Source organism: Zophobas morio, unplaced genomic scaffold, assembly GCF_036711695.1.
Source record: "Zophobas morio isolate AGI-343-1 ecotype UQ-CSIRO unplaced genomic scaffold, CSIRO_AGI_Zmor_V1 ptg000049l, whole genome shotgun sequence".
NCBI classification, from domain to species: domain Eukaryota; kingdom Metazoa; phylum Arthropoda; class Insecta; order Coleoptera; family Tenebrionidae; genus Zophobas; species Zophobas morio.
This window is the reverse complement of record NW_026972154.1, coordinates 1,319,681-1,380,058: the sequence shown is the minus strand read 5'-3', so window position 1 is coordinate 1,380,058 and position 60,378 is coordinate 1,319,681. Positions and strand designations below refer to the sequence as shown.

Genomic DNA, 60,378 nt, shown 5'->3' with positions numbered 1-60,378 from the left:
TCGGTTTAAATTTGGCAAATTGACGCCATGTAAACAAGACAGTTTGATAAGCACTCGTATTTCAGAGTTCGGACGACATTGTTACAGATTCGAAGAAAACGAAGATAAATTAAAAGAATATAGATCTTTTTTTAAAAATTTGTATCTCTACACTGGTCAAGCAGATGCCAAAGAACTGGAAACGTGTACACTTGAGATGTTCAAGACATATTTCGGAAGCAACGAAACAGTTTTTCGGGAGTATCTTCATTTTATAACCCACTGGAGTGCGAAGGAAGGAAACAAATTCAAGTTAAATAAAACGTGGATGAAATACATGATAAGCCTTTGTGTATTTTCATCTTCAATCAAACCATTATCTTTTGCTGCCGGTGGAAGAGTGAACGCTAAAAAAAATTTTTTTAAAGAAGCTGTTTCAAAATTTGATTTGACTCTTTTAAATAAAGACAATTTCGAGAAAATCGCCCCAGTTTGGTCAAATGCTGTCGACGATATAGATGATATCGAAGAAACGATTAAAGTGAATTACAAGTACCAACTTATCGAAAACGGAATAAAAACAAAAGATAGTCTTTATGATAAAGATCCAACAAAAGTATCGAAGCTCATGTGGTTGTTGAGAAAAAGTCCGTTAGTCATTGAAGGATGCCCACAAGTATATCAAGCAATAAAAATATGTCGAGTTCAGAATCTAATTATACTAGATAACCAAGAAACGTTTAATGAGTGTGTTAGAAAAAGTAATACTGACCCACGTCACGACAGTACAGATGGTCAACAAAAACCATACTTGTTTGTAAAATTATCTGACTTGGAAAAACAAGTACAGTTGTATGAAGAAATCCTAACGAATTTTACATATTCACTGCAAGGGCAGAAAGACGCTCCACTGAAATATTTACTAGAAATCTGCGAAGATGGCGGCAACTTCATCACTTCAGACGACTTAGTTGAAATGATGGAGGCTCCGTTACTAATTGGAAAATACACAGACGCCCTACCACCCAGTCACGTTGAAAGAAAATTGACGAAAATTTTAATAGATGTTAAATTTTTGAAAAATATTAGTGAAAATACAATTGTTTTAGTTGATTGCGTAACAGATGTGGAATCTATCAAACGATTTTTACCAAATTTGCTAATCAGTGAAGTGAATGACGTTGAGCTAATGCAGTCCACAATTCATGCACAGAAGATATATATTTGTGGAAGAAAAATTTCACAGGAGGAATTTTCTGCACTGTGTGAAAATAATTCACAAATCCAGTTCCATCACTTAACATATTTAGACAATCATCGTTTGGAGTGGATGGAAAGTGGGAATTATAGCTCGGAACGAAAATATATCAACGAACTTGAGAGGTTTCGTTTACAAAGCGAATTTATGGAGTACACTATAGGCGAAAGCCAGTACTTCAATCATTCTCGACAAAATATCAACATTATCTGCGCCGATGCTGGAATGGGAAAAAGCACATTAGCAAAGAGTTTAAAAAATAGTAGTAAGTCGACAAAGTGGATCATTTTAATCTACGCCAGAAACCACGCCTTACAATTCAGAAAACATGGGTCAAACGTGGAGAATTTCTTAAAATACATCTTAGAAGAAACTTGTCAGGAATGCACTAATCCGTTCCACCACAGTGTGTTCAAAACAATGCTGGAACAAAATCAAATACAACTAATATGGGATGGACTCGATGAAGCATCTGATGCCACTCAAGTTTCCATTTTAAATTTAGTAAATGCGTTTTCGGAAAAAGGAGTGAAGCAGTGGTTGACTTCTCGAATCAGTTTAAGGGAAATGTTGGAAAACGAGTTAGGTACGTTTGCAAGAAATTTAAAACAGTTTAGTGAAGACGAGCAAAAAGAATATATTAAAAACCGTTTAGGCATTACTAATGATGAGTTAAATGAAACTTTTAATAAAATAAGAAAAAATATAATGTCTTTTCCAAATTATGAAATTTTAGGTATTCCTCTACAAATTTATATGCTTACAGAATTATTTTTAAAAGACAAAGATAAATACCTACTTTTGCTAGACGGTATTTTCACCGTTCTTGATCTATACGAACATTTCGTTGAAGAAAAGTTCTATGTTCTGTACAACGACAAAAATGAAATTACATTAAGAAATGAACAGAATATCCAGAATTTTGAAAACGACAAGAATGCTAGAATGAATCATTATAAAAGTCTAGCTGTAAGTTTTTACATTTACAACTCTTTAATCCATAAAATTGTAAATGAATTCTCGTTCAACACGACTGACAGTTTTGTAAAAAAAATTAAAAACGAAGGAGATAATGTAGGATTTATCAGTCGCGTTACATCGAGATATGATGTTGAATTCATTCACAATTCGTACGGTGAATATTTTGCAGCGCTGTATCTATTCGAACACAAACCATACAAAGCACGTGAGAGAAAATTTATTTCTAACAGCAGATATAAAAATATTCGCTTTTTTTTAGATTTAATGTTAGCGAGAAATTCGAAATATTTAGTAGGAGTTATATATAAGAATCTTACAATTCTAGAAGAATTTGTACATGCAGATCTAAGTCAAAAAGACGTCATTGGGCGTGACGTTTTGGAAGTGGCTTGCGCCTGGAATAAAAGTTATCCACTTGTTAAAAGCAATACTATCTTGAATAACAAAAGTTTCAAGACAGAATGGTTAATCGAAAACCATGAAAAAGTCGTTGGAACTATCAATTATCGTAATATGGCACCCAAATTTTATAAATTCAGCACATCGGATCATGTGTGTTTTAAGAAGTTGATGATTTTCTTACCATTTTTGATTCCTTTATATCTAGGAAATCAGTTCACTAAAGAGTATTTAGTGGCAGTTTTATATTATGCAATTAGGTTTGATTGTCCACTAATTTATGAGTGTATTGAAAACTCCATTCCTTTAAAAACCACATACAATAATATTAGTTCAAGAAGTATTTTAGCCCTAGCTCTTTATAACAGGTCAGCGCAAGTATTAAAAAAAGTATTTTCCGAAGAACGAAGTCATTCCGAGTGGGATTGCGTAGAAGAACTTTTAATTCTAGATTCGGAAATTGACGAAATATTGAGTTTTGCTTTACAGTTCCCAGAGTTTAGAATAGATGTGCCAAATTCGAAAGGTCAGTCGTTGGCGCATTATGCATTGGAAAAAAATCTAACTAAAACGTTACATTCATTAATCATCAGAAAAGTGAACACGAATGATAAGGATGGGAACGGAAAACGTCCTATAGACATTGCACGTGAAAAGGGACATTCAGATTTTTTAAAACACCTAGCGCAAATTGACGTTTTAGATAAATACGGTCAGTTGCCGCTTCATTACGCTTGCGAGGATGGAGATTTAGGTGTAGTAGAAATACTATTAACGAATGGTGCGAAAGTGGATGTTCCAGATGGAGATGGACGACTCCCGATATTTTATGGTTGTAAACAAAAAAGTTTAAACATGGTAGAATTACTGGCAAGGTATGGAGCGAAATTTGATATTCCAGACAGAGATGGTCAGCTACCGATGCACTATGCGTGCAGGAATCACTGGGAGGGATATAATATAATCTTATTTTTGTGTGAAAAAGGTGCGAAAGTGGATGTTCCGGATAGAGATGGACGACTACCGATACATTATGCTTCTGAATACGGAAGTTTAATCATAATAGAATTACTGGTAACGTATGGAGCGAAATTCGATGTCCCGGACAAAGATGGTCAGCTACCGATGCACTATGCGTGCAGAAATCACTGGGAGGGATATGAAATAATTTCATTTTTGTGTAAAAACGGTGCGAAAGTGCATGTTCTGGATGGAGATGGACGGCTGCCGATACATTATGCTTGTGAACAGGGAAAGTTTAAAATGGTAGAATTACTAGCAACGAATGGAGCGAAATTCGATATTGCGGACAAAGATGGTCAGCTACCGATGCACTATGCCTGTAGAAATTACCGGGAGGGATATCACATAATTTTATTTTTGTGTAAAAAAGGTGCGAAGATGCATGTTCTGGATGGAGATGGACGGCTGCCGATGCATTATGCCTGTGAACACGGAAGGTTAAAAATGGTAGAGTTACTGGCAAAGAATAGAGCGAAATTGGATGTTCCAGATAGACGTGGTCAGCTACCAATGCACTGTGCGTGCAGAAATTACAGGTGGGAATATGAAATCATTTTATTTTTATGTAAAAAAGGAGCGAAAGTGAATGTTCCGGATGGAGATGGACGGCTGCCCTTACATTACGCTTGTGAACACGGGGGTTTAAACACGGTAGAATTGCTGGCAAGGTATAACGCAAAATTTGATGTTCCGGACAGAAGTGGTCAACTACCGATGCACTATGCGTCCAGAAATAGCGAGAAGGGATATGATATAATTTTATTTTTGTGTAAAAAAGGTGCGAGAGTGGATGTTTCGGATGGAGATGGACGGCTGCCGATACATTTCGCTTGTGAATACGGGAGTTTAAACACCGTAGCATTGCTGACAACGAATAAGGCGAAATTTGATATTCCGGACAGAGCTGGTCAGCTGCCTATGCACTACGCGTGCAGAAATCACTGGGAGGGACATAAAATTATTTTATTTTTGTGTAAAAAAGGCGCGAAAGTTGATGTTCCCGATGAAGATGGACTGCTGCCGATACATTGTGCTTGTGAAGACGGAAATTTGGAGATGATAGAATCACTGGCAACGAATGGAGCGAAACTCGATGTTCCGGACAGAAGTGGTCAGTTACCGATGCACTATGCGAGCAGAAATTGTTCGGGGGGATATGATATAATTTTCTTTTTGTGTAAAAACGGGGCGAAAGTGGATGTTCCGGATGGAGATGGACGGTTGCCAATACACTACGCTTGCGAACACGGAACTTTATCTATAGTAAAATTATTAGCGTCGAATGGTGCGAAAGGGTATATTCCGGATGAAAATGGTAAACTGCCTATAGACTATGCACGTAGAAATCGAAATTTTGGCAGTGAAATAAGAATGTTTTTGCTAGAAAACATGACGCGTAAAATAGTTCATGAAACGTAAAATGGACAGTTACCGACTAAAAGCGTTGCTCACATACCTATACCAAGATATTGTGTAGTTTTAGTAGCAATTTTTGTTACGTATACATACACAAGCGTGATCATATTTTATTTAACTTGTTCATATAGTAATCGTCTTCAATTGAATACGGCAGAAACAATGACTGAAGTCTTTTCTCCTTATTATTGTCACTTCTATGCTCACTTAAATAAGACGTAAAACTTTGGGGCCATAATACAATAGTTACAATATGTTCTTCTTTTTATGCCCTATAATCGAAACAGACAGCTCCGAAATATATCAAGCAAACTGGTGAGATGAACCACTAACTATTTTAAAGACACAAATGGGTCATCTTAGCTGAATAACCCTGTATGTGCATTTAACCAAATTTTTCTAATAGTATTAACGAAAGCAATAGCATAGTCTAAAATCTATAAACAGTTGTTACATTTCAGTGTTTGTGTTATTTTTAATTAAAATATAAGACGACTAAATTATTTATAATTTATCAAAATCTACTAAAGGTAAAGATGATGTATGTGCAAAATTTTAATTAAGAAAATCAGTTTACTTGCTAAGGTAATTTAAAAAATATTAGTTTCTAAACTTTTATTGCTTGCGAAGATGTATCACGGTTATTGTAGTGTATTGTAGTATAAAGCAACCGACCAACGAAAATGGCCACATAGATCAGAATTAAATTTTGTTGTTAATTTTTTAAGTATGTGTTATATGTTATAAGTACTAACAAAAAAACAATTAAACAATATGCATCATAGAAGTTATTAATGTTCAAATCCAGTTCTAAAAATTTGTAGAGGAATAACCAAATAGTTCAACGGTTTGGGAATTAGTTATGTAGGATCTAATTATTTTTAAGACGTTAAATGTTATCCAATCAATTTATATGTTTTAAATAAGTATGTAGAAACATACGGAATTTATCAATCACTGAAACCTGTATTGTTTCCTTTAAGTTTATACGTATATCAATCGATTTTTCTGTGTTATGTGTCATGTTATATATTTTATGTTTATCATGTATAATTGGCGGCCATCGATGTTGACATGGTTAAGTAAATTTATAACAAAAAGTCAATGTGAAGCGTAAATGTACTGTTACACCCTGCGACAATACAGGCTGTTTTATAATAAACCATGTATTTATTACATCAAGATAAGTATGTATATTAACTAATCTATGAAAACAAAAACGATACTTCTTTGTGTTCCTCATTGTTACATACTACGATTCCACGATTTTGAGCAGAGTTGCCAACCCACGACTTAAACTCTCCTTATTTCCAGGCTCGCTGGACCCCTCATCCCTCCCTTTTCACTTGCCGACGATTTAGTCAAATTTAATAGTTTCTTTGGTAATTTTGAGTGCCGGAAATGCTAGAAAACACAAGCAAAACCTTGAAAAATAATATTTCTGAAGTTTTTTTCGCAAAATATGTCGTTTCTGCATATTGCAAACACCTAAGTACGTCATGTCACAGAATCGTCAAAACAAGTCGCTATAAAAGCTGTAAAATACAAAAAAAAAAAATTGTAAAGTAACATTTCTGATTTTTTTTAAGTTTTTAGTATTTTATTTTTATTCAGCAATGTTGACAGAATGTTCAAGTTAACACAGTTTTAAAGATCCTATTGTCTATTCACTTTTGTCATCTTGTAGAGAATAAATAAATAAATAAATAAATATTTAATTGTCCTACAGAATATTTTCCAGTTACAGGACAATTTAGAAATTAAGTATGGTAAGAAATAAAAGCGTGATAAAAACTTCATCAGCTATGCGAAATCATGTTTGTGGTCGTGTGGGATTTTTAAATTATGCAGCTTAAAATAATTTGACTTTTTTACTTTCATTTTTAATAGATGTAAAATTTGTTGCATACTCACGTAATTAAAATTAAAAAAAAATGTGAAGGTATGTGTTAAACAAAAAAAAACTTTTTTGGTAGTCATTCTAACTTCAAGATATCCTAATATTTTAATACACATTTTTAACGATTAGGCTTTATCTCTTATTTGTTTCCACTATTTTATCCAAGAAGTGAAGTGCAATTGTTTCACGTTTTCTTCATTCTGTTAATAATTTATTTTGAGTTATTAGTTGTGTGCATTATTCAAAAAATTATTTTATATTTTCAAATAAAATATCATCCGATCTCTACTCGTCATTTTTTTTAGGCGCAGTGAAAGGGGTAAGATAACCAGGTTAACTTTATAAACCATATCGATATCGTTACGGAGCGACAATTGAAACGACGACTTTTGTAGTACATTTTGACTGTATGTAAAACGAATCAGTGCGCTAATATTCACTATATTAAAAATAATTAAAATTTGCAATTAAAGTCATACAAATTCGACATTGGAAATGCAAAATACAATATTGGATTTGTATCATTTTAATTGTCAATTTTAGTTACTTAGCGGCTATTTTTGCTTTGAATTAAAATATGGCCACAATAGATTATTATTAGTGAAGATGGTACATTTTTGGGTCAGTTATTCGCTATTAGTTTTACAGCCTACGTGGACAACAAATGTCAATCATTAAGACAGAACACCACAAATATTCTTTTTCGATAAGTTTGAAATGAATACAGAAGATAATCCAACATTTACCTTTTATTGCCCGTGGAGCTGTTAACGGCAAAGAAAAAAATTGGTCTAAAGAGTTTAGACAGTACTTCCCTCGCTGTCGGAAACTTGACGACTGCATGCCTATTATGTTTTTTTTTCTCATTACATTTTTGTAGTGGGAATTTAAAAAAAAATTGTGATGACGTCATCAACATTTTTGCAAGGACACGTATATCAGTTGGGATAGATGTAGTGTAATACTAAGAATAAAATTATTGTGTTCCCAAATTTTCGGGAAAATGAATTGGGTCGTTTTGAATATTGATTTCTTATAATCAATAAAATAACGAAACAATTTACTCACGTATACGGCGCCGGTGTGTAATATCTAGAGAGCGGATTTCTGTCGGGCTAGGCAAGGCCAAACTCGGTACGGCTCGCACGGGATGCGAATTCATTGCCGTTGCGGACTGCACTTCGTTTATTTGAGATTAGAATAACGTTGTTTCGTTGCACTCTGCTGTTAATTCCCGTTCTCATTTACTTAGCCGTTTGATTAATAAATCGTTAATTATATTTATGGAATCCAGCACGTCCCCCCCCTATAATCGTGACGTAGCCCGACAGAAATCCGCTGTCTAGTAATATGAGGGGCAACTGAAAATCGTTTATGTATAAACATTCTTAATTTAAGATGACAAGTGTAACAGCATACGTAAGAGCCAAACAGAGAAACTGTAAACAAAACGACCATCGGTTTTATTGCTTCGACTTCCGCTTATTATATAAAACATTGCGTTTTATTTTAATTCTTGACGGTGAAATTCACAATTGGTTGATTATAAACATGTCTATTTCGCATTCGCGGAACCAAGTGACCGCATAAAACAAATGCAGGTCTGTAATGTTAAAGTCGATGTAAATAAGCGTGCTGCTCTTATGTTTCAACCGAGTTTTTCCTTTAACAAATTTTGTGTCTACCAAATTGGGTTGGTTGGGGTGTAATACTAATAATAAGTGTTGCCTTTAATTTAATCAATAAAATAAATTGACTTCATTAATTTTTTTGAACCACCTCTTAAGAACATCTAAAAAATATGAATGGAATGATAAATCACAAGTACAAACTCATCATATTTTTTGCATTTTAGATAGGATTTATTCAGCAAAATTTAAGGGTGACGTCATCAATTTTTTTAGGAGGGATGAACAAATACATTTTGAACAAAAGTTTACCATGCTTATAATAACTTTAAAATATTCCCAAGATTTCAAAGCATTCGGTTTTGTAATTCCTGATTAAATCGATAAAATAAATTCACGCCTTCATTATTTTTTTAGAGTCACCCTGCATATGCAAATCCAAAAATATGAATGGAATGATAAATCACAAGTACAGACTCATCATATTTTGTACATTTTAGATACGATTTATTCGGCAAACTTTTGAGCTGACGTCATCAGTTTTTTGTAGAAGATAACCAAATATATTTTGACTAAAAATTTATTATGCTCTTTATAACCTTACAACATCTGCAAGACTTCAAAGCATTCGGTTTTGTAGTTCCTGATTAAATCAATAAAATAAATTTACGCATTCATTAATTTTTTTGAGTCACCCTGTATATGCAAATCGAAAAAATTTGAATGGAATGATAAATCACAAGAAGAGACTCACCATATTTTGTACATTTTAGATAGGATTTATTCAGCAAAATTTTGTGGTGACATCATAAATTTTTTAGGGGGGACGACCAAATACGTTTTGAACAAAAATTTACCATGCTTATGATAATTTTAAAATATCTTCAAGATTTCGAAGCATTCGGTTTTGTAGTTCCTGAGTAAATCAGTAAAATAAATTTACGCTTTCATTTATTTTCTTGAATCACCCTGTATATGCAAATCCAAAAGATATGAATGGAGTGATAGATCACAAGTACAGACTGATCATATTTTGTACATTTTAGATATGATTTATTCGGCAAATTTTCGAGCTGACGTCATCAAGTTTTTGGAGGGGATAAGCAAATATATTTTGACTAAACATTTATTATGCTCTTTATGACCTTAAAACATCTGCAAGATTTCAGAGCATTCGGTTTTGTAGTTCCTGATTAAATCAATAAAATATATTTACGCATTCATTAATTTTTTTGAGTCACCCTGTATATGCAAATCCAAAAAATATGAATGGAGTGATAGATCACAAGTACAGACTCATCATATTTTGTACATTTTAGATATGATTTATTCCACAAACTTTTGAGCTGACGTCATCAAGTTTTTGGAGGGGATAAGCAAATATTTTTTGACTAAAGATTTATGATGCTCTTTATAGCCTTAAAACATCTGCAACATTTCAAAGCATTCTGGTTAGCAGATTAAAAATTAAATTTCAAAATATTGTTTTATAATTTTGATTTTTTTTCCAAAAATCTGGACGTTTCGGGTGAAAAGTCGATTCAGAGTTGTAAACTACATGTGTAGGACTATGTTATTTTATACAATTGAAAACCCATTTACTATGTACAATTTTGAAGTGACGTCATCGCATTAGTGGTGGGGATGATTAGACAAATTTTGGTTAGCGTTTTACCATCTACATGATATTCTTAATATAAGTACAAAATTTCACAACAATCGGTCGAGTACTTTCGGAGATTATCTGTCTAATAAAAATCCGGGACAACAGACGGACAGACGGACGGACAGACGGACAGACGGACAGACGGACGGACAGACGGACAGACGGACAGACGGACAGACGGACGGACAGACGGACAGACGGACAGACAGACGGAAATGGGAGACCTATTTCTTCGTCTTCTAGGGGTCATGAAAGATCGAGAAAACGTAAAAGTAGAGAGTCGGCCGACGGACTCGATTACAATACTTCCTTTGCTTACGCTCGGGAAGTAAAAATTTTAGAGAAGCTGTTACGAAATTTGACTTTGTGGTTATAGATAAAATCAAAATAAAATATTAATTCAGGTATTTAAAATGAATTACAAAAGCAAACTATATATTTCTCTAAATTTTTGATTGTAAATTTACACCTTTGATCGCTTAAAACACTTTTAAGTTTTGAAAACGTGCGTTCCACATCACAAGAAGTGATGGGTGCAAAATTAAATATTGAACAGTCTACGTTTTCATTTATGTATGTATTGTTGGTAGCATTTCCATTACCGCAAATTACGTTATTTACTGAACATATAAAATTGTATCCTGGATTCTATTTTAATAGAGAACATAATTTTTGGAACGCCATTTCCCCCACCTTTCCTAATGTGTTTTTTAAAGATATATACACTTTTTCCACAATTTCCATACTTTGGTTTAATTTTAAACCTATAGTTTCTAATTGTTCTATTGCATCAGCAATAATTTTAAAGTGAGTTTTAATGTACAAGAGTTCATTTTTAACGTTTGCTTTATTCAGGAATTCTTGAGCTTTTTTAATGCTCTGTGCAACTGTGGTTTCAAATGACATTACAACCTAAAAATATTCAATATAAGAATGATAGTAAAAAAACCATTATACATTTACTGACTTGTTTTAAAACATCAAAGTGTTCTGCATAAAACAATGCTGCTTGAATCCAAGTGCCCCACCTGGTTAATGCAGGTTCAGGTAAACTGTTTATATAAAACTCTACTCTTATTGGTGCTTTAAAAAAGATTTTCTTAACATCGCTAATTATCCCATTGACATCTGGATAATTGAGTCTCATTGTTTCAGACACTAAATGTAACCCATGTGCCATACATGTTAAGTGTGTTATATTTTCATAAAACACCTTCAAATTAGTACCAGTTTTGATCATGTATGAAGCACCATCATTGTCGGAACGAATGTTTACTAGATTTATTCTCGTTCTTTTTATGTGCATCGCCACTGTAGTGTTGTTCAAAGTGTGATTTTTTTTTTCGCACTTAAACTAGGAAACAAAAATGTGAACATAATTCAAGCTTCAGTATTTTAAATGTTTACTTACAACTTTTCCACACACTTTGTAGAATAACTCATTGTCTTTGGTTGAAGAAGAAATTTGAAAATTAGTGTCCAAATTATTCCCTAACCATAATTTGATTTTATCTTTCATGGATGATTTTAGCTTAGGCATTTTGAGGATTCTTTACTGTATGCACAAAAATCAAAACCGGCCCCAGCACACTCACTAACACGCAAAGACACTCAGTATCACTAACAATAAACTTCTAAAATAAAATGCTTTTTCAGAGATTCACCTCCTTCCGGCTATAATCTAAATGAAATGCAGGCCAGCGTTGTCAGTTGGCGACGCCAACCCGTACCATTAAACTCAAGGGCGTTGTTTAAAACCCATTTTTAAACAATCTGCCAGCCAAAGCAATGAATTCACGGAAAATCTCTATTGTGCAAGCACGTCCGCTTCGTTGGTCGTGGAATCCTATTTTAAGCCTTTTAAAATTTACAATTAGGTCGTTCAATTAACACTTTAGGTCTCTAACGATAAATTAGGCATTTTAGGTAGTAATAAGTGGGCGTTAAATAAACAGAATTTTTTAAATTCGGATAAATATATAAATTTCGCTGCAATGCCTGAAGTAAACATAAAAAGGCAAAAAACCTAAGATTCCATCGATTCTGGATACTTTAAAAGTAAATCATATCAGCGTGAAGACAAAGTAACTTCGCATTCACCGATGATTCTTCCCCCTACTTGAGTTCTATATGTCCCACACCTTTTCTGAAAAATCTGCCGTAGGAGCAGCAACTGCGTAAGTTTTCTAGATAAAAGTCTAATCTGTTTGTTCTCTTTTTTATAAATAACCTTGAGTAACCATATATCGATGTTTCAAAAAATAAGTATTTGTTAAGCTTTGATAAAAGATAAGATTAAATATCTTATTGGCTGCTTTTTTTGAGTATCAGTTAAAGTACGAGTAATTTCCAAATAATTCAGCTAATACCATAACACTGATTTAAACGTCTTCACTTTTGAAGCAAATTTTTACAGTAATAATTAAACATGGCAACGGTAAGTTGTTAATTGTGGACATATTTTGCAATACACTATTTTCAATTATATCTGCAGGCTGCGAAAGGAAGAACTGTCGAAGAACGGGGCAAAACACTTCAAAATCCTTCGTCGGTAAGTTAAATCCATACGTTAATTTATTGTTTAAAATTCAATCAATCAACATATTGTGCATCATTTGGTATCGTTAATTTTTTTTGTTTATGCAGAAAATTGAATTCTATCATAAACTAAAAATTAAAACAGGCAGATTTATATCTTGTGAAAAAACAAAGAACATAATCCAGCTTTTGTGAAAAATTATAAAATGTGGTTGTTCCAATTTGATTTTTAATGCTAACCCCTATTAGTTAAAATAAAACTTTATGAAGTGTTAAAGTAAAAGTAAAGAAGCATGTTATAGGTATGTTTCAAGTGACTTTTTCCATTACAAAATTTTGCAATGACGTCAAGGACAAGTATATCAATTTGCATTCCCAAATTTTTTGGAAAATGTGGTGAGACGTTCTTGATTTGGTTAATAAAATAAACTGCATCGTTCATTATTTTTTGAGTCACTGTCTATAACCAATTATAAAAAATTAAAATACATTGATAAACCACAAGTTATTGATTAGATACGATTTATTCGGCAAACTACGTCATCAGTATCTTTGTTTTACGTTATAGCAGAGAGCTGAGAATTGAAATAACGTAACTATTTTTCCAGAAGACAGCAACTATTCCAGATTTCATTGACAAATTAAACACGATTTGAATAGGTTTACATACATTATAGACAGACGAACTGATATTTTTAAAGGAAAGATAACAAGTTTTTTTTTATTTGTTTGTTTTTAATTTTGGGGAAGTTCCTTTATTAATGGTGTGATTTTTCTCAATTTAAAAGAGAACCATTTTGGAAATTGACTTGTAAATCTTATATGTATTTTAGGAATATGGTATGGATTGTAAAACACCAACCAAAATTTGTCTAATCATAGCAGCTGCTATTTAAATTTTTTTAAATCATATACTCTTATACCTGTAATTTATGAATTAATGTGACAGCAAAAATTTATAAAACTTACATTCGTTCAATATTAGAATTTGAAAATAATTTGCGTTGTTGTTCGTGAACGAGACAAGAAAATAAAAATAAAAATATACAGTTTACTTTAAAAATATTTATAGTTACAATGTTGTCACGTTATAACAAAGTTTTAATTTTAATTTTTAAAATCAGTGCTACAATATTCTATAGATAAAAGATACGCGCTTTGTTATGGTACAAATAAAAAAGTCTTAATGCACAGAGTGTTTACAAAAACAAAATTTTCCAAGAACACCCTGTATTTGTTACTGCAAAATTTCAAAGTGGTTGTCGACGCATTAGACAATGATAAGTTTGAAGTTATGATTTAAAAGAAACGAGAAGTCAAGAGTTTGTGCCTCATGTTCCTTGTAAATATAATAAATAAATAAATAATTTGTAAAAATATACTAATTCAAAACCGTGAAGATTACACCAAGGACTGACAAGCGTTTCTGATAAGAAAATCGAAAACAAACAATGTTCCGCCAAATTTATTTAAAATTTCTACAGTCATTTGCAACGACAACCATTATGGATAAAATAATATGCTTTGTTTTTTAATGGGACCTCTTACTTTATTAAACATTCTGTTCAGCATTTTAAGAAGAGAAGTGGTACGACAGACGTAGGCAAAGACTACGAACATCTCTACATAGCGAACTTGGTTTTAAAATTAATAATTGACAATGACGTGGAAAATTTTTATTTGTCGTCAAACGATAATGTATATGGTTCTTTCGATGACGTTGTTGTTGATATTCAATTCAAAGATCGGATGGAAACGTTCGCTATTCAGCTGAAACACGTTAGTAAATCAGGTGGAATACCAATTGAGAAGTTAAATGCATCGAGTGGAAACTTTAGCATCGAGAAGTATTATAAAGACTTCAAGAAAGAGCCGAAGTTGTCTGAACCGCATATCAAGATGGTCTTGTTTACCAATTCTAAGCTAAACGAGGAGCATATAGATCATTTTAAATTTGGCAAATTGACACCATGTGAACAAAACAGTTTGCTAAGCACTCGTATTTCAAAATTGGGAGGGCAGTGTTACAGATTCGAAGCAAATGAAGATAAATTCAAAGAATACGGATCTTTTTTTAAAAATTTGTATCTCTACACTGGTCAAACAGATGCCAAAAAACTAGAAATGTCTACACTTGAGATATTCAAGTCATATTTCGAAAGCAACGAAACCGTTTTCCGGGAGTACCTACACTTTATAACCCAGTGGAGCATGAAGCAAGGAAACAAAACCAAATTAAATAAAATGTGGATGCAATACATGATAAGTCTTTGTGTATTTTCACCGTTTATCAAACCGTTATCTTTTGTTCCTGGTAGATCAATGGACGCCAAGAGAAACATTTTTAGAGAAGCTGTTTCAAAATTTGACTTGACTGTAATAAACAAAAACAATTTCGAGAAAATTCACTCCGTTTGGTCAAATGCTGTCGACGATATAGATAATATGAAAGAAACGATTAACGTTAATAACATGTACCAACTTATCGAAAAGGGATTAGAAACAAAAGAAAGTCTCTATGATAAGGACGCAACAAAAGTATCAAAGCTCATGTGGTTGCTCCGAAAATGTCCGTTAGTCATTAAAGGATGCCCGCAAGTTTATCAGGCAGTCAAAATTTGTCAAACTAAAAACCTAATTATACTGGATAATCAGCAAACGTTTAATGACACAATCAGTATTGATTTCCACCTCGACAATACAGGTGCACAGCAAAAATTACACTTGTTTGAAAAGTTATCTGACTTAAAAAAACACGTACAGTTGTATGAAGAAGTCCTAATGAATTTTACCTATTCATTGCAAGGTCAAAAAGACGTTAAGTTGAAATATTTGATAGAAATGTGTGAAGGTAACGACAATTTCATCACTACGGATGATTTAGTTGAAATGACGAAAACTCCATTGCTGATTGGAAAATACAAAGATGCTCTGCCACCAAGTCACACCAAAAGAAAGTTAACGAAAATTTTAATAGATGTTAAATTCTTAGAAAATGTTAGTAAAAATACGATTGTTTTAGTTGATTGCGTAGCAGATGTAAATTTTTTCAAACGGTTTTCACCAAATTTGGAAATCAACGAAGCACGTGATGTTGACATTCAGAACATAATTCCTAAACACAAGGTCTATATTTGTGGAAACGATATTTCGCAAGAGAAGTTTTCTGCGTTGTGTAAACAAAATTCGCAAATACGTTTTCATCATTTCCGATATTTAGAGAATCGTCGTTTGGAATGGGTAGAAAGTGGGAATTATGACCCGAAAATAGGATATATCAATGAACTCCAGAGGTTTCGTCTACAAAGTGATTTTATAGAATATGGCGAGCAAGAATACTTCAGTCATTCTCGACAAAATATCAACATTGTCTGCGCCGATTCTGGAATGGGAAAAACTACATTAATGAAGAGCTTAAAAAGTAGCAGTTCTTCGTCAAAATGGGTTATTCTAATTTACGCTAGAAATCACGCCTTACACTTCAGGAAACACGAATCAAACATGGAGAATTTCTTAAAATACATCCTAGAAGAAACTTTTAACGAATGCACTAACCCGTTCCACCAGAGAGTGTTCAAGGGGATGCTGGAACAAAATCAAATGCAACTCATCTGGGATGGGCTCGACGAAGCGTCTGATGCCACTCAAACTTCAATTTTGGCTTTAGTAACTGCGTTTTCGGAAAAAGGAGTGAAGCAGTGGTTGACTTCTCGTAACAATTTGAAGGCTTTGTTAGAAAATAAGTTAGGTACGTTTGCGCGAAATATAAAACAATTCAATGAAGAAGAACAACAAGAATACATCAAAAACCGTTTAGAGATTACAGATGATGAGTTAAATGAATGTTTCAATAAAATAAAAAAAAATATAATGTCTTTTCCAAATTATGAAATTTTGGGTATTCCTCTACAAATTTATATGCTTACAGAATTATTTTTAAAAGACAAGGACAAGTACCTACTTTTGTTAGATGATATTTTCACTATTGTTGATCTATACCAACATTTTACTGATGAAAAATTTCATGTTTTATACAATGAGAAAAACGAAATGACATTGAGAAACGAAAAAAATATCCAGAATTTCGAAAACGAAAAGAACGCTAGAATGAATCACTATAAAAATTTAGCTGCAACTTATTACCTTTATAACTCTTTAATATACAAAATTGGAAATATATTATTTTCTAACGACAAGACGATTGACACTTTTGTAGAAACAATTAAAAACGACGGAGATGATGTAGGATTTATAAGTCGCGTTATATCTAAATATGATGTTGAATTCATTCATAATTCGTACGGTGAATATTTTGCAGCGTTGTATCTGTTCGAATACGAACCATCCAAAGCACGCGAGAGAGAATTTATTTCAGACAGCAGATACAAAAACATTCGGTTTTTTTTAGATTTAATGTTAGCAAGAGACTCGAAATGTTTAATAGGTGTTATATATAAAAACCCTGCAATTTTAGAAGAATATATACATACAGATCTAAGTCAAAAAGACGTCATTGGTCGTGACGTTTTGGAAGTGGCTTGCGCTTGGAATAAAAACTATCCACTTGTTAAAAACAATGTTATTTTAAATGGTGACAAAAGTTTCAACACAGGATGGTTAATCGAAAACCATGAAAAAGTCGTTGGAACTATCAATTATCGTAATATGGCACCCAAATTTTATAAATTCAGCACATCGGATCATGCGTGTTTTAAGAAGTTGATGATTTTCTTACCATTTTTGATTCCTTCGTATCTAGGGAATCAGTTCGCTGAGGAGTATTTAGTGGCAGTTTTATATTATGCAATTAGGTTTGATTGTCCACTAATTTATGAGTGTATTGAAAATTCTGTTCCTTTAAAAACCACATACAATAATATTAGTTCAAGAAGTATTTTAGCCCTAGCTCTTTGTAACAGGTCAGCGCAAGTATTAAAAAAAGTATTTTCCGAAGAACGAAGTCATTCCGAGTGGGATTGCGTAGAAGAACTTTTGATTCAAAATTCGGAAATTGACGAAATATTGAGTTTTGCTTTACATTTCTCAGAGTTTAGAATAGATGTGCCAAATTCGAAAGGTCAGTCGTTGGCGCATTATGCATGTGAAAAGAACTTAACGAAGACGTTACGTTCATTAATTCTCAGAGAAGTGAACACAAATAGTAAGGATACAAACGGAAAACGTCCTATACATATTGCATATGAAAAAGGGCATTCAGATTTTTTAAAACACATAGCGCAAATCGACATCTTAGATAAAGATGGTCGGTTGCCGCTTCATTATGCTTGTAAAGACGGAAATTTAGACGTAGCATCAGTTTTGATAAAGTATGGTACGAAAGTGAATGTTCCGGATGAAGATGGACGTCTGCCGATCCACTATGCTTGTAAACACGGAAGTTTAACCATGGTAGAATTACTGGCAACGAAAGGAACCAAATTTGATGTTCCGGACAGACGTGGTCAGCTACCGATGCACTATGCGAGCAGAAATTTCAAGGGGGGATATGAAATCATTTTATTTTTGTGTAAAAAAGGTATGAAAGTGGATACTGCGGATGGAGATGGACGATTACCGATACATTATGCTTGTCAAAAGGGAAGATTAAAGATGGTAGAATTACTGGCAACGAATGGAGCGGAAATTGATGTTCCGGATAAAGGTGGTCAGCTACCGATACACTATGCATGCAGGAATTGGTGGGAGGCATATAAAATCATTTTCTTTTTGTGTAAAAAAGGTGTGAAAGTGGATGTTCCGGATGGAGATGGACGACTGCCGATACATTATGCTTGTGAACAGGGAAGCTTAACCATGGTAGAATTATTGGCAACGAATGGAGCGAAATTTAATGTTCCTGACAGAGGTGGTCAGCTCCCGATGCACTATGCGTGCAAAAATTACGATGCGGGATATAAAATGATTTTATTTTTGTGTAAAAATGGTGTGAAAGTGGATGTTCCGGATGGAGATGGACGACTGCCGATACATTATGCTTGTGAACAGGGAAGCTTAACCATGGTAGAATTATTGGCAACGAATGGAGCGAAATTTAATGTTCCTGACAGAGGTGGTCAGCTCCCGATGCACTATGCGTGCAAAAATTACGATGAGGGATATAAAATGATTTTATTTTTGTGTAAAAATGGTGTGAAAATGGATGTTCTGGATAGGGATGGACGACTGCCGATACATCATGCTTGTGAACGCGGATCTTTAGACATGGTACAATTGCTTGCAACGAATGGAGCGAAATTGGATGTTCCGGACAGAGGTGGTCAGCTACCGATACACTATGCATGCAGGAATTGGTGGGAGGGATGTAAAATCATTTTCTTTTTGTGTAAAAAAGGTGTGAAAGTGGATGTTCCGGATGGAGATGGACGACTACCGATACATTATGCTTGTGAAGAGGGAAGCTTAACCATGGTAGAATTATTGGCAACGAATGGAGCGAAATTTAATGTTCCGGACAGAGGTGGTCAGCTCCCGATGCACTATGCGACCAGAAATCAGTGGGGGGGATATGAAATAATTCCATTTTTGTGCAAAAAAGGTGCGAAAGTGGATGTTCCGGATGGAGACGGACGACTACCGATACATTATGCTTGTGAACGCAGACCTTTACGCATGGTAGAATTACTGGTAACGAATGGAGCGCGATTAGATTTTGCGGACAAAAATGGTCAGCTACCGATGCACTATGCTTGCAGAAATAGCCGGAAGGGATATGAAATAATTTTATTTTTGTTAGAAAAAGGTGCGAAAGTGGATGTTCCAGATGGAGATGGACGGCTGCCAATAAACTACGCTTGTGAACACGGACATTTAAATGTAGTACAATTATTACAGAGACGGGTAGATATGCATTAAAGATACAGCATATTGAGGATGATTTCGAAACATATGAAAAAATTGTAACCACGGCATCACGCACTGTAGTAATGTGGAAATATAGAAAAAACAAATTAAAAGTGGAATGGAGCAAAACCCCCATGAACGCGGGCCAATCTGACGTTGCCATCAACTACGCCATAAAGCATTACCATGTCGAGACGCTCTGAATTTGACTTCACCATTGTCAAAGACGTTAACTGAAAACACGACGGCAACCAACTGATACATGACTCGCCCTTATCGTGTTTTTACACTTTACTAACTAATTTTTTAGTTTCAAATATTTTTTTCTAGACATTGCTATCACTGAATGAACGTGAATTTTAGACTTTTTTTATTGCACACATTTCGAAATCACTTTTATGTGAAAAATTTGCCAAACTGCCATTAAATACACCATTAAAATGACACGATTCCAATTAAACCGCATCACTTTGGACACCGTAATGACATAATTAAGAAAATTAGTTTACACTCTAAGGGAATTTATAAAATATTGATTGTTAAACGTTTCAATTTATTTAGTGCATCGTAGTATAATTGACTTTAATCGACTAACAAAAATGAGCGCATAGATCAGAATTAAATTTAGTTATCAATTTTGTAGGTACGAGTTATACTGAATAGAAAAACAATAAAGCAATATCCATCATAGAAGTTATTAATGTTTAGATCGAATTCTAAAAATGTCTAGAGGAATGACCATATGTTTCATCGATTTGCATCATATTTATGTAGGATCTAATTATTTTTAAGACGTTAAGACCTGGTTTATAGAAACCGAAGTTAAAGTTAATTCGCGATTAACTTTTAATTGAGGTTCGTTGCTAGGCGACGTGCAGGTTTTAACCAATCACGAGCTCCCATTCCACATTTTAATCCAGTGTTAAATTAATCGAGGATTAAATATTTAACTCGCGCTTCTATAAACCGGCCCTAATAAATGTAATTTATTCAGTATGTATGTTTTGAGTATAAACGTACAGGGTTTGTCAAACACTGAAACCTGCACTGTTTGATGAAATCTTAAATTTTTAATTCTATGGAAATAGTCTTATGTGTCTTGAATATTATACTCCTATATTTTATGTATAATTGGTGTCCATCGATGTTGACAAGGTTAAATTTATGTATTTATGTATTATGGTTATGAATAAGTCTTAAAAAGTACTTTATAAGTAGCAAAATGGACTGCCACGTAGGGTGTTTTATAATAAAAGAATATATATTTTTATTTATTGCACTAAGAAAATAAAAGCGATAGGTACTTGTTTGTGTTGATCATTGTTACATACTCATGTTACGATCAGTGTTGGGCAGTATCTAGATACTTGTATCTAAATAAAGTATCTAGATACATTTTTGGGTATCTAGTATCTGTATCTAGATACAAAATTAATGGCGCAGATACAGATACATTTTTTTAATTTCACTTTTTTTTCAGTAGTTATTAGTTGAGTTATACTAGTAGTAATTTTTGATACTTCATGTTGGTGATTTTGGTCACATAAACAAAAATAGAGGTAAGAGGTCGACTAATAGTGTTCTGTCACGGAAATTTTCGTATTTTAAATACCATCATTTCCTACATTGCAGCCTTCAGTACTTATACATCTTTAAATATAATCCTGAGGGGTAATAAATCTAAGCCATGGTAAGATGGTATTTTAAAAACCATAAACCACAATTCACTATTCACTGCGTTTTATGCTTATCGGGGCAATGCATTTTATCTGTGCACCTGTTCAACCCGGTTCCGGTAGGCCCGCTGGTTGTATTTGTGTTATTAAATAAGAGTAAGTTTAATAGTAAAAATATTTGTTTAAGGTATGTTATTATTTTTAGAAAATAATAATTACGTGTTACATAATGATTAATTTTTACAATTAGCACAAATTAGTTCTGTAATCGACTAATCGAATGTTCAATACATACATTTCTCTCGCATAAATCGCATATTTGTTACTGTCTTATACCTTTATTTTTCAGACAAACTTCATCTTTTCCTGTTGCAACATGTGTTATTTCTTCACTTTTTCATTGTTGGACCTAACGCGAGGCGGGCTTGGCAGGTCCGTTTTGCCCTAGAATGTGCCGATAATGTTTAAGTGTAAATCTTGGGCAATAAAATTAATACTTTTACAACCCTCGGTAGAATAATTTATCGTGATATATTCTCAGAAATCAGGAAACGAGATTAAAACAAAATGAGTTTCAACAAAAATCTGAAAATTTAAAGTTGCACTCTGGTGATTGCGGCCTGCCAGGCAGCCTTTGATCCTATAGTGGTTTAAATGCCTTTCCAAGAAATTGTACTTATTTTGCCTTAAACGGAACCAGCAATTCTTCCTAAAATGTATATACCTGTCGCACCGGGATAGACGATTACCGGACATGGTCATAAAAACATCGTAAGCCGATATTGAAGAATAATAATTTATGACAGGTTGCCGACAACAGACCTTCAGCACAGAATAATCATTTCCCGTATTCTTTTGAAACATTAATCTTAATGCTGGAGATAATTATTAGATGTACTCAAACACAATTTGGACACTGTAGTATGGGTACAAAGGCAAAAAAAATATACTTTTTAAGCGTACTTAATAAATATTGCACGATTTGCGACACATCAGACAGCGAAGCGATGGCCTATTTGCAGGAAAAAAGAAAAGATTTTTCAGTCTTGAATAACTATGCCACAGTAAAATGTTTATTTTTTAAATTTAATACCACAATCCCTTCTTCTGCACCTGTGGAACGGGTGTTTAGTAGCGGAAACCAAATTCTGACACCAAGAAGAAATAATTTAGGTGACAATACGTTCGAAATGTTGCTAATTTTAAAAAATTCATTAAACAATACATAAAAAATATATAAACATGTTTTCAGTTATTTTATTCGCCAAACCTTCAAAAAGTATCTGTTTTCTTGTATCTGTATCTAGATACATTTCGAAAAAATCGAAAACAATCTGTATCTAGATACTTTTATCCTCCATATATCTATATCTGTATCCAGACACTTTTAAAAGTATCTATTCCCAACACTGGTTACGATTCTTGAAGAGACTCGCAAACCCACCACTCACCTGTCACCACCTGAAACTTCCCTTATAGACCAATTTCGTAGCTTTTCGCTTCTCCAGAGGCGAACTACATTTTTTCCACAGCTCTTTTATAAAATTATAAATTAATGCCCTTTATTTGTTGCCACTATTTTACCTAGAGGTGAAAATTTGTCCACGTTTTCTTCATTAAATATGTTAATAATTTATTTTGAGTTATCAGTTGTGTGCAAGTGTGTATTAAAAAAATTACGTAATCACAAATATTTTATATTTTTAAATAAACTCTTATCTAACTGTTTGTTCATTGTAAATAACAATTAAAAATAAGCAAATACTGACATAGAAAAAATTTTTCCTCATTTTTTTTAGGCGCAGTATAAGAGATAAGATCATCAGCTTTAATTTATAAATTTAATCATATCGATACCGTTACGGAGCATAAATCGAAATAACAACGATTTTTGTAGTACATTTATCTGTATGTTCACACATACAGATAAATTCTCTAGTACTTAATATTTTCTTCTTCTGGTAACTTTTAGTTCGACTGCAACTTGTTCCCTTAAAACTTACAGTGATTCTCGTCATCTTCCGCATTAGACATCCAAAAAAATTTGTTAAGCCTTATATGGACAATTCCAAATGTTAAGGGCGTAACAAAAAAAGGAAGTATAGTACTTAATTGAGTCCATCGGATGAATGGCCACTTATAGTTTCTCGACGTTTCATGACACCTAGAGTACGAAAAAGTAGTCCCGTTTCCATCTGTTTTTCTGTCTGTCTGTCTGTCTGTCTGTTTGTCGGGTGTAGAGTATCCATTTTTATTAGACAAGTAATATCCGAAACTGCTGCACCGATTGTTAATGCTAACCAAAATTTTGCTAATCATCCCCACCAACAATTTGATGACGTCATTTCAAAGAATTGTATGTTTATTTGATTTAACTGTTATACAACAATATAGTCGTATACCTAAGTGTGGTGTGTGTGAATCCGAAGTTTTCCCTAGACGTCCAAATTTTTGCAAAAACACAATTCACACACACATGGTCTAGTGGTTACGAGTCAGGAATGCAGACCAGACGTCGCGCGTTCGATTCCAAATTTCGTCTTTCGTTTTTTTCCTCTCGCATTGTGTATTATCTATGTTTATGACGGCATAACAAATTTTTTATTGATGAAATTACCCCATTTTCTCAAAAAGGTGAGAATACGCCCCTCTTTATTTAAAAATGTAAAACCTTCTCGAGTTCTCGGGGGCCCCAACTGTCTTTTTTAAAAATGTAAAATCCTCTCGGGGGCCCCAAATCTCGTTTTTTAAGAATGTGAAACCTTCTCGATTCTTTTATTAATTACCGATTTATCGCCATCGGCTCAGGCGGCAAACGAAGCTGTCGCGCGGTAAAATCCCACTTACAGCAACTCGAATGTAAATAACTATAAATTTGGAAGAAAATAAGCAAATACACGTCATTTTCCACCACGTGATGCATGGAATTGCCCATATAAAAGATAAGAATATTTCGTATAAATACTGATTCCCTTGTTTTCTGAATACAGATCTGTGATAGTAGGCTCCGTAGTAGGCAGTTAATACCATAATAGTAACTGAAACGACATAACTTTAATTGGAAATTTCAATTGTATAAGGATTATTTTTTACAGTGATTAAACATGGCAACGGTAAGTTGTTCATTATGGATCTATTTCGTAATACACTGTTTTCAATTATATCTGCAGGCTGGGAAAGGAACAAGTGTCGAAGACCGGGGCGAAATACCTCAAAATTCTTCATCGGTAAGTTAGATACATAATTATGTTAATTTATTGTTTAAAATTCAATCAGCATATTGTACATCATTAGGTATCATCTATCACAACACAACAATTTTTTTACTGCTTTTATTTATTTTTGTAAAAAAAGTATAAGAATATAAATAGGACGTAAACGAGATTTACAAAAGGAAAAAAGAGTAATAATTATTAAATATGTTTATACACTCTGACTTAAAACGTGAAATCCAAAGAAATCTGCTATTTGTTCTGTGCAGCTGTGTCTTAAAAGTCGGATAATTTCTCAATAATTTGGTCTGGAAGTTTTAAGTATGTCCTTACAAACAATGAGCCCATTGAATACTCTAAAAACAAATGTGAAGTTTGCCTTAAGCCTCCTACTTTCCAGTAAATTTCTAATTTCTTAACATCTTCCAGGCACAAGTGCGAAAAAAGTATTTTTCTCCAGCCGTCTTAAAACATGACACTTTTAATGACAATGTCAACACTAAAAGTAGACGTTTTTGTAATGAGGAAATAAAACTTGCGTTACTAAGGCAACATTCACTTTTAATCCTAGGATTTAAAAGGCTTTTAAATGCTAGGATTAAAAACAAATAATAAATAATCTCAAACTATATTTTTTCGTCAATTTTGAAAATATTAATAATGTTGTCTTTAACATTTTATAATTTTATAAATAATTAAATAGATTACATAATTTCTAAATTTTAAAATTTATATTAAATATAAAATTAGAACAACTTTCAGAAAACTGGATTAACGATTTGGCGTCACTATTATCCCTTGTAATAACAGTGTTGACAATATTTGTAGGTTTGAATAATAGTGGTCCACGATGACAACCCTGTGGAATTCCTGAATTCACAGATTTAGACCTGGTTTATAGAAACCGAAGTTAAAGTTAATTCGCGATTAACTTTTAATTGAGGTTCGTTGCTAGGCGACGTGCAGGTTTTAACCAATCACGAGTTCCCTTTCTACATTTTAATCCAGTGTTAAATTAATCGAGGATTAAATATTTAACTCGCGTTTCTATAAACCGGCCCTTAGTGTTAGAAATACAACCACTTATTTTTACGTTTTTACGAAGTGACTGCTAACAAAACCTTTCAAGAAATTATCGTAAGTAGAATCAACTTGAATTCCGTCTTCTATACGGTTAATAATAAAATTCTGATCGATCATTAATTTGATCATTTGTGGATTGTGATACTGTAGATAGATTGTAACAAGTTTGAAAACCTATTATAGCTGTAACATTGAGTAGGTACGCACAATTTATTTATTAAAATATTAGTTACAACTCACAGTACATTAGTTACATGCACGTACATGTTTTGACAATCTTTAAGATTGATGGTTTTACGTCTACCGATATCGACATACTTTCTGCAAATATGGTAGCCCCCACTGCCAAATCTGTAGTTGTAGACGAAAATTCTTTAATTTTTATCTTACAATCGTAAGTTAAGGAAGAGATTTTTCATGTTCCCTCGAGGTTGAATTACCCCTAGAGTATGAAATAATAAAGCTTCCGTTTTCATCTGTATATCGTCTGTCTATAATATACCCGCTTGCTATGGTGAAACACAAAAGACTTCTCATATACAGAGTATTTACAAAAATAACTATTTTGGTACAATTTTCAAATATCGATATTTCCGGTTTTTTCAAATAGAACACTATGTATTTGTTAATGTATATCAATAATATTTCAAAGTGGTTGTCACCATGGAGGAAAGAATAAAATATATTCATACGTCTATTGTTGTGACGCAATATTTTAATAAACATTCTTTTCAGAAATTTAAGAAGAGAGGTGGTACCACTGATGCAGGCAGAGACTACGAACATCTCTACATAGCGAACTTAATTTTAAAATTAATAAATGACGGTAACGTACAAAATTTTTATTTGTCGTCGAACGATAGCGCATATGGTTCTTTCGATGACGTTGTAGTTGAAATTATATTCAAAGATCGCACCGAAACGTTTGCTATCCAGTTGAAACACGTCAGCAGAACAGGAGGAATGCAAATTGAGCAGTTAAATGCATCGAGTGGAAACTTTAGCGTCGAGAAGTATTACAAAGGCTTTAAAAAGGAGCCGAAGTTGTCTGAACGTCCTACCAAGATGGTTTTGTTTACCAATTCTAAGCTAAACGATGAACACATAGATCGGTTTAAATTTGGCACATTGACGCCATGTAAACAAGACGGTTTGCTAAGCACTCGTAATTCAGAGTTGGGAGGAGAGTGTTACAGATTCGAAGAAAACGAAGATAAATTCGAAGAATATGGATCTTTTTTTAAAAATTTGTATCTCTATACTGGTCAAACAGATGCCAAAGAACTGGAAACGTGTACATTTGAGATGTTCAAGGCGTATTTCGGAAGCAACGAAACAGTTTTCCGGGAATATCTACATTTTATAACCCATTGGAGCATGAAGGAAGGAAACAAGTTTAAGTTAAATAAAATGTGGATGAAATACATGATAAGCCTTTGTGTATTTTCATCTTCTATCAAACCATTATCTTTTGCTGCCGGTAGAACAGTGAACGCCAAAAGAAAAATTTTTAAAGAAGCTGTTTCAAAATTTGATTTGACTCTTATAAATAAACACAATTTCGAGAAAATCGCCCCAGTTTGGTCAAATGCTGTCGACGATATAGATGATATGGCAGAAACGATTAAAGTGAATTACAAGTACCAACTTATCAATAACGGAATAGAAACAAAAGATAGTCTTTATGATAAAGACCCAACAAAAGTATCGAAGCTCATGTGGTTGCTGGGAAAAAGTCCGTTAGTCGTTGAAGGATGCCCACAAGTATATCAAACAATAAAAATATGTCAAGTTCAGAATCTAATTATACTAGATAATCAAGAAACGTTTAATGAGTGTGTTGGAAAAAGTAAAACTGACCCACGTCACGACAGTACAGATGGTCAACAAAAACTATACTTGTTTGGAAAATTATCTGACTTAAAAAAACACGTGCAGTTGTATGAAGAAATCCTTAAGAATTTTACATATTCATTGCAAGGTCAAAAAGATGTTGCAATGAAGTATTTACTAGAAATCTGCCAAGATAGCGGCAACTTTATCAGTACAGATGATTTAGTTGAAATGACGGAAGCTCCATTACTGATTGGAAAATACAAAGATGTTTTGCCGCCCAGTCATGTCGAAAGAAAATTGGCAAAAGTTTTAATAGAAGTAAAATTTTTGCAAAATATTAATGAAAATACGATTGTTTTAGTAGATTGCGCAACAGATGTCAATTCTTTCAAACAGTTTTTACCAAATTTAGTAATCAGCGAAGTAAATGACGTTGTGATATTCAGCCCGCAGTTCATGATCGAAAGATATATGTTTTTTGGAAAAGAAGTTTCACAGGAGGAATTTTCTGCATTGTGTAAAAAAAAATCTGAAGTTCATTTCCATCACTTCAGATATTTGGACAATCATCGCCTGGAGTGGTTGGAAAGTGGGAATTATGGCCCGGAACAAAAATTTATCAACGAACTTAAGACGTTTCGTCTACAAAGTGAATTTACAGTGTACACTATAGGCGAGGGCCAATACTTTAATCATTCTCGACAAAATATCAACATTATTTGCGCCGATGCTGGAATGGGAAAAAGCACATTAGCGAAGAGTTTAAAAAACAGTAGTAAGTCGACATACTGGATCATTATAATCTACGCCAGAAACCACGCCTTACACTTCAGGAAGCAGGGATCAAACCTGGAAAATTTTTTAAAATACGTTTTAGAAGATACTTCACGGGAATGCCGGAACCAATTTCATCAGAGAGTGTTTGAAAAAATGCTGGAACAAAATCAAATACAACTCATATGGGATGGACTCGATGAAGCAACTGATACCACTCAAATTTCCATTTTAACTTTAGTAAATGTGTTTTCGGAAAAAGGAGTGAAACAATGGTTGACTTCTCGAACCAACTTAAAGGATATCTTGGAAAACGAGTTAGGTACGTTTGCAAGAAATATACAACAATTTAGTGAAGACGAACAAAAAGAATATATTAAAAACCGTCTACAGATTGCCGATAAAGAGTTAAATGACACTTTTAATAAAATAAAAAAAAATGTAATGTCTTTTCCAAATTATGAAATTTTAGGCATTGCTCTACAAATTTATATGCTTACTGAATTATTTTTAAAAGACAAAGACAAATACCTACCTTTGTTAGACGGTATTTTCACTGTTCTTGATTTATATGAACATTTCATTGATGAAAAATTTCATGTTTTATACAACGACAAAAACGAAATAACATTAAGGAACGAACAAAATATCCAAAATTTCGAAACCGAAAAGAACGCTAGAATGAATCACTATAAAAGTTTAGCTGCAACTTATTACCTTTATAACTCTTTAACATACAAAATTGTAAATAAATTATTCTCTAACGACAAGACGACTGACAGATTTGTAAAAAAAATTAAAAACGAAGGAGATGATGTGGGATTTATAAGTCGCGTTATTTCTAAATATGATGTTGAATTCATTCACAATTCGTATGGTGAATATTTTGCAGCGTTATATCTATTCGAACACAAACCATCTAAAGTACGCGACAGAAAATTTATTTCTAAAACCAGGTGTAAAAATATTCGATTTTTTTTAGATTTAATGTTAGCGAGAAATTCGAAATATTTAGTAGGAGTTATATATAAGAACCTTACAATTCTAGAAGAATGTATACATGCAGATTTACGTCAAAAAGACGTTATTGGTCGTGACGTTTTGGAAGTGGCTTGTGCCTGGAATAAAAGTTATCGACTTGTTGAAAACAATATTATTTTGAATGACAAAAGTTTCAACACTGAATGGTTAATCAATAACAAAGACAAAGTCGTTGGAACTCTAAATTATCGCGATATAGCACCAAAATTTTATAAATTCAGTTCAACGGGTCATGTGTGTTTTAAAAAGTTGATGATTTTCTTACCATTTTTGATTCCATTATATGACGGGAATGAGTTCGATGAAGAATATTTAGTGGCAGTTTTATATTATGCAATTAGATTTGATTGTCCAACAATTTATGAGTGCATTGAAAATTCCGTTCCCTTAAAAACCACATACAATAATATTCGTTCAAGAAGCATTTTAGCCTTAGCCCTTTTTAACAGGTCAGCGAAAATATTAAAAAAAGTACTTTCCGAACAACGAAATCATTCCGAGTGGGACTGCGTAGAAGAACTTTTAATTCTGGATTCGGAAATTGACGAAATATTGAGTTTTGCTTTACAATTCCCGGAGTTTAGAATAGATGTGCCAAATTCGAAAGGTCAGTCGTTGGCGCATTATGCATTGGAAAAAAATCTAACCAAGACGTTACGTTCATTAATTCTCAGAGAAGTGAACACGAATTATAAGGACAGAAACGGAAAACGTCCCATACATATTGCACTTGAAAAGGGGCATCTAGATTTTTTCAAACACATTGCGCAAATTGACGTTTTGGATAAAGACGGTCGGTTACCGCTTCATTACGCTTGTGAGGATGGAGATTTAGGTATAATAGAAATATTGTTAGCGAATGGTGCTAAAGTTGACGTTCCGGATGGAAATCGCCAGCTGCCGATTCATTATGCACTGCGAAAATGGCATACAGTTATTATAGACGTACTAATAAGGAATGGCGCGAAAGTGGATGTTCCGGATGCAAGTGGACGTCTGCCGATACATTATGCTTGTGAACACGGAAGCTTAACCATGGTAGAATTCATGGCAAAAAAAGGAGCCACATTTGATGCTCCGGACAGAGGTGGTCAGCTAGCGTTGCACTATGCGTGTAGAAATGACCGGTGGGGATACGAAATAATTTTATTTTTGTTTAAAAAAGGTGTGAAAGTGGATGTTCCGGATGGGAATGGACGGCTGCCGTTACATTATGCTTGTAAACATGGACATTTAGCTGTAGTTGAAATACTGCTAAAGAATGGTGCGCAAGTGGATGTTCCGGACGAAAATGGACGGTTGCCGATACATTATGCTTGTGACTATCAAGATTTAGCTGTAGATGAGATACCGCAAAACAACACTGCGAAAGTTAACCTTCCGGATGGAAATCACCAGCTGCCGACTCCTTATGCATTTAAAAAATGGCATAAAGCTATTATAGAAGTACTAATAAAGAATGGTGCGAAAGTGGATGTTCCGGACGGAAATGGACGGCTACCTATACATTATGCTTGTGAAAACGAAAGTTTAAAAACAGTAGAATTATTAGCAACTCATGGAGCGAAATTGGATGTTCCTGACGGAATTGGGCAACTGCCGATACATTGTGCATTTGAAAAATGGAATACCGATATTATAATAGTACTTGTAAAAAATGGTGCGAAAGTGGATGTTCCACATTTAAAAGGATGGCTGCCGATACATTATGCGTGTGAAAAGGGAAGATTAAACATGGTAGAATTACTGGCAATGAACGGAGCAAAATTTGTTGTTCCGGACACAGATGGTCAGCTACCGATGCACTATGCCTGTAGAAATGATCGGTGGGGATATGAAATAATTTTATTTTTGTTTAAAGAAGGTGTGAAAGTGGATGTTCCGGATAGAGATGGACGGCTGCCGATACATTATGCTTGTGAACACGGAAATTTAAACACGGTAGAATTACTGGCAACGAATGGAGCGAAATTTAATGTTCCGGACAAAGATGGTCAGTTACCGATGCATTATGCGTGCAGGAATCACCGGAAGGGATATGAAATAATTTTATTTTTGCTAGAAAAAGATGTGGAAGTGGATGTTCCGGGTGGAGATGAACGACTGCCGATCCATTACGCTTGTGAACACGGAAGCATAACCATGGTAGAATTACTAGCAACGAAAGGAGCCAAATTGGATCTTCCGGACAGAGGTGGTCAGCTACCGATGCACTATGCGTGTAGAAATAACAGATGGGGATATGAGATAATTTTATTTTTGTGTAAAAATGGTATGAAAGTGGATGTTTCGGATGGAGATGGACGACTGCCGATACATTATGCCTTTCAAAAATTTGATACTGATATTATAGCACTACTTGTAAAATATGGTGCCAAAGTGGATATTCCGGATGGAGATGGACGGTTGCCAATACATTATGCTTGTGAACGAGGAAGATTAAACATGGTAGAATTACTAGCAACGAATGGAGCGAAATTGAATATTCCGGATGGAAATGGACGACTGCCAATACATTATGCTTTTCAAAAATTTGATATAGATATTATAATACTATTGGTTAAGTATGGTGCGAAAGTGGATGTTCCGGATGGAGATGGACGGCTGCCGATACATTATGCTTGTGAAGACGGAAGCTTAACCATGGTAGAATTACTGGCAACGAATGGAGCGAAATATGATGTTCCGGACAGACGTGGTCAGCTACCGATACACTATGCGTGTAAAAATAACAGGTGGGGATATGAAATAATTTTATTTTTGTGTAAAAATGGTGTGAAAGTGGATGTTCCGGATGGCGATGGTCAACTGCCGATACATTATGCGTTTAAAAAATTTGATACAGATATTATAATACCACTGTTAAAAAATGGTGCGAAAGTGGATGTTCCGGATGAAAATGGACGGTTGCCGATGCATTATGCTTGTGAAAAAGGAAGACTAAGCATGATAAAATTACTAGCATTAAATGGAGCGAAATTTGATGTTCCGGACAGAAGTGGTCAGCTGCCGATGCACTATGCGAGCAGAAATCGTTGGTGGGGATATGAAATAATTTTATTTCTGTGTGGAAAGGGTGTGAAAGTGGATGTACCGGATGGAGATGGACGATTGCCGATGCACTATGCTTGTGAAAAAGGAAGGTTAAACATGGTAGAATTACTAGCAACGAATGGAGCGAAATTTGATGTTTCGGACAGAGGTGGTCAGCTACCAATGCACTATGCGAGCAGAAATCTTTGGGGGGGATATGAAATAATTTTATTTTTGTGTAAAAAAAGTGTGAAAGTGGATGTGCCGGATATAGATGGACGACTGCCGATACACTGTGCTTGTGCACAGGGAAGATTAAGCATTGTAGAATTACTGGGAACCAATGGGGCGAAATTTGATGTTCCGGACAGAGGTGGTCAGCTACCGATGCACTATGTGACCACAAATTTCTTGGAAGGATATCAAATAATTTTATTTTTGTGTAAAAAAGGTGTGAAAGTGGATGTTCCGGATGGAGATGGACGACTCCCAATACATTGTGCTTGTGAAGAGGGAAGATTAAGCATTGTAGAATTACTGGCAACGAATGGTGCGAAATATGATGTTCCGGACAGGGGTGGTCAGCTACCGATACATTATGCTTGCAGAAATTGCATTAATGGAGATGATATAATTTTCTTTTTGTGTAAAAAAGGTGTAAAAGTGGATGTTCCGGATGGAGATGGACGACTGCCGATACATTATGCTTGTGAACAGGGAAGCTTAACCATGGTAGAATTATTGGCAACGAATGGAGCGAAATTTGATATTCCGGACAGAAATGGTCAGCTACCGATGCACTATGCGACCAAAAATATCTTTCTAAGAGATCAAATAATTTTATTTTTGTGTAAAAAAGGTGTGAAGGTGGATGAACCGGATGGAGATGGACGACTGCCAATACATCATGCTTGTGAACACGGAAGCTTAACCATGGTAAAATTACTGGCAACAAATGGAGCGAAATTTAATGTTCCGGACAGAGGTGGTCAGCTACCGATCCACTCTGCTTGTAGAAATCGTTGGCGGGGATATGAAATAACTTTCTTTTTGTGTAAAAGTGGTGTGAAAGTCGATGTTCTGGATAGGGATGGACGACTGCCGATACATCATGTTTGTGAACGCGGATCTTTACACATGGTACAATTGCTTGCAACCAATGGAACGAAATTTGATGTTCCGGACAAATGTGGTCAGCTACCGATGCACTATGCGTGTAGAAATGGCCAGTCTGGATATAAAATAATTTTATTTTTGTGTAAAAATGGTGTGAAAGTGGATGTTCCGGATGGGGATGGACGGTTGCCGATACATTATGCTTGTGAACACGGAAGTTTAACCATGGTAGAATTACTAGCAACGAAAAAGGCCAAATTTGATGTTCCGGACAGAGGTGGTCAGCTACCGATGCACTATGCGTGTAGAAATAACCTGTGGGGATATGAAATAATTTTATTTTTGTTTAAAAAATGTATGAAAGTGGATATTCCGGATGGAGATGGACGACTACCGATACATTATGCTTGTGAAAATGGAAGATTAACCATGGTAGAATTACTGGCAACGAATGGAGCGAAATTGGATGTTCCGGATAGAGGTGGTCAGCTACCGATTCACTATGCGATCCGAAATATCTTGTACGGACATGTAATAATTTTATTTTTGTGTAAAAAAGGTGTGGAGGTGGATGTTCCCGATGAAAATGGACGACTGCCCATACATTATGCTTGTAAACAGAGATGGGTAGATATGATAAAATTACTGGCAACGGTTAATGCTCTTGACAGAGGTGGTCAGCTACCGGTGCAAAATCCAAGAAGAAATCACTGGGGAGGATATGAAAAAATTATATTTTTGTGTAAAAATGGTGCGAAACTGGATGTTAGGGATGAAGATGGACGATTACCGATACATTACGCTTGTGAACACGGGGACTTAAACACGGTAGAATTACTGGTAAAAATGATGAATACAGTGAAATTAGATGTTCCAGATAGAAGTGGTCAGCTACCGATGCATTACGCGTGCAGAAATGGCAGGAAGGCATATGACATAATTTTATTTTTGTGTAAAAAAGGTGCGAAAGTGGATGTTCCGGAGGAAGATGGACGGCTGCCGATACATTATGCTTGTGAACACGGAAAGTTAAACACGGTAGAATTGCTGGCAACGAAAGGAGCGAAATTTGACGTTCCAGACAGTGGAGGTCAGCTACCGATGCACTATGCGAGCAGAAATCGCTGCGGGGGATATGAAATAATTTCATTTTTGTGTAAAAATGGAGCGAAAGTGGATGTTCTCGATGGAGATGGACGGCTGCCGATACATTATGCTTGTGAAAGCGGAAATTTGGAGATGATAAAATTACTGGCAACGAATGGGGCGGCATTTGATGTTCCGGACAAATGTGATCAGCTACCGATACACTATGCATGCAGGAATCGGTGGGAGGGATATAAAATAATTTTCTTTTTGTGTAAAAAAGGTGCGGAAGTGAATGTTCCGGATGGAGATAGACGTTTGCCGATACACCACGCTTGTGAACACGGAACTTTAGATATTGTAAAATTATTGGCGTCGAATGGTGCGAAAGTGTATGTTCCGGATCAAAGTGGTAAACTGCCGATAGACTATGCCCGTAAAAATCGAAATTTTGATAGTGAAATAAGAATATTTCTGTTAAAATGCATGAAACGTAAAATAGCCCACGAAACTTAATATGGACAATGGTCAGTTAGCGATTTAAAGACGTCGTGTAGTTCCAGTAGCAACTTTTATTGCGTTCATTTGACTTGTTTATATTAAATTCAGTCAATGACTACTATTTTATAGTTACTAATCTTTTTCATTTACTAGTGCCACTTCTATGCGCGTTTAAATAAGACGTAAAACTTTTAAATCATAATACACTTGCTACAATATTTTCTTCTTTTATGCCCTATAATCGAAACAGACAGCTTCGAAATATAGGGAGCAAACTGGTTAGAAGAATTACTAACTATATGTTCATTTAATCAAAGTTTTCTAAAAATATTAGCAAAAACAAAATTATAGTCCAAAATCTAAAAACAATTGTTGCATTTCAGTTCCTGTGTGATTTTTAATGAAATATATTAGGACTAAATTATCAAAATATGTTAAAAGTAAAAATGTTGTATGTGAAATATTTGCTAAAATGCCATTAAACATACGATTTCTTTTAAACGACATCACTTTGAACATCATAAAGAAACAATTAAGAAAACTAGTTTACATGCTAAAGGAATATTTTTAGTTTAAACCATTGAATTCGTAATTTTTTTAAGATGTATCACGATTATTGTAGTGCATCGTAGTATAAAGCACGTTAACCGACCAACGAAAATGGGCATATAGATCAGAATTAAATTTCGTTATCACGTTTTTAAGTATGAGTTATACTAAAAAAAACACACAATAAAACAATATACATCATAGAAGTTATTAATATTCAAATCTAGTTCTAAAAATTTGTAGAGGAATGACCAAATATTTCAACGGTTTGCGTAGTTATGTTTATGTAGGATCTAATTATTTTTAAGAGTTTAAATGTCGTCTAATCAATTTATATGTTTTACATATCAGTTGTATATTTTTTGTATAATTGGCCTCGTTCGATGTTGACACGGTTAAGTTTATTTATATATATTATTTATGTATTATGAACATTGAAATTATCGATTGTCTAGGTAATTAAAAACCTACTCGAGGCTGCCTCTTACTTTATTGTTTGTTTTTCGTATGTCGTAGTATTTGCTATTGTGTTCAAGACACTTGTCATTAACTCAGTCTAAAGGTTATTAATTCACTACAGTCAATGTGACAACGGAGGACAGCTTTCAAGATTCATTTCAAAGCTGGTGACATAACACTCTTGACGAGATTTTTATTTAGACACCCAATGTTTGACAACAAAGGTAAAATACAGGGTGTTTTGTAACAAAACCATGTGTTTATTACATCAAGATGTGTATATTAATAACTAATCTATGGAAATAAAGGCGATATTTGTTTGTGTTGATCATTGTTACATACTGATGCCACGTTTCTTGAAGAGACCTGCAAATCCACGAATCGCTACCTTAAGCTCTCCTTACTTCCAGGCTCGATGGACCCCTAATCCCTTCCTCTTCACTCGCCGACTATTTACTAAGATTTGATGGTTTTCTTGGTAATTTCGGGCCCGTTGGGTGCCGGAAACGCAACAAAACACAAGAGAAAGTAACATTTCTAAATTTTTGGCCTTTTTTGGCTGAGAAAGCACGGTCCTTCAAACCTATTTGTAACTTTTCGCTTTTCCAAAAGCGAACTACACTTTTTTGACAGCCCTCGCATAAAATTAATAAAAGATGTTACATTCATTTTCTTGCATTTTCGCTCAAGGTCATTTTCACTCTTGGGGTTTCACCACTTTACAAGTGAACGAATTCCGCCATTTGAAAACACAACATAGGTCATGGTCACATTTTAAATTTTCGCGGGTTTCGATGTTGATGGCATGTTCAAGTTATCATGCTGTTGTCATTCACTTTTGTCATCTTGTGGAGAAATTAAATGCCGTTAAAGAAACTTCATCAGTTATGCTAAATCATATTTGTGGTCGTGTGAGATTTTCAAGAAAATTTTATATATTTTCATATTTAATAGATGTAAAGCTAGTTGTATACCCAAGTAACAAAAATTTTAAGAAATGTAACAAAATGAAGGTCTGTGTTAAACAAAAGGACAAAAAACAAACATCACCACTTTTATTTTTGAAACCTTTTGTTGCTGATTTTCAGCAATGGCCTCTACGGTAGGTACTTTCAAATTCAGGATATCCTAACAGTAATTTAAAAAATAAGGAATAGATGCATTTAAAAAATGACGTAATCACAAATATTTTATATTTAAAAATAAAGTCTTATCTAGTCTCTTTGTTTTTTGATATTGTAAATAACAGTGAAAATAAGCAAATATTGTTGTACAAAAATCTCTTCCTTGTTTTTTTGGGAGCAGTATATAAAATAAGATCACCAGATTTTCAAAATTGGGTGATTAATCAGCTTCACTCGGCTTGTTTGGTAGTATTAGATCAGATTAAAACAGATAAATACGCGTATAGTATGCATTTTGAAGTACACGCGCTAATTAAAAATACACATTAAAAAAGAAATTCCATAAGCAGTTTTTGTTTTAAACACTGATGAGTGACATGTAGAGATTAAAGAATAGAAAACTGGAATGATTGTTTGACATTTATTACAATCTCATTTGTTACGCAAGTTCTCTCTCTGTCGTTCTTTTTTTTTCCTAGTTCTCTCTCTCAACTCTAGAAAAAGATGCTTGACAACATAACGTCAATTCAACGCACTTTCGTGTGCCTTTTATGCGCTCACTGTTTAGTTTTCCGTAAATTGTCTCACCTCAGAAGGTGAATTTTAACGTCCTCTATACAGTGGAGTATGTTTCGGTACGTACAATTGAAGATAAAAATGTACGTCAAACGTACTGTCTCAGACTGTCACCCAAACTTCTCTTATAAAACAATCTCGTGTTCGTGTAGTGTCATCTGATGTTGCCTAGCAACAAATATAATTCACTGCCTGAAAATTGCTGAAAATGTATGAAGCTGTAATTTTCAGAAGTTAAAACTACGATCAATCGATTTCTTGACCCAAAAAACCCCCAACCTGTAAATTTCATCGAAATCGTTAGAGCCGTTTTCGGGAAACCCATTATATATTTATATATACAAACTTCGCTCGTTTAATAGTATAAGATTCCTGCTTTGGCAAAGTTGAACCAAAAATGTGTGGTGGTTTTAGGCACCACCCACTTTTTCTAGTAAAAAAAGTGAAATGCATGAATGGCTCTTTAAACATAGTGTTGAATTTGACAAAAAATTTTCGATGAAACAGTTGTAGGAGTTAAATAAACCCTTCAGAAACAATAGAAAAAAAGATATTTGATAGACGAGACATTAAGAGAAAGTGGCCATGATGTTCTTAGACTACCTCCATATCATTGTCAATATAATCCAATTGAAATGGCATGGGGATTTTGTAAGAACTATTACAACAAGCATATAAATTCTCAACTTTCATTAAAAAATAGGGTGGAGAATTTATGGCATATGCTTCTCCTACGATTTAATAAAAGATAAGTTGCACAAATTAGATATTACCAAATCTCCTGGTCCTGACGTTATTAGTTCAAAAATTTTAAAAGTGTGTGCTAGTTCTCTTGCTCACCCGCTTGACGAACCAATCATTTCGGTCTGATACCATTACTCCGGCGAACTATAGGCCTATAAGTTTCACTTCAGTTGTAGTCAAACTAATGGAATGTATCATCTACGATCAGTTTAATCTGTTGCTTAGACAACTGGACCAGAGTACTCGATTCTGGTGGCTCAGTGGATATCGCATATTTTTATTTTTATTTTTCGAAGGTCTTCGATCGGGTGCCGACACGCCGGCTCTTTTTGAAATTATGAGATTATGGAATCCAAGATAGTCTTCTCAGGTGGATTGAATTTTTTATTTCTGACCGAACATTTAAGATTAAGGTTGGTGATATGTTTAGTTCTTCTATTCCAGTTTTGAGCGGTGTATCACAGGGCTCTGTATTAGGACCCCCGTTATTTTTAACGTATGTATCAGATATAAAAGACTACTTAATTTCTTCTTGGGCAATGTATGCTGACGATTTAAAAATCTACAATTATGTATTTGTTCCAATTATGAAATCTTAACGAAGGATATAGCAACTATTTATAGATAGTCACTAAAATGATTACTTCCAGTTAAAACGGACAAGTGTAATATCCTTTATTTAGGCAGCGACAATGCGAAGCAAACTTATTAATATATCAACGACATTGAGCTTACCAAGTGTGATTCTTTGAACGTCTACTCTGACGTGGTCTGAATATTTCGCAGAAGTCATGAAAAAAGCCAACAAGCTACTATATCTTCTCGGAAACACATTTGCTAAAGCTGATGTAACTACTGTAACTAAACTGTATAAAACTTATGTTAGACCGATATTAGAATATGCTAACTGCGTTTGGGTTCCAACATTACAACGTAATATTAATTTACTAGAATCTGTCCAGCGTCGTGCCACAAGAATGCCGTATGGACAAGTGCTCCCCTCTTACCCTGACAAATTTAATCTTATGAAATTGCCATCATTAGTCGACTGGCGTGTAAGAGGTGACATGTTGACGACATTTCAGGCTTTTACAAATTCCATTCGACAGACGTTCGTTACTAACAGGGTGTTCACCGAATGGAATGCATTACCCCTGAAGTTGTCGAAAGTGCGTCCGTTCCTAAATTTTGAGGTCAACTACGACACCTATCGAAACCGTAGGTAGTTGTATATCCATAATTAGTAATGCCAACTGTCGTCTTGCGCGGACATAACAGACTTCGGTCTCTCCCCGAACGCGTCATTTTAATAATAATAATAATAATAATTTGTAATATGGATCTATAATCTTGTTTTTGAAACAACGAGACCTGCTGTAGCTGAGAAAATTCGGTCTCTCTCTTTTCGCTTCTTCAAAGAGAAACTACATTTTTTCGTGTATGATAATAAAAATAGATACATTTTCTAGGACTGAATATCTTCTTCTGGTAACTTCTATGTAGGCTGCAACTTGTTCCTTCCAAACCTATAATGATTCTCGCCATCTTTTGGGCTGTTTTTCCGTGGAATTTTTTCCCATTGGTGATTGCTCCCTAGTACTAGGTACCTTTACAATTCTATCTTCTCCCATTGGTCATCCAAAAAATACTCGTTAAACATTATATGGGTAATTCCAACTGTGACAATCGGACGAATGAAACGGCAGGTAAAATGTAGGGTACAACGCAACATATTATTATTTATGCAAACACTTAAAGTTAAAGTATGCGGATACGTTAGAGAGAAAACAATTAATTTGTGGTCTCAAATTCAGTTTTGTACCAGTCACACCACGTATTAAGTTTTGTGTATCTAACCTAAGACCACACTTTAAAAGTTTTTAAATAAATAATATGTTGCAATTTGCCATGTAATCCACATTTTAACTATTGTTTCTATTTATGTATGTCCTGAATTTAGAAGAAAATAAACAAATTTCGCCATTTTTTCGCATTCATGATGTATGGAAATATCCTAATAAAAGATAACATTATTTCGTATGAATAAATATTTACGCCCGTGTTTTCTGAGTATCTTCAAAGTAGGTTCCAAATAATTCATTTAATACCATAACAGCAATTGAAACAGCATGACTTTAATTGCAAATTTTAATTATATGACGAATATTTTTTATAGTAATTAAACATGGCAACGGTAAGTTCCTCATTATGGATCTATTTTGTAACATACTATTTTCAATTATATCTGCAGGCTGCGAAAGGAAGAAATGTTGAAGACCGGAGCGAAATACCTCAAAATTGTTCATCGGTAAGTTAAATACATATCTTAATTTATCGTTTAATTCGATCAATCAAACAAATTTATTTTCTCTGTGTTTATTCCATTTTGCAAAAAAATGAATTCTATTATAAACGAAAAATTAAAACACAGGTAGATTTATATCTGTTTGTTGATAGTGGACCTACTTTGTGAAAAAGGACAACACAGATACAACAAAATCTAGCTTTTGTGAAAAATTCTAAAATGTAGTTCTACGAATTTGATGTTTTTTCGATAACCTCTATAAGTTAAAATAAAGTTGTACGTATAGTTAAAGCAGAAGTAAAGAGGCATGCTACGCGTACATTTCAAATGAGTTTTAGCATTACAAAATTTTGCGATGACGTCATCAACATATTAGCAAGGACACGTATATCAATTTGTATTCCCAAATTTTTTGGAAAATGTGGTGAGCCCTTCTTGATTTGATCAATAAAATAAACTTCTTCGTTCATTATGATTTTAAGTCGCTCTGTATAAGTAATTGAGACTAATTCATCGACTCATCGATATCTTTATTTTGCGTTATAGGGGTTGTCATATAAAAACTAAGATTCGCTAAATCAGATGTTTTAATTAATCCAAACTGATTAATTTGTTTGATTGTTCTTCAGAAACAGAGGAAGTTCTGGTTAAATAACTTCAGGTTTTTTTTTAATTCAGTTATTACTTTAACATCTACTGCCTTGCAGATCATACATGAAAATGCTGTCAATACAACCGACTCGTTGCAGGATTCTTCTGAAGTAAGTCAGAAATAAATATTAATTAATTAAGTTTTATGCAAGCATTTATTGATAATTATTATTTATTACAAAAGGTTATCACAACCCTTAATAAGGTATTAATTTTTTGCAAGCAACTACAATTAACTAATATACAAAAGAAAGAAAAAGCACATTAATATAATTAAATATGTCGTAGCTTATCGCTTAAAACGTGAAATAAAATCCCAGAAAAATCTAATTGGATGTAATAATTATAAACAATCTAAAAACAAATGTGAAATCTGTGCGAAGTCTCTTAATTTTCAATGAATTTCTAATTTTTTGATATGTAGATAGACGTATGTAGATGTGTGACAAATGATTGAATTGTAGAAGTCTCCAAAAGAAGTCTAAGTAAATAAAAATAAATAAGTTTATTTGAATGATAGGAAAAATGTGACAATATTGTCTATTTACAGGACCTAAAATTTGTGCTGCGTTACTAAAAACGTATTGTATATGTGGAACAAAGCTCTAACATCCAAAAAAAGTGGTCTCCCGTTTCGGTTTGTCTGTCTATCTGGTGTCTGTACAATTTTCAAATATCGACGTCTTTCTAGCACTCTGCATTTGTTACTATATGTCAATAATATTTCATAGTGATTGTCACCATGCAGGAAAGAATATAATATATTCATTCGTCCATGGTTGTCACGCATTAGGCAATGATCAGTGTGCCTCACCCTCACATGCTTTTTTTATAAAAATTTGTAAAAATAAGCAAATTCAAACCGACGAAGATTACACCACGCGTATTTCTGACAAGTCAGTAGAAAACAAAGAATTTCAAAGGTACTGTGCTTGAAGTACTACCAACTTTATTTAGAATTTTTACAGACACTTGCGACGACAACCATTATGGATTAACTAATATGTTGTGTTTTTTTTTTTAAATTGGAACTCTTGTTTTATTAAACATTTTTTTCAGAAATTTAAGAAGAGAAGTGGTACGACAGACGTAGGCAAAGACTACGAACATCTCTACATAGCGAACTTAATTTTAAAATTAATAGTTAATGGTGACGTAGAAGATTTTTATTTATCGTCAAACGATAGTGCATATGGTTCCTTCGATGACGTTGTAGTTGAAATTAAATACAAACATCGCACCGAAATATTTGCTATTCAGTTGAAACACGTCAGCAGAACAGGAGGAATACAAATTGAGCAGTTAAATGCATCGAGTGGAAACTTTAGCATCGAGAAGTATTATAAAGGCTTCAAAAAAGAGCCGAAGTTTTCTGAACGTCCTACCAAGATGGTTTTGTTTACCAATTCTAAGCTAAACGATGAACACATAGATCGGTTTAAATTTGGCAAATTGACTCCATGTAAGCAAGACGGTTTGCTAAGCACTCGAATTTCCGAGTTGGGAGGACAGTGTTACAAATTCGAAGAAAAAGAAGATAAATTCAAAGAATATGGAACTTTTTTTAAAGATTTGTATCTCTATACTGGTCAAACAGATGCCAAAGAACTGGAAACGTGTACACTTGAGATGTTCAAGGTATATTTCAAAAGCAACGAAACCGTTTTCCGGGAGTACCTACATTTTATAACCCACTGGAGTGCGAAGGAAGGAATCAAATTCAAGTTAAATAAAACATGGATGAAAAACATGATAAGCCTTTGTGTATTTTCATCTTCTATCAAACCATTATCTTTTGTTGCCGGTGGAACAGTGAACTCCAAAAGAAAAATTTTTAAAGAAGCTGTTTCGAAATTTGACTTGACTCATATAAATAAAAACAATTTCAAGAAAATCGCCTCAGTTTGGTCAAATGCTGTCGACGATATAGATGATATGCAAGAAGTAATTAAAGTTAATCACAGGTACCAACTTATCGAAAACGGAATAGCAACAAAAGATAGTCTTTATGATAAAGACCCAACAAAAGTATCGAAGCTCATGTGGTTGCTGGGAAAAAGTCCGTTAGTCGTTGCAGGATGCCCAAAAGTTTATCAAGCAGTCGAAGTATGCCATGCTAAAAATCTAATTATACTAAATAACCGAAAAACTTTTAATGAGATGCCTAGTAATGATTCTGATCGAGACAGTACAGGTGGCCAAAAAAATCTACACGTGTTTCAAAAGTTCTCTGACTTAAAAAAACACATACAATTGTATCAAGAAATTCTAACGAGTTTTACATATTCATTGCAAGGTCAACAAGATGTTGCATTGAAATATTAGCTAGAAATCTACGAAGATAGTGACACTTTCATCACTACAGATGATTTAGTTGAAATGATGGAAGCTCCATTGGTGATTGGAAAATACAAAGATGTTCTGCCGCCCAGTCATGTCGAAAGAAAATTGACAAAAGTTTTAATAGATGTAAAATTTTTGGAAAATATTAGTGAAAATACAATTGCTTTAGTTGATTGCGTAACAGATGTGAAATCTTTCAAACAATTTTCACCAAATTTAATAGTCAGCAAAGTGAAAGATACTGAGATCATTCAGACAACAACTCATCTACAGAAGATCTGTGCTTGTGGAAAGGCAGTTTCACAGGAAAATTTTTCTTCATTGTGTAAAAAAAATCTAGAAATTCAGTTCCATCACTTCAGATATTTAGACAATCATCGTTTGGAATGGATGGAAAGTGGGAATTATGGCCTAGAACGAAAATGTATCAACGAACTTCAGAAGTTTCGTCTACAAAGTGAATTTATGGAGTACACTATAGGCGAGGGCCAGTACTTTAATCATTCTCGACAAAATATCAACATAATATGCGCCGATGCTGGAATGGGAAAAAGCACATTAGCGAAGAGTTTAAAAAAGAGTAGTAAGTCGACAAACTGGATCATTTTAATCTACACCAGAGACCACGCCTTACACTTCAAGAAGCATGGATCCAGCGTGAAGAATTTTTTAAAATACATCTTGGAAAATACTTTACTGGAATGCTGGAACCAATTCCACCACAGGGTGTTCCAAAAAATGATGGAAAATAACCAAATACAACTAATATGGGACGGACTCGATGAAGCATCTGATGACACTCAAATTTCCATTTTAACTTTAGTAAATGCGTTTTCGGAAAAAGGAGTAAAGCAATGGTTGACTTCTCGAATCAATTTGAGGGATATGTTGGAAAACATGTTAGGTACGTTTGCAAGAAATATAAAACAATTTACCGAAGACGAACAAAAACAATATATAAAAAACCGTTTACAGATAACCGATGATGGGTTAAATGAAACTTTTAATAAAATAAGAAAAAATATAATGTCTTTTCCAAATTATGAAATTTTAGGCATTCCTCTACAAATTTATATGCTTACTGAATTATTTTTAAAAGACAAAGACAAATACCTACCATTGTTAGAAGGTATTTTCACTGTTCTTGATCTATATGAACATTTTATTGATGAAAAATTTCATGTTTTATATAACGACAAAAACGAAATAATATTAAGGAACGAAAAAAATATCCAGAATTTCGAAAACGAAAAGAACGCTAGAATGAATCACTATAAAAGTTTAGCTGCAACTTATTACCTTTATAACTCTTTAACATACAAAATTGTAAACAAATTGTTCTCTAACGACAAGACGACTGACAGATTTGTAAAAAAAATTAAAAACGAAGGAGATGATGTAGGATTTATAAGTCGCGTTATTTCTAAATATGATGTTGAATTCATTCACAATTCGTACGGTGAATATTTTGCAGCATTATATCTATTCGAACACAAACCATCTAAAGTACGCGACAGAAAATTTATTTCTAAAACCAGGTATAAAAATATTCGATTTTTTTTAGATTTAATGTTAGCGAGAAATTCGAAATGTTTAGTAGGAGTTATATATAAGAACCTTACAATTCTAGAAGAATGTATACCTGATGATTTACGTCAAAAAGACGTTATTGGTCGTGACGTTTTGGAAGTGGCTTGTGCCTGGAATAAAAGTTATCGACTTGTTGAAAACAATATTATTTTGAATGACAAAAGTTTCAACACTGAATGGTTAATCAATAAAAAAGACAAAGTCGTTGGAACTCTAAATTATCGCAATATAGCACCAAAATTTTATAAATTCAGCTCAATGGGTCATGTGTGTTTTAAAAAGTTGATGATTTTCTTACCATTTTTGATTCCATTATATGACTGGAATCAGTTCGATGAAGAATATTTAGTGGCAGTTTTATATTATGCAATTAGATTTGATTGTCCAACAATTTATGAGTGCATTGAAAATTCCGTTTCCTTAAAAACCACATACAATAAGATTAAACATGGTAGAATTACTGGCAACGAATGGGGCGAATTTTAATATTCCGGACAAAGATGGTCAGTTACCGATCCACTATGCGTGCAGGAATTACCGGAAGGGATATGAAATAATTTTATTTTTGCTAGAAAACGGTGTGAAAGTGGATGTTCTGGATGGAGATGGACGGCTTCCGATACATTACGCATTTCAAAAATTTGATACAGATACTATAATATTACTGGTACAACATGGTACCAGAGTGGATGTTCCGGATGGAGATGGACGGCTGCCGATACATTATGCTTGTCAACACGGAAGTTTAAAATTGATTGAATTATTGGCAGTGAAAGGAGCCAAATTTGATGTTCCGGACAGAGGTGGTCAGCTACCGATACACTATGCATGCAGAAATTTCTCGGAGGGATATGAAATAATTTTATTTTTGTGTAAAAAAGGTGTGAAAGTGGATGTTCCGGATGGAGATGGACGACTACCGATACATTATGCTTGTGAACAAGGAAGGCTAAAAATGGTAAACTTACTAGAAGCGAATGGAGCGAAATTTGATGTTCCGGACAGAGGTGGTCAGCCACTAATGCACTTTGCGTGCAGAAATTTCTGGGAGGGATATGAAATAATTTTATTTTTGTGTAAAGAAGATATAAAATTAGATGTTTCGGATGGAGATGGACGATTACCGACACATTATGCATGTGAACACGGAAGCTTAACCATGGTAGAATTACTGGCAACGAATGGAGCGAAATTTGATGTTCCAGACAGTGGTGGTCAGCTACCGATGCACTTTGCGTGCAGAAATTTCTCGGAGGGATACGAAATAATTGTATATTTGTGTACAAAAGGTGTGAAAGTGGATGTTCCGGATGGAGATGGACGACTGCCGATTCATTACGCTTGTGAACAAGGAAGGCTAAGCATGGTACAATTACTGGCAACGAATGGAGCGAAATTTGATGTTCCGGACAGCGGTGGTCGACTACCGATGCACTATGCGTGTAGAAATGACCAGTGTGGATATGAAATCATTTTATTTTTGTGTAAAAATGGTGAGAAAGTGGATGTTCCGGATGGGGATGGACGATTGCCGATACATTATGCTTGTGAACACGGACGCTTAACCACGGTAGAATTACTGGCAACGAAAGGAGCTAAATTTGATGTTCCGGACAGAGGTGGTCAGCTACCGATCCACTGTGCGTGTAGAAATAACCGGTGGGGATATGAAATAACCCTATATTTGTGTAAAAAGGGTGTGAAAGCTGATATTCCGGATGGAGATGGACGATTACATTATGCTTTTAAAAGACGAAGATTAAACATAATCGAATTACGGGCAACGAATGAAACGAAATTTGATGTTGTGGGCAGAGGTGGTCAGCTACCGATGCACTATGCGAGCAGAAATCTCCGGACGGGACATCTAAAAACTTTATTTTTGTATAAAAAGTGTGTGGAAGTGAATGTTCTGGATCAAAATGGACGATTGCCAATACATTATGCTTGTGAACAGGGATGGTTGGATATGGTAGAATTACTGGCAACGAATGGAGGGAAATTAGATATTCCGGACAGAGATGGTCAGCTCCCTATGCACTATGCTTGCAGAAACCGTTCGGGGGGATATGAAATAATTTTATTTTTGTGTAAAAATGGTGGTAAACTGCCGATAGACTACGCGTGTAAAAATCGAAATTTTGACAGTGAGATAAAAAGATTTCTGTTAGAATGCATGAAACGTAAAATACGTAGTTACGAAACGTAACTGTGCACCGATTGTAAGAGGTCGTGTTAATTCAATAGCAATTTTTGTTACGTAGATACATAAGCGGGATTATATTTCATTTGACTTGTTTATAGTAAATCCAGCCAGTGACCACTGTTTTATAGTTAGTAAACATTTTCATTTGAATATAGTTCAAACAAACGCTGAGGCCATAATACACCAGTTGCAATATTCATGCCCTATAATCGAAACAGACAGCTGCGAAATATTGGGACCAAGCTGGTAAGATGAACTACTAACTACATGTGCATTTAATCAAAGTTTTCTAAGAATATCAGCGAAAGCAATATTCTAGTTCAAAATCTAAAAACAATTATTGTTGCATTTCAGTTTCTGTGTTATTTTTAATTAAAATATTATATGGATTAAAGTATTTATAAATTATCAAAATCTATTAAAAGTAAAAATGTTGTATGTGAAAAACTTGCTAAACTGCCATTAAGCGTACGATTCCTTTTAAACGACATTATAAAGACACAATTAAGAAAATTAGTTTACATGCTAAAGGAATATTTTTAGTTTAAACTATTGCATTCATAACTCTTTTAAGATGTATCACGATTATTGTAGTGCATCATAGTATAAAGCACCTTAACGAACGAACGGAAGTGGACATATAGATCAGAATTAAATTTCGTTATCAATTTTTTAGGCATGAGTTATACTGAAACCAAAAGCAATAAAACAATGTAGAGAAATGACCAAATATTTCAACGATTTGCGACATAGTTATGTTGTATCTAATTATTTTTAAAACGTTAATAATGTCTTCTAATCAATGTATATGTTTTAAATATAAATGTACAGGATTTGTCAAAGACTGAAACCTGCACTGTTTTCTTTAGGTTTATACGCATATTAATCGATTTGACGAATTCGTAAAATTTTACTTCTATGGAAATAGAATATGTTATGTTTTAAATGTTAAATATTTTATGTATAATTGGCGTCCATCGACGCTGACTCGGTTATGTTTATTTTTTATGTATTATGAATTTATGAACATTAAAATCATCGGTTGTCGAGGTTAATAAAAACCTGGTCAAGGCTGTCTCCTACTTTATTGTTTTTGTTTTGAGTATGACATAGTGTTTGTAATTATTGTATTCCAGACAGTTGTCAGTAACTCAGTCTAAAGGTTATTAATTCACAACAGTTGATGTGATGCTTTCAAAATTCATTTCAAAGCTGGTGACAACACTCTCGACCAGATTTTTATTTAGACACCCAATGTTTGACAACAAAGAGTCAACGTGTAGCATAAAATGTACTGTCACGCCTTATGACCATACAAGCTGTTTTGTAACAAAACCATGTATTTATTACATCAAGATGTGTATAGTGTATATTAATAACTACGTAATCTATGAAAATAAAAGCGATATTTGTTTGTGTTGATCATTGTTATACACTAATACCACGTTTCTTGAACAAACCTCAAACCGACGAATCGCCACCTTAAACTCTCCTTACTTCCAGGCTCGATGGACCCCAAATCCCTTCCTCGTCACTCATCGACTATTTAGTAAAATTTGATTGTTTTCTTGGTAATTTCGGGCCCGTTGGGTGCCGGAAACGCAACAAAACACAAGAAAAAGTAACATTTCTAAATTTTTGGCCTTTGCAACTTTTCGCTTTTCCAGAAACGAACTACACTTTTTTGACAGCCTTCGCATAAAATTAATAAAAGATGTTGCCTTCATTTTCTTGTATCTTCGTTCAAGGTCATTTTCCACCCTTGGGCTTTACAAGTGAACGAATTCCGACATTTGAAAACACAACGTAGGTCATGGTCACTTTTTAAATTTTCGCGGGTTTCGATGTTATGGCATATTCAAGTTATCATGCTATTGTCATTCACTTTTGTCATCTTGTGGAGAAGTTAAATGTCGTTAAAAAAACTTCATCAGTTATGCTAAATCATATTTGTGGTCGTGTGAGATTTTTAAGAAAATTTAATATATTTTCATTTTTAACAAACAAAAGGACAAAAAACAAACATCACCACTTTTATTTTTGAAACCTTTTGTTGATGATCTTCAGCAATGGCCTCTACGGTAGGTACCTTCAACTTCAGGATATCCTAACATAACAGTAATTTAGACAATAAGGAATACATGCATTTAAAAAATGACCTAATCACAAATATTTTATATTTAAAAATAAAGTCTTATCTAATCTCTTTGTTTTTTGATTTTGTAAATAACAGTGAAAATAAGCAAATATTGACGTACAAAAATCTCTTCCTTGTTTTTTTGGGAGCAGTATATAAAATAAGATCACCAGATTTTCAAAATTGGGTGGTTAATCAGCTCATTCCTGCTTTGGCAAAGTTGAACCAAAAATGTGTTCATTATACAATTCTTCTTAGATACCAAAGCAACAATACATTTTTGCAAAAATTTTGATTCTTACTTCCCGAGCGTAAGCAAAGGAAGTATTGTAATCGAGTCCGTCGGCCGACTCTCTACTTTTACGTTTTCTCGATCTTTCATGACCCCTAGAAGACGAAGAAATAGGTCTCCCATTTCCGTCTGTCTGTCCGTCTGTCCGTCTGTCCGTCTGTCCGTCTGTCCGTCCGTCTGTCCGTCTCTCCGTCCCGGATTTTTATTAGACAGATAATCTCCGAAAGTACTCGACCGATTGTTGTGAAATTTTGTACTTATATTAAGAATATCATGTAGATGGTAAAACGCTAACCAAAATTTGTCTAATCATCCCCACCACTAATGCGATGACGTCACTTCAAAATTGTACATAGTAAATGGGTTTTCAATTGTATAAAATAACATAGTCCTACACATGTAGTTTACAACTCTCAATCGACTTTTCACCCAAAACGTCCAGATTTTTGGAAAAAAAATCAAAATTATAAAACAAAATTTTGAAATTTAATTTTTAATCTGCTAACCAGAATGCTTTGAAATGTTGCAGATCTTTTAAGGTTATATAGAGCATCATAAATCTTTAGTCAAAAAATATTTGCTTATCCCCTCCAAAAACTTGATGACGTCAGCTCAAAAGTTTGTGGAATAAATCATATCTAAAATGTACAAAATATGATGAGTCTGTACTTGTGATCTATCACTCCATTCATATTTTTTGGATTTGCATATACAGGGTGACTCAAAAAAATTAATGAATGCGTAAATTTATTTTACTGATTTACTCAGAAACTACAAAACCGAATGCTTTGAAATCTTGCAGATGTTTTAAGGTTATAAAGAGCATAATAAATGTTTAGTCAAAATATATTTGCTTATCCCCTCCAAAAAATTGATGACGTCAGCTCGAAAGTTTGCCGAATAAATCCTATCTAAACTGTAAAAATATGATGAGTCTGTACTTGTAATTTATCACTCCATTCAGATTTTTTGGATTTGCATATACAGAGTGACTCAAAAAAATTAATGAATGCGTAAATATATTTTATTGATTTAATCAGGAACTACAAAACGGAATGCTCTGACATCTTGCAGATATTTTAAGGTTATAAAGAGCATAATAAATGTTTAGTCAAAATATATTTGCTTATCCCCTCCAAAAACTTGATGACGTCAGCTCGAAAATTTGCCAAATAAATCATATCTAAAATGTACAAAATATGATCAGTCTGTACTTGTGATCTATCACTCCATTCATATTTTTTGGATTTGCATATACAGGGTGATTCAAGAAAATAAATGAAAGCGTAAATTTATTTTACTGATTTACTCAGGAACTACAAAACCGAATGCTTCGAAATCTTGAAGATATTTTAAAATTATCATAAGCATGGTAAATTTTTGATCAAAATGTATTTGGTCGTCCCCCCTAAAAAATTTATGACGTCACCACAAAATTTTGCTGAATAAATCCTATCTAAAATGTACAAAATATGGTGAGTCTCTTCTTGTGATTTATCATTCCATTCAAATTTTTTCGATTTGCATATACAGGGTGACTCAAAAAAATTAATGAATGCGTAAATTTATTTTATTGATTTAATCAGGAACTACAAAACCGAATGCTTTGAAATCTTGCAGATGTTTTAAGGTTATAAAGAGCATAATAAATTTTTAGTCAAAATATATTTGGTTATCTTCTACAAAAAACTGATGACGTCAGCTCAAAAGTTTGCCGAATAAATCGTATCTAAAATGTACAAAATATGATGAGTCTGTACTTGTGATTTATCATTCCATTCATATTTTTGGATTTGCATATGCAGGGTGACTCAAAAAAATTAATGAAGGCGTGAATTTATTTTATCGATTTATATTTATTATTAGTATTACACCCCAACCAACCCAATTTGGTAGACACAAAATTTGTTAAAGGAAAAATTCGGTTGAAACATAAGGGTAGCACGCTTATTTACATCAACTTTAACATTACAGACCTGCATTTGTTTTATGCGCTCACTTGGTTCCGCGAATGTGAAATAGACATGTTTATAATTAACCAATTGTGAATTTCACCGTCAAGAATTAATATAAAAACCAATGTTTTATATAATAAGCGGAAGTCGAAGCAATAAAACCGATGGTCGTTTTGTTTACAGTTTCTCTGTTTGACTCTCACGTATGCTGTTACGCTTGTCATCATAAATTAAGAATGTTTATACATAAACGATTTTCAGTTGCCTTTCATATTACTAGACAGCGGATTTTTGTCGGGCTACGTCACGTGTAATCGGTACTAATTCCATAAATATAATTAACGATTTATTAATCAAACGGCTAAGTAAATGAGAACGGGAATTAACAGCAGAGTGCAACGAAACAGCGTTATTCTAATCTCAAATAAACGAAGTGCAGTCCGCAACCGCAATGAATTCGCATCCCATACGAGCCGTACCGAGTTTGGCCTTGCCTAGCCCGACAGAAATCCGCTCTCTAGATATTACACACCGACGCCGTATACGTGAGTAAATTGTTTCGTTATTTTATTGATTATAAGAAATCAATATTCAAAACGACCCAATTCATTTTCCCGAAAATTTGGGAATACAATAATTTTATTCTTAGTATTACACTACATCTATCCCAACTGATATACGTGTCCTTGCAAAAATGTTGATGACGTCATCACAATTTTTTTTTAAATTCCTACTACAAAAATGTAATGAGAAAAAAAAAACACAATAGGCATGCAGTCGTCAAGTTTCCGACAGCGAGGGAAGTACTGTCTAAACTCTTTAGACCAATTTTTTATCAAGCTTTTAACAACCTAACCTGTGTAACTGTACAAAGAAAGTTCTTTTTTCTTCAAATTCCAATTTCTAGGTAAAGCTAAATTTTCTTTTCCTTTAGGAACATCGTTTTCTTTTCTATTATTATTTTTAATATAACTCAAAAAACCAACTAAAGGTGTTGTTTTGTCGGTTTCGTAACTTGAGTTATTTAAAGCGTCCAAACTACAGACCGCAGCAAATATTTAATTTTTCGGCTTTGACCGTTGGAACACCCCGTATCTATGTTACATGAGTATTTAGGCAGAAATGTTTTATGTTTTATTTAGTGTTTGATTCTGTTCACAATATATTTTACTTCATAATATAACATACTCCTATATTCGTGATTTATAAATCTGCCTTGATTTTTATCACAATTATTTTACAAAAATTTTTGTGCGCGTAGCTGATATTTGGGTGTTCGCGTTAATTCGATCCCGTCCGTTTTTTCTAGCACACTGATTCATGTTCGAAAGAAAATTTGAATAAAAGGATATAAAACATCATAATACGTTAACAATAAATTGAACAACATAGGCGTACTCTCCATTTTGTAAATAACCTTGAATAATAACCATAATATTTTTTCTGAAGCGCAACTTAAGAGATAAGATTATTTTTTATTAGTATCTGTTGATTGTTTCACTAAATTTCTATCAAAATAGATTTACGAATAGTCCATTTATACACGTAATAAAAAAGTTTCAATTGTGTAACCATTATTATTTTTTGTTCTAATTAAACATGGCAGCCGTAAGTTATTGGTGAAGTATACATATTATAATAAATTATTTCCAATTGAATTTTTTAGATTTCGAGTAAAATAAATATCGATGAACAATATGAAACACCTGAAAATTTTTCTCCGGTAAGTTTGTTTAATATTTATATTAATTTAATATTTTACAAGTAACGTGTAACTGTAGATTGTAAATACAGCGTGATCAACAAGTACCATTTAAGTTCTGAAACAACAAATGTTGACGTAAATTAAATATCACTGTCAACCATGTCAGTTTTGTCAACAGAAGGTAAGGTGGAGTGACAGCTCTACCAGTTTCATGCAAAATTCGTTGTTAACAACTGAAAAGCACTTGCTGATCACACTGTATTGTGTAATCATTCCCAACAACATTTTAATGACACCATGGTACTTAAATGATAAAGATTGTACTTTAGGACGAAATAGTTGAATGATAAATGTTTATGAGTGGATTAAACCTTATGCAATAAACCGGGTCACACGATAATAATTTTCCTAGATTGTATTTCAATCAAATATCGTTTTTACTTTGGAATTAATAGGTAAAATTCGTTAAGATTTCTTTTTGAAAACGGGAAAAAATGTTCGACTGTTTATGCGTATACTTCAAAAGAATTCGACTATAAGCACGTTCAGATTGGAAGCATCAGCGGTTAAAAGAAAATGAAATTTGATGGTTTTGTCTCCTCAACGCAGAGGACTGATTAATTAATTATTCTCCACACTAAGAACCCGTTTATAGAATATTTAATTTTGCTTCTTTGAAACACTATAAATTTTGATTAACGATTTACAATGCTTGCATTGAAAAAAAATTTCAAAACTAGTGTGCTTGATGTACTGTCAACTGTATTACTTTATTATACATTCTTTTCAGAAATTTAAGAAGAGAAGAGGTACCACAGACCCCGGCAGAGACTACGAACACCTCTACATAGCAAACTTAATTTTAAAATTAATAATCGACGATGACGTGGAAAATTTTTATTTGTCGTCCAACGATAGCACATATGGTGCTTTCGATGACGTTGTAGTTGAAATTAAATTCAAAGATCGCACCGAAAGGTTCGCTATTCAGTTGAAACACGTCACCAAATCAGGAAGAATAAAAATTGAGCAGTTAAACGCACCGAGTGGAAATTTTAGCGTTGAGAAGTACTACGAAAACTTCAAAAATGAGCCGAAGTTGTCTGAACGGTCTACCAAGATGGTCTTGTTTACCAATTCTAAACTAAACGATGAGCACATGGATCGGTTTAACTATGGCAAACTGACGCTATGTGAACAAGACAGTTTGCTAAGTACTCGTACTTCAGAACTGGGAGGAGGGTGTTACAGATTTGTCGAAAATGGAGATGAGTTAAAAAAATTTGGAACTTTTTTGGAAAATTTCTACCTCTACACTGGTCAAACGGATGCCAAGGAACTAGAAGCGAGTACACTGGAGAGTTTCAAGACATATTTCAACAGCAACGAAACCGTTTTCCTGGAGTATCTACATTTTATAACTCAGTGGAGCATGAAGGAACGGAAAAAAATCAAATTGAGTAAAACGTGGATGAAACACATGATAACCCTTTGTGTATTGTCACCTTATATCAGACCGTTAGCTTTTGTTACCGGTGGAGCAATGAACACCAAAAGAAAAATTTTTCGAGAAGCAGTTTCGAAATTTGATTTGACTATTATAAATAAGAACAGTTTCGAGAAAATCGACTCAATTTGGTCAAATGCGATTGACGATATAGTTGATGTGGAAGAAGCGATTAAAGTTAATTACAAGTACCAACTTATCGAAACCGGAATAGAAACAAAAGAGAGTCTGTATGATAAGGACGTAACGAAAGTATCGAAGCTCATGTGGTTACTGGGAAAAAGTCCATTAGTCGTTGAAGAATGTCCACAAGTTTATCGAGTAATAAATCTATGTCAAACCCAAAATCTAATTGTACTAGATAATCAAGAAACGTTTACTGAAGGTCTTAGAAGTGGCAATACAGACGATCAACAAAAACCACACGTATTTGAAAAGTTGTCTGACTTAAAAAAACACCCACGGTTGTATGAAGAACTTCTAACGAATTTTACATATTCGTTGCAAGGTCAAAAAGACGTTAATTTGAAATATTTGATAGAAATGTGTGAAGATAACGCCAACTTCGTTACTACGGATGATTTAGTTGAAATGATGGAAGCTCCATTGCTGATTGGACAACACCAAGATGCTTTGCCACCCAGTCACATTGAAAGAAAACTGACGAAAATTTTAATAGATGTTAAATTTTTGAAAAATATCAGTAAACAGACAATTGTTTTACTTGATTGCCATGACGTAAATTCTTTGAAATCACTTTTACCAAATTTAGTGGTCACCGAAGTGAAAGACGATGAACTCCTTCAGAGCACAATTCATAAACAAATGATCTACGTTTGTGGGAACGAAGTTTCCCAGGAAAACTTTTCTGCATTGAGCAAACAAAATCCAAAAATTCAGTTTCATCACCTCAGATATTTAAACAATCATTGTTTGGAATGGATAGCCAGTGAGAATTATGGCCCGAAACGGGGATACATCAACGAGCTGGAGAAGTTTCGTCTACAAAGTGAATTCATGGAATATACCATAAGCGAATACGAATACTTCAGTCATTCTAGACAAAACATCAACATTGTCTGTGCCGATCCTGGAATGGGAAAAAGTACGTTAATGAAGAGCTTGAAAAGTAGCAGTTCTTCGTCAAAATGGACCATTTTAATTTACGCTAGAAATCATGCCTTACACTTTAGGAAATCTGAATCCAACATGGATAATTTTTTAAAATACATCCTAGAAGATACTTGTAATGAACGCACAAGCCGGTTCCACCAGGGAGTGTTCAAAACGATGCTAGAAGAAAATCAAATACAACTAATATGGGACGGAGTCGATGAAGCATCTGATGCCACTCAAACTTCCATTTTAACTTTAGTAAGTACGTTTTCGGAAAAAGGAGTCAAGCAATGGTTGACTTCTCGTAACAATTTGAAGGATATGTTAGAAAATAAGTTAGCTACGTTTGCACGAAGTATAGAACAGTTCAGTGAAGAAGAACAACAAGAATACATTAAAAGCCGGTTACGGATCACCGAAGATGAGTTAAATGAAACTTTTAATAAAATAAGAAAAAATATATTGTCTTTTCCAAATTACGAAATTTTAGGCATTCCTCTACAAATTTATATGCTTACAGAACTATTTTTAAAAGACAGAGACAAATACCTACGTTTGTTAGACGGTATTTTCACTGTTCTTGATCTATACGAACATTGTATTGACGAAAAGTTTCGGGTTTTATACAACGACAAAAACGAAATACCACTAAGAAGTGAACAAAATCTCCAGAGTTTCGAAAACGAAAAGAACACTAGAATTAACCACTATAAAAGTTTAGCTGCGAGTTATTACATTTATAACTCTTTAAGACACAGAATTGCAAGTAAATTTTTGTCTACCGACAAGACAACTGACAGTTTTGTAGAAAAAATTAAAAACGAAGGAGATGATGTAGGATTTATAAGTCGCGTTATTTCTAAATACGATGTTGAATTCATTCACAATTCGTACGGTGAATATTTTGCAGCGTTGTATCTATTCGAATACGAACCATCTAAAGCACGGGAAAGAGAATTTATTTCTGACAGCAGATACAAAAACATTCGGTTTTTTTTAGATTTGATGTTAGCGAGAAACTCGAAATGTATAATAGGTGTTATATATAAAAATCTTACAATTTTAGAAGAATTTATACATACAGATCTAAATCAAAAAGACGCCATTGGTCGTAACGTTTTGGAAGTGGCTTGCGCCTGGAATAAAAACTATCCACTTGTTAAAAACAACGTTATTTTGAATGGTAAAAGTTTCAATACGGAATGGTTAATCAATAACAATAAAAAAGTCGTTAGAACTCTCAGTTATCGTGATATACAACCAAAATTTTATAAATTTAGCGCATCGAGTGATGCATGTTCTAAAAAGTTGATGATTTTGTTACCATTTTTGATTCCATTATATGACGGGAACCAGTTCGCTGAGGAGTATTTAGTGGCAGTTTTATACTATGCAATTAGGTTGGATTTTCCAATAATTTATGAGTGTATTGAAAATTCTATTCCTTTAAAAAACACATACAATAATATTAGTTCAAGAAGTATTTTAGCCTTAGCTCTTTTTAATAGATCAACGCAAATATTAAAAATATTACTTTCCGAAGAACGAAGTTATTGCGGATGGGACTGCGTAGAAGAACTTTTAATTGCGGATTCAGAAATTGATGGAGTATTGAGTTTTGCTTTACAATTCCCGGAGTTTCGAATAGATGTGTTAAATTCCAGAGGTCAGTCGTTGATGCATTACGCATGTGAAAAAAATCTCACTAAGACGTTACGTTCATTAATTATCAGGGAAGTGAACACGAATGATAAAGACGGAAATGGAAAACGTCCCATACATCTTGCACTTGAAAAAGACCATTCAGTTTTTTTAAAACACATAGCGCAAATCGACGTCTTAGATAAAGACGGTCGGTTGCCGCTTCATTATGCTTGTGAAGACGGAGATTTAGACGTGGCATCAGTACTGTTAAAGTATGGTGCGAAAGTGGATGTTCCGGACGGAAATGGACGACTACCGATACATCATGCTTCTGAACACGGAAATTTAAGCACAGTAGAATTACTGGTAACGAATGGAGCGAAATTTGAGGTTCCGGACAGAGATGGTCAGCTACCGATACATTATGCTTGTAGAAACTGCATTGAGGGAGATGACATAATTTTCTCTTTGTGTAAAAAAGGCGCAAAAGTGGATGTCCCTGATGGAAATGGACGACTGCCGATACATCATGCTTCTGAACACGGAAATTTAAGCATAGTAGATTTACTACTAAAGAATGGAGCGAAATTTGAGGTTCCCGACAGAGGTGGTCAATTACCTATGCACTATGCGTGCAGAAATTACTGGTTGGGATATGACATAATTTTATTTTTTTGTAAAAAGTTTGCAAAAGTGGATATTCCGGATGAAGATAGACGGCTGCCGATACATTATGCTTGTGAACACGGTAAGTTAAACATGGTAGAATTACTGGTAACGAATGGAGCGAAATTTGATACTCCGGACACAGGTGGTCAGCTACCCATGCACTATGCGAGCAGAAATCGCTGGGGGAGATATGAAATAATTTTATATTTGTATAAAAATGGAGCGAAAGTGGATGTTCCGGATGATGATGGACGGCTGCCGATACATTATGCTTGTGAACAGGAAAAGTTAGTCATGATAGAAACACTGGCATCGAATGGAGCGAAATTTGACGTTCCGGACAAAGATGGTCAGCTACCGATGCACTACGCGTGTAGAAATGACCGGTTGGGAAATGAAATAATTTTATTTTTGCAAGAAAAAGATGCGAAAGTGAATGTTCCGGATGGAGCTGGACGACTGCCAATACATTATGCTTGTGAACGCGGACCTTTACACATGGTACAATTACTGGTAACGAATGGAGCGCCATTAGATATTCCGGACGAAGATGGTCAGTTACCGATACACTATGCGTTTAGAAATGACCGGTGGAAAGACGAAATAATTTTATTTTTGTGCAAGAATGGTGCGAAAGTGGATGTTCCGGATGGTGATGATGGCTACTAATACACATAAATAAGATAAAGTAGGATGCACTACAAACTGTTAAACTCCAACTTCAATTGCTAGCCGGCGAGTGCTAACGTCGCGTTCTTCTTAGACGCGTTGCAAAATTTGTTCTTCAGCTTGCAGTATTCTTTCTGTTCTATCACGCCCACGATCGCGAGTTTGAGGCTTGAAGTTACCATGATCTCGAAGACTCTGTACTATTGATGAAAATGTTCGCACATACGGAATCGCATGAGCACATAGGTCACAATTAAGTTTCATTATCATTTTTTTAGCTATGATTCATACTAAACAGAAAAACAATAAAACAATGTATATCATAGAAGTTATTCATGTTTAGATCAGATTATAAAAATTTATAGAGGAATGACCAGATATTTCCGCGTTTAACAACACAGTTAGGTATGTAGGATCTAATTAAAGTTTTTAGTTCTATGGAATAATCTATGTCATATGTCATAAATGTCATATATTTTATGTTAGATTTGACGTCCTTCAATGTTGATACAGCTAATTGTCTGTATATATGTATTATAAACATTATAATTAACGGGTGTGTAAAAAAAAGCTGGTGTAGGCAGTTGCCCCTCATTTTATTTTTTTTTCGTATTTAAAAATTGTTAGTTCACAAAAGTCGATGTGACAAACGGATGACAACTTTCAAAATTGATTTTGAAAACGACATACGGAAGAAAACAAAAGCTGGTGACATAACACTCTTGACCAGATTTTTATTTAGACACCCTATATTTTATAACAAAAAGTCAACGTGTAGCGTAAAATGTAGGTACTGTCACGTCCTGTGATCATGCAGGGTATTTTGTAATAAAACAATGTATTTGATACACTAATATTTCTTAACTAAACTGTGTTAATAAATGCAATACTTGTTGATATTGGCCGTTATTATATACTAATAATGACAGGATTCTTGAACGAATCCACAAACCAGCGACCATTGTTTTATATCCGACACGACAAGTAAACACTGATGAGGACAAAAGGATAAATTTGATTTATCATTATTTATACTATGGTAAAGCAAGGCTTTTAATGTAGGCCATCATTTACGCAATCATTTTGGATCTGTTGCCAAACTTGCCTCCCCTTACCCATGAATGGAAAGC

The 60,378-nt window shown here is 34.0% G+C and overlaps 4 protein-coding genes across 5 annotated transcripts; all 4 read left to right on the top strand.

The window, feature by feature from the left end:
* The first annotated feature begins 24,297 nt into the window (after nt 1-24,297).
* Nucleotides 24,298-36,341, top strand: LOC135142586 (uncharacterized). 2 transcript variants are annotated; one of them, XM_064074316.1, is made up of 4 exons: nt 24,298-24,438; nt 24,496-24,552; nt 26,356-33,901; nt 34,094-36,341. In XM_064074316.1, the coding sequence occupies exons 1-4, from the start codon at nt 24,430-24,432 to the stop codon at nt 35,020-35,022; spliced, it is 8,541 nt and encodes a 2,846-aa protein (XP_063930386.1). In that variant the 5' UTR covers nt 24,298-24,429; the 3' UTR covers nt 35,023-36,341. The 2 variants fall into 2 exon arrangements, with proteins under 2 accessions (XP_063930386.1, XP_063930385.1); XM_064074315.1 differs by having other exon boundaries at nt 26,356-36,341.
* Nucleotides 36,342-40,550: 4,209 nt separating this feature from the next.
* On the top strand, nt 40,551-43,740 carry LOC135142628 (uncharacterized). Its single transcript, XM_064074372.1, has 4 exons — nt 40,551-40,653; nt 40,711-40,767; nt 41,472-41,525; nt 42,475-43,740. Exons 1-4 carry the CDS (start codon nt 40,645-40,647, stop codon nt 43,738-43,740), a joined length of 1,386 nt encoding a protein of 461 aa, XP_063930442.1. The 5' UTR covers nt 40,551-40,644.
* A 54-nt stretch (nt 43,741-43,794) lies between these two features.
* Nucleotides 43,795-47,804, top strand: LOC135142542 (serine/threonine-protein phosphatase 6 regulatory ankyrin repeat subunit B-like). The gene is made up of 3 exons (XM_064074259.1): nt 43,795-44,662; nt 45,804-47,495; nt 47,683-47,804. Exons 1-3 carry the CDS (start codon nt 43,795-43,797, stop codon nt 47,802-47,804), a joined length of 2,682 nt encoding a protein of 893 aa, XP_063930329.1.
* Nucleotides 47,805-53,463: 5,659 nt separating this feature from the next.
* LOC135142611 (uncharacterized) lies at nt 53,464-60,145 on the top strand. Its single transcript, XM_064074351.1, has 3 exons — nt 53,464-53,546; nt 53,605-53,661; nt 54,434-60,145. Exons 1-3 carry the CDS (start codon nt 53,538-53,540, stop codon nt 59,246-59,248), a joined length of 4,881 nt encoding a protein of 1,626 aa, XP_063930421.1. The 5' UTR covers nt 53,464-53,537; the 3' UTR covers nt 59,249-60,145.
* Nucleotides 60,146-60,378: the final 233 nt, after the last annotated feature.

Coding starts and splice junctions, on each gene's coding strand:
- LOC135142586 (XM_064074315.1), top strand. Junction 24,553..26,355: donor TACCTCAAAATTCTTCATCG/GTAAGTTAGATA, acceptor CATTCTTTTCAG/AAATTTAAGAAGAGAGGTGG.
- LOC135142628 (XM_064074372.1), top strand. Junction 40,768..41,471: donor TACCTCAAAATTGTTCATCG/GTAAGTTAAATA, acceptor ACTGCCTTGCAG/ATCATACATGAAAATGCTGT. Junction 41,526..42,474: donor CGTTGCAGGATTCTTCTGAA/GTAAGTCAGAAA, acceptor CATTTTTTTCAG/AAATTTAAGAAGAGAAGTGG.
- LOC135142542 (XM_064074259.1), top strand. CDS start 43,795: ATGATGGAAGCTCCATTGGTGATTGGAAAATACAAAGATGTTCTGCCG. Junction 44,663..45,803: donor TATGTTGGAAAACATGTTAG/GTACGTTTGCAA, acceptor TAAACATGGTAG/AATTACTGGCAACGAATGGG. Junction 47,496..47,682: donor TAAAAATCGAAATTTTGACA/GTGAGATAAAAA, acceptor ACTGTTTTATAG/TTAGTAAACATTTTCATTTG.
- LOC135142611 (XM_064074351.1), top strand. Junction 53,662..54,433: donor CACCTGAAAATTTTTCTCCG/GTAAGTTTGTTT, acceptor CATTCTTTTCAG/AAATTTAAGAAGAGAAGAGG.